The sequence below is a fragment of the Schistocerca piceifrons genome, chromosome 6 (genome assembly GCF_021461385.2).
Source record: "Schistocerca piceifrons isolate TAMUIC-IGC-003096 chromosome 6, iqSchPice1.1, whole genome shotgun sequence".
NCBI lineage: Eukaryota > Metazoa > Arthropoda > Insecta > Orthoptera > Acrididae > Schistocerca > Schistocerca piceifrons.
In genome coordinates, this window is record NC_060143.1 from 260,546,128 (window position 1) to 260,618,216 (window position 72,089).

Below are 72,089 nucleotides of genomic sequence, written 5' to 3' on the forward strand. Positions count from 1 at the left end.
CTTACAACAAATATTCTATTACGTAATGATTCAAAAAGGTGTCATGCTGCCACCGTTCAATCTGTTTTTGTGGAGGAAATAATGATCTGATGCTTAACTGTAAATATTGATAATTTAAATGTACTATATGTTTTAAACAAATAAAGTTACAGAGTTGATATTTACAACGATTCTCATTTTAATGATGCGCATCTAAATGAAATGTCGATCGTCAAGATCGACCAAAGCGTTCATATTTCAGTATTCAGGCCTTTGTTACAAAACTTATTAATTTCACTTTAACAGTAAAACCTAAACTATTATACATACGATCAATATTAAAGTTTTATTGGGATCACCACGATAATTTATGGTGGATGGTAGATTAAAATTACTGTGACGTCAACCCCTGCATTACTACGGAACTAAATAGTTTCTATAAATGTTTCCCTATACATCCGATCTTAAACCCGCCCTATTTAACACTGCTACGTCTCCTTGGCCACAGACACCTTCTGCTAGGTTTCCCTATGACGCGCTACAGAACAATAGACGCCTGTGAGTGTCCCCATCTAGTGGCGAATCTGTGCTCAGTCCTGGACGAAAGGGTTCGTTTCACAATTCCTGAAGGCTGACTCTTTCGGCCATATATTTAAATGAGAGCGAAATGCTCGTTAACTCACAGCCTTCGTGTACAGATCGACTGGGAGAACTTCCATTTTCACAGGGAAGCCGAGGAACTTCCGCAGCAGCTCCAAGACGTCGTCGATGTTTGCTTTCGCTTGTGCGACAACGATGAACAGCAGCGCCCTCTTCTTGTTCGTCCGTTTATGCAGTTGACTGCTACAACCCTGAAGCCAGCACACAGGAGCCCTTTCTGGACTGCATTTTCGTAGCAAATCGTGGGCAGCTCTCTGAGGAGTGCCTTGGTTGGCTACTCTCGCTGCTTTGGTGACGTCGTCTTCTTCATAGGTGCCTCTGCGTAGTGGTGAACCACATCGATTTTCTTAGAGCCTCAAAGTCTGCCAAACGCGCTACTTGCAGCTCGACCGTGGAATCGAAGTCGGCAGACTCGGTGCTGACTTCATGCTCGCAGCAGCTGGCTACCTCGTCGCACAACTCTGTCCATCCTGTACCTCTGCATTGGATGTACAGAGGAGGGACAAGTGTACGATGGTCTTCAGTGTTCTGCCGATCGGCAAATTCGCTGATTTGCACTACCGGAGGCCACTTCACTGCTTCAGCTCTCCTCCATCCGCCTCGTCTGCCCTTGCAGTGGCGCAAAAACACGACAATTTGCTAGCGTCTTATGGACGACACAGCGCAGCACAGCACAAGCACAACCGCAACACAAGCGTGCCGTGTCGGCTCTGTCAGTCCGAGCACCGGTCCGCTCAACAGAGGCGATGCGTCCGCTTCGGCTATTGGAGCTGAACCTCGAGACACTCGTCGCTGAGCAGCATAACTTAACAGGCTGGTAGAATGGCGTGTGGCACCGCGGCCGGCTGCGCTAGGGCTTGTGGATGCAGAGGCTCGGGTTCATTCAAAGTCATTGTGCTGGAACACTAGCATTTGGTTCACGGTAGAAGCTGAAATAGAGAATATAAGTCTACGAAAAGAGAAACGGCTTATCGCTGAGTCAAAAGAAACGCACTGTAGCTAGTGTTAGTTCCAAATTTAATCAAGGAAATTATAATCTTATATCAATACACAACACCAGAACTAAATAAGGCCATGGAGAACGAATAAGCCATACAAACTGACCAAGGGCTTAGACACGGATGTATTCTTTCAAGACAGTTATGTATTATCTGTATGAGCTGTAGAATCCAGGAATGGAACTAAAGAAACCCTACCGACTGAGAGCAAAAAACTACAAAGAAATATCGCTGTAGATATTATTATATCTATACCATAAGAAAGTGAAAATGGTCTACAGTATAACACTCTCTTGAATTCTTCTGGGTGTCTACTTCTCTTGCAAACTGAGAAATATGTCTCGCTACATTTACAGAGTATTCTATCTATCGCTTGCACCTTTGTCCCGCATTTTGCGCGGGGTTGGTGTGGTTAAATCGGATTTGGCATGTTAATGTGAAGGGGTGGCCGGATGCCCTTCCTGCCGCCACCCCGTGCCCCCTGGGACGTAATCAGAGTACCCCATCTGTCTGCGTCTAGTGTAAATCATGGAAAAGTGCGGATGTGTTTCAAATGTCTGTGAGCCGTGTAACTGAGGCGGGACGTGGGGACCAGCCCGGTATTCACCTACGGGGATGTGGAAAACCGTCTAAAAACCGCATCCAGGCTGGCAGGCACACCGGCCCTCGTCGTTAATCTGGCGGGCGGATTCGATCCGGGGCCGGCGCGCCTACCCGAGTCCAGGAAGCAGCGCATTAGTGCTCTCGGCTAACCTGGAGGGTCCGCTACATTTACGGAGTATCCCAGAAGGAAATGTCCGTATTCGGGGATGCCGTAGAAACGTTGAAGGAAAAGACTTCATATGAACATATACACATTTGATTTTGGGCTAATGACCTCTTTGACGTGTTATTCTAGCCTAACCTATCTCATTGCTTTCAACCTCTTTGCTCGGGATGTCTTTCTGCCTTTAAACTAGCCCGCTGAAAGCGCGGTTGTCCATGGAGTGTTGTGACTGATGTAGTGCGAGGGATTGGAGCGTATCAGAGAGAAGTCTCGGATACATGCGCTGGCTAAAATATCATAGATCTACACCAATAAAAAATATGCAGATATAGTGTATGTTTACGGCATCTGGGATGTTTTAGTGCTTCCGTTGCTGTCACAGAATACAGTCAGCGCATTCTGACACCTCGAATTCTTGATGGTAGAGTGTTTACCGAAGTTGTCAGCAGATTGCGTGAAACAGGAATTCTTCAAAGTTCCGATTTTTTCTTCTCAACGTGTGGTTCAACAACTTTTCCAGGAACGGCACACTGTGCAACAGCTTTATTGCGAAGTGTACGGTAATGTTTAAAGGTGTTTCTCTACTGATTGTTTGCGAAAGGCAGGTTGTAATGTTTATTAACTATTGTACAAATGTAAATCTAGCAACGTATTGAATAATACAGAAAATAACCATGTACACTAAACGTGCTCTATCTCGCAACCCATTCGAAATAGCGCATACGGGCATACGTCCTCATAAAGGTTTTGTTTCTTTCAAAAGTGCCAATCTTGTTTTTAAGTGTAGTCGCATGAGTAGGACTAAAACAGCATTTATTCATTCATGTTACCACTAGTCATATATACATATCCTCTAAACTGACTCGTTCCAAATCATTTCGATAAAAGAATCGTTCAAATGATCTGTGGAACATGTAACTAACTAATTGCCATATCCCTGAGTATTGATCATTCCTCCTGGGACACCCTGTATACAGTTTGTCACTTGTTCCATAATTGATTTTTTCTGTAGAATTGCGTTTGTTTTCGTTTTCTAAATTTTTGTATTATATTTTGCGACATTGATTTGAAGTTTGTGTGCAGATATTCGAAAATCATCTTCGCTTTCTTATGATATAGAAATGATAATATTTACAGCGATATATCTTTGTAGTTTTTTGCGCACAGTGGGTTGGATTTCTTTGTTTCCATTCCTGGATTCTACAGCTCATACAGATAATACATAACAGTCGTGAAGAAATACATCCTTTCCTAAGTCCTTTGTCAATTTCTATGGTTTATTCATTCTCCATGGTCTTATTTAATTCTGGTGTGCGTAGATTGATGTAAGCTTATAGTAGCCTTGATCAAATTTGGAACTGTCTAGCACTAGCTACAGTGCATTTCTTTTACGATGAGCCCTTTCTCTTTTCAAAGACTTACACTCTTTGTTTCAACTTCTTCTACAGTGAATTATCAGCTAGTGTTCCAGCCCAATGACTTTGAATATCCATCGCATGGAATGGACCTAAACCTGAACCTCTAGGTCCACGGGCGTTAGCGTAGCCGACCGCAGTCTTGTATTTGTGAATGTTGAATTCTTCCCATAACTGATACAAGACAGAATAAATAGCGCAAAGATGTAATTAATATGTTCTCCCAGAGGCGTCGTTTTGAGGGACAAACTGATAATTGAAGGTACATGAAAACAATGAAAAAGTGGTAGATGGCATATAAAAACATGGATCTAAATGGCACCAGCTTCTTACTGGGATGCTAGAGGATAAGTTTCATGCAGAGTGTTCCAGTATCAACCCTAAGGAAAGAGAGATTTGGGAAGATCAAACCGCCTATGGATTGAACAGTTTCTGCAGTCACAAACGGGGGCATAACCAATACTTGTTTTGTTACAATTCCAACCTTGGATCTAAATATTTATTTGTAATCGCGTTATTAATTTCGATCGGCCATTACCATAATCAGATCTGAGTAAATACGTGTTGCATTACACATATCATACCATTATATGTGATGGTAGAGTCAATGCACATATAATGGTGTGATGTGTGTGATGAAACTCGTTTTTATTCAGGTTTGAAAAAGATAATTATCGACCAAAATTAATAACCTGATTACAAATAAACATTGAGACCCAAAGAATGGAAACTTTTGCCTAACTATATCGTAACCTCGTAACCAGCACTGTTTATATACAATAATGATGATGACAGTTAAATAGAATAATGATGACGACGCTGATGATGATGATGATGAGGGGCGCTCAACATCATGGCCATAAACATCCTGACGAAAGGTGGGGCTGGGGATGAAGACTGCCCCCAAATGCGGAGCAGTTGATAATGCATTAAAGTCTACTCCCTTCCCCACCAGTTTAGTGATGAGGCCTGATAGTTCACAAAATTTCGCCACTCTTGTAACAGTGGAATCAGTATCAGCGAGAATGGCGAGCAGATCACCATCGAGACTGAGAGTTGTCCTAACATCAGTTTGTAGGACACACGTAACCAAAATACTGAACTGAAAGTGGCCACCGGAGGAGGAAGCCAAGTGTTAAAGGGCTATGTCCGGTGCGCAGCCTGGAAAGCAGAACCTCCTTCCAGCGGTGAGACTGACACGAAGTCCGCCATGCCTGCTTGGTCCATTTGAGCTTCCGCAGTTTATTTTCTGTCACCTGCAACAATTCAGTCTCCCACTGAGCCATGATGCGTCTACCAGAAAATGAGATCATGGCGAGCAACGGGATGGGACATTGACGGACAACAACATCGCGACATGTCTCCTTGGCTGCTTTGTCGGCCATGTCGTTTCCGTGTATCCTGATGTGGCCAAGCATCCAGCAAAAGATCACCTCCTTGTACGGTATTGGAGCCGCTGTAAGGAGTCGTGGATAAGCTGAATCAACTGGTCTACTGGATAAATTTGGTGAAGTGCTTGTAGTGCACTAAGCGAGTCGGAACAGACAAGAAACCTTGTACGGTTATGTTGAAAGCTGGACTTTCATACGTCTTTGCAAAGTGGACCAATGATTCTACTGTGGTGTGCATACCCAAACTCTGAGTCCGAGATACTATTATCACGAGTAGTAGTGAGAGAACAGTTGTTGAGAGGAGTCGGAAGTGGTCGGACGCATCTGAGATGGAGGGAAGCCGCGCGACAAGAGAGGTTGATCGTGTTAGTAGCACCGGAGGACACTTTGGTATTAATTGAGGATTTTTGGTAATTTTCCGTATTTGTTGCACGTAGTTGTTGCTTGCCCACTGGAGGGATTTTGCCAGATTTGTGCATGCATACATTGAGGGTAATATTTGTACCTTTGTTGTGACCAACGACGTGTTTATTGCGTATAGACATTGTGGAATAATTAAGTTCTGTGTAAAGTTTGTCAGTGTTTAAATAATCTATTTCGCGAATATAGTGAATTAAAGTCTTTATCGATTTCTTTAATTTTTTTATATCTTTTGAGGCTAGTTGACCAAACCGCTCCTCATCATTCAGTTTCTCTATTTAAAAAAAAAAAAAAATATATATGGCACTAGTTTTTGCAATTATTATGACCGTGCATTGCACCCTGCATGAGTCGCAGTATTGCTCTTGAAATATTTCTAGCATGTTGCTGATCACGCAGCTGCAGCAGCAAGACCAGGTAAGTTTTCCGTTGCGTATAGGAGCATTGCAGAACAGTTGCTGGGAGCTGTTAGAGGATATTTTAAAAATCGCAGTCAGATACTTGAGAATTGGTCAGTTTATGATTTGTAGAAACAGTTACTAATTTTTGTTTCTTATTGTTCTGCTAAATTCTGTAATTGTCGGAGATACAGCGTCACATATTTCCGTAAGGCTTTGAGCAGGACAAACAATAATTACAAATATACACGTGTTTAAACGTTAATTACATGTAAGTTACAATGTCTGCATTCTATTGATAATGCCATATATCTCCGCATCATAATTTGTAATTTGTTTCGGAAGACGCACTTCGAAAACCCTATAGAGGTAAACGGCAGAACAACAAAGGACATTCTCTTGCTGGGATCCATCGGTATAATCAACGATAAAACTGTGATACGTACTTAAAATGGAAGAAAACAAAGTTGTAAAAACGTAACCTGGAGTACAAGTTTTCTTGTACCGCGTCAAGCTTAAAATAACTTTGGTCCTCTGAAGACACCGAGGTGGCAACGTGTTCCATTCCCGGATTGTGTGTTTGAATGAAAATTCTGTGAGGTACGTCTATCACTTCCCCTAGTAGACATCGTGTATCAAAAGCAAATGTCTGAAGAATCTTGCTTTAATGTATCTTACAGCTCTACACTAAACGCTTTATGAACTGTATGAACAAATTCGCGGAACGGGTAAGTCTGTTTCATTACCAAGTCCTAATGAACATTTTTTGACATTTTTGAGTACTCTGCGTGCGAGAACTATAATTTTTACTTGTCAACTGCCTGATTTATAGCGGAAAAAACAAACGGTGGCTGCGACAGGGGAAAACGTGGCTCTCGTTCCCGCTTCTCATAAATTGGTGCTCATGATACGGCCTGCGGGTTCATTTATCTCCGCTCTTCATTATTCATTCAGGGCGTGGTCTGCTGCTTCGCTGGTCAGGTCCAGCGAAATCTCAAATATTCTGCGGTGACCTGCGAGAAAGGAATTCTAAAACGTAATACATAATTTAGAGTCAAGCTTAGCGTTATAGTTTACGTTAAGTTAAACTAAATATTTAATTCCTAATGAGTTTAGAAAGTCATTGCTAATCCTGCGCTGAATTCTAAAAAACGTAACAGTCAAGCTCATTTTACTTTCAGTTAACTAATACTTCTTCTGTCTGTTAACCTCAGTCCCTTGCACTACAGAAAGAGATAGGATAAACCACACACAAATCTGACGTAAGAACTTATAAGGCGCACCTACAGCAAGAAAATAGGATCAAACTATTATATAAAAAGAGACTAGAGACGTGAAGTTTTTGAAGTACATGTATTTTAAATAAAAAAGGAAACATACCTATTTTTATTTTCCATTTGAAATCCTTATTTTCAAAAAGTTTAATGAAAAACCTACGAAATCCTCTGATAACGTCCAGTGATCACAAAAGGATATGAAGGAAGCAGGGAGAGAAATAAATATCAGTTTTGTGTGATTACGAGTTTACTTACAGGCCACACTCTGTTCACTCAGTGTGACTGTGACAGCTAACAGTTGTAAACAGAGTCTACAAATGTGGAGTACTTGAAAAGCTGCTTCTTGTCAGTATCATTACTACCTATAGTTTTTATCGGCCAGCCATAATTTCCATACTATTGTTGTACTAACTGTGTTTATCCAACACTGGTTTGTAAGCACAGACAACGATTTTACCGTGGTGATTGTTTCCAAAGCGATACCATATCACCTGTATAAATTGTAGAAAATAACCCTTTAAGACTCTTGTTGAAGGTACACAGCAGTTTTCTGCCCCACCAAAAATTATGTGCCAGAAAACATGTAATAACAGTTTCAAAGTACACAGATTATGTAGAGAATATAAAAGGAGCTTTAGAAAAAGTTGATTTTGTATGGACCACTGTTAATATTCGTTCATCATCCAAGAGAACCTATATGGGTGTAGCCTCTCATTGGATTGATCGTGAAACATCTGAACAAAAAAGTTTAGCTCAAGCTTGTTGGAAGTTTTAGGGAACACACATTTACGACAAAAGTAGCTGAACAAATTGTGGACACTTACTCCGAATTTGATTTGAAGATGACAAAAATCATGGAAAGATCACTGACAATGGATCAAATATGGTTAAAGCTTTTAAACTAAATGGAAAAGATTCAGATATATGAACAACTGAAAAAGATTCAGCTCATATTGAAAATATTTAAGTTGTGCATGATAATGATGTTGTTGTTGAAGATGCTGACGCTGATGATGATTATGACTGTTTATGAGTGAAGACAAGGGAGACGTCTGAAGATTTTGTAGAGTTGCAGCTGCCTAGTCAGGTGCCACCCACAGACACAGTTAATATAAAAGTTAATATGGAAGGCCCAATCACAAATTAACTTAATGAAGTAGCCACGTCAAAATGTCAAGCATTTGGGAATCTGTGTTCAGGGTCTCCTAAAGCTTGTGATACCCATTTAGAATCATCTGGAAAGTCCCCATCCAGCACAATGGAATTCACACTAGAGTTCTATTCAAGATCTGTTCACAGTCAAGGATACTCTAAATGAACCTTAAATGACTTGTGGATTAGCATGTTTTAAAGAAATTGAAAAAGCAATGTCTTAATGAATAAGTAAGCTGTTCAGAACCTTTTGCTGACAGCGTCAGAAGAAGAAGATAAAGATACCTACTATGAATGTCTTCTGCCAGAACTAATGCGAATGCAAAAATGTTAAGTAGCTTACACGTTGAGAAGGCTATTTACTGTGATATTCTGCTAGAAATTATTAAAGAATGTCTTAAAAGTCGTTTTGAGAGATTCTATAATATGCAGGAATCAAAAGCAAAGGATGATATATTAGCAGCAATATCTTATCCTTTTTTCTAAATTAAATGGATACCGAAGGGTAGCAGAGAATACCTAAAGAAATGTTAATTTCGGAAGTGTGGAAGATGTACCAAGAAGAGAATGGTAAAAAGTTGCAGCATTTTGATAAAAGACAAGCCTGATTTTATTACACGTTTGTTGAGGAATCTAATTATTCTGGAGCCAATGATAGTGTCCACATTACACTATATCTAGAGACACCTAGAATATTTAAAGTGTAATGACGATACATTAGATTCATTGAAAATGTATCCAACGCAAAAAAACCTTTTCCTTAAATATGATTCTTGTTTACCAAGTTCTTCTACTGTTCAAGAGCTATTTCCATTGATGGAATGATAATGAGGCCACATAGGAAATATATGAAAGATTTGAACCATTATTGCTGTTAGAATCAGTGAAATAAATGGCGCCTAAAGTATTCACAAAAAAGAGAAATTTTATTTCAATAAAAGTACTGTGAAAATACATATTTTGAATTTTTTATTTAAATACTTTTATTTAAAACCTTTTCTATTTTAATTTGAAATGGAAAAGCTAGCCCAGTATCTACATTCTGAATTTAAAAACTTTCAATAAACGATTTTTCACATCTTTGAATGAGAGTAAATGGAGAATGGAATTGTATTAAAGAAATTGTGACACAAGCAGCTGATGAAGCCTTAGGTGCAAAGGAAAAATAAATATTCTAAAAGGGGAGTAACCATCTGAAATGACCATATTAAGGCCTATCCAAAGCCCTGTCACTACATAATAATACGAATTACACAGAAGATTATAAAAGTAAATCTCCTCTAATAAAGAAATAAACAGGAAAAATTAAACTGTGAAGTTGAGATCTATATGTGAGTGAAATGGAGCATTAGAGTCTCGGAAGACAAAATAAAGCACGAAAAATTATCAAGTACTTGAGCAAACAAGAACGAGATACTTTGCATCCAAAGATACGAAAAGGAATCATTAACACATTTTATACGTTTATGGACTGATAGTGAGGAAGAACCAGAAATAGTCAACAATCTGACGCGGTAACAATGGAGTACTGCTAAAAGTGACCCAAAAGAACAGAAAAACAAATAGTCGTCGTGCACTGACGATATAAACATGGCGTCAATTAAGTATGCGTCTAATTAAAGCACATACTAGTAAATTTTTCGACTGTTTGCTGGCTGGGCGAACATGTGCCAGACGAATGTAATGATGCTTTGTTGGGCGCTATTTAAAAGAAAAGAGATAAATCACAAAGAGCAAATTACCAAGGAATAGGTCTGCCAAAATTCTACTACAGTAGAAGGGCTTATTTCAATAGTGGCACAAGTCTGTTACCTCCGCTTTTCAGTCTATAATGCTTCTGAAATTAATGAGCCAAACAAACAGAAAGAAAGGTTCATCTCTAGCAAGAAGCCATATGCTTGAATATTTCTGGTATCTCAACTGCAGGTTTTTCAACGCTCATTTAACTTTAGGACTCTGTAAATCAATATGAAGAAAAATGGACTTGTACCACTATTGAAATAAGCCCTTCAGTTCTATGCTTAACTCATGAATGAGAGATTAATACCACAATAGGGAAAACAAGTATGTTACAGATACAACATGGTCATAGAAAAGGCAGATAATGTTCTGATTCTCTTTTCACTACGGCACAAGCAACTGAGAAAAGATGAGAATTTAGGGCCGAACACTGAAACAGCCATGTGAACTCCGTCACGAGAGCTTCGTGCAGCGCTATTTACAGTTTCGGAACGGGTAATACTTCATAAACATAAACACCTATACTCTGCAAATCTCTAGGAAGTGTGTGGCAGAGGTTACTCTTATTGTACTTTATGTTTACGTGTCTTCCGGTTTCTTTCACAGAATATGTGGGAGGAGTGACTGTACCCATCTGTGCGAGCTGTAATTTGCCTCATTTCATCTGCACGACGGCCACGGGGTCGATTCCTAGGGTGCCGTTCTGCAGGATTAAAGGGCAGGATGCCGACGAATATTTGCATTTTCTGCCCCGGAAGACAGTTGTTGAAGTTTTCGAAGCAGGCTCCCAAGAGATGTACAGCACTTTTCTTTCACTATGACTGGACAGTAAAATACTGAGCTGTTTTTGGGAGAGCTCAATATCTGCAACATAGTTTGCGTAGAAGATTTCTAATTGCCTGATTCCAAAAAGAGCTTGGCTAAGGGAATGGATGGGGCGGCGAAAGGGATGGCTTAGGAATGGGGATGGGGATGGATCAGGGAGGGGGGCGTGGCTATGGGCGGACCATAGTTTGGAAAGAGGGTAAGGCATTGCCTCTGCCCATGCATGTAGGTAATCTGACGAAGGTTAAATTTGATCCAAAGACTACGTTGCTCTCCTCGTTGACCGAAGTTCCTGTTGCCCTCCTATCCTCTCTCTCGCAAAACAAGAAAATCTGTCATCCTTCACACCACCCTTCAATGCAGTCGCTCTATGTCCCCTGACAGTCGGTTATGGTATGATAGTTCCCACACTCTTGAAGAGAATTCAGATGTAGATCGTACAAGTGTTTCATATGTAGTCTCTTTCGGTGACAAAATAGTTTTCCACAGATCGTACAAATGAATATTTGATTTGCCTTGCTTTCCATACAGCTGAGACCAGTAGTTGGTCCACCTCAAATCATTACATATTGCTAGTTCCTAATATTTGTGTCACTTGACTGAATTAAGTTTGAAACGTCCCCTTAGAAAAATTTATGAATGACTGTGCTGATAAACCTCTTACATTATTTGATTTTCAAACAGCTGAGCAAAACTGAACGTACTCAGACATTTCTCTCTTTACTTATTCTGATCAACACTAAACGGACACACAATATTTTTAGCGCAACGCAGTCTGACTTTTAATAATCCCTACAAAAGAATGGCCCTGACTAACAATAACCTATACTTTTCATGAATCACTTACCTCGCAAAAATCTTCGTTACTCAAACTACTGCAATACAGCGAGCGCTAATACTGCCTCCTAAATAAAAGATTCTAACTACTGAAATCACTAACTACTGATAGGCATAGTTAGCAAATGAAAGATTTTGATAGAGAACAAACACTGTATTTACCTTAATAGTGTTCAAAAGTCATTATATATATATATATATATATATATATATATATATATATATATATATATATATAAGCTCATGACATCCAGTCTTACAAATTTACTGTCTATGATGGACACACGTCCAGATCATCTGCTCTCAAAACTCCGCCATCTCTCTCCCCACATCCACCACTGCTGGCGGCTCACCTCCAACTGCGCAACGCTACGCGCTGTTAACATCCAACTGCCCAACACTACAATAGCGAATATTACAACAATGCCACCCAGCCACAGACTGCACACAGCACAGCCAGTGATTTTCATACAGAGCGTTACGTGGCGTTACCAATATAAAAACCTAAACAGCCTACTTACAAGTTTTGTCTCAATTTTCAAACCAAAGTGTACTATACTTCCAAATTTCGGGTAGTTATGTATATGTTAATACATAGGTACCAGTCTTTACATCAGATAAAAAATTAGACACTGAAATGGGTAAATTATGACCCAAGGAATTTCTAGAAATACTCTCATATGGAAGGACTCGACCCCAATTTATTCAACTGCATTCACCGCTCAATTTCAAACACAAATATATAAATATCATAAGCATTTAGGAAATAACAGTTTAATTAAACAATTAGCCAATTACAAGAAAGTTAATTAAAACCACCAATTACTCCAGAATTTTCTTTAACAATCCAAATACTATGGAAGGTGACTAATTAATAACAGCAAAATCAAGGGACACATGTTGGCTAATGCTCAGAATAACACTGTTTTTCTTTATTTTTCCAAGAAAATCAAATTCATTTACCAAGGGTAACCAGCCTCTAAAGCACAACTAGTAGAATAAAAAACTGCACCCTAAAAGAAAATTAACTGGATAAAAATTACAAGAATAATTTCAATTTTAGCAATAATATTGCCTTACAGAAATAAGAGTCAGAACAAAATATAATTAAAGAAATACTAGGCTCTTTGAGCTCTTAATACAGTAACAGACCAGATGCAAGAATATCAGACAGTATAGTAAGCATGTTGGAACATGAAAGAAAATGAATTTCAGTTATTACAATGCCAGTTTCCAACTACGATGAACAACTTAACTTTGTCAATTACTTGAATGGACTAGTTGTAACAGGCACAATATACAGCTGGAGTTGCTCTGGAATGGTTACACGTAAGATTTGTCACCCGATGCCTAGGTGTCCCTTCCGGATCGCAGAGGTTCAGACTGGCCAGCGCGACCCTCTCGGCGACCCAAGTGTAGACGATTAATGAAAGCAAAGTCATAGCCCCGCACAAGTAAGTACCTAAATAACTGGGATGACAGGCAGACGTAGGACACGAAAACCGATTATTCGAGATACAAGGGAAACTCGTGTAAACTGCACAGAGGAGAAGGCGAAATTCAATCTGCAGTATGAATATTAAATTTTATTTAGTAAAATCTTGCATGAGGTGAGCACACCTGGGTGTAACATGATATTTGCGTGCAGTAATACAACAGGAAGGAGAAGGGCTTAATTATCAAACATACGCTGCTTATGTTAAACAATGTTTATTAGCCTGCACTATTTAAATACAATAAAGCAGATTAATTTCACAACCTCACAGGAACTCAAAAATTTTTCTTAAGCCTCTGTTGAAATCTGTATAAGAAACACTTAAAACAGTAAGAAAATTTCTGTTTGTGTAAATACTTAATACAATCAAAACTTGCAAAACTCTCTAAACCCGCAACCCATCCCTTAGTAATCCTTGCCACACAGGTCCACAGCCATACACGGTTCATCAAGACAGGGCTCCAGCAGAACAATGCCGTGATACCTGCCGCGGTGCCAGCAGAACCCTGAGCAGAGGCGATGGTCTAAAGGAATGCATCTACCCAGTGGAATCGTAAAGCAGACATTGCGTTCAGAGCCACGTATAATAAAAATTCGCTTGTTTTCGTGTTCGCTGATAGTACAAGTAGGCCAGTGAGCCACTTCCCTCAGCTTCCCCTGTTGTACAAGAACACACCAGCATCTGAGAAATGTTTAGTGATAGAATCTTTATTACACCTCACAGCAAGGACTAACAAGCTACAAGGCATAGCTGATTTAGATAAAGATCTGTGAGATTGTATCTGTTCGCCTGTTGCCACAGGAAGAGGCACGACTTCAGAGAGAATCACCTCTTCCCCCTAATAAAAACTTAAAAAGGCCAGTAATTGGCGGTTTCCTTTTTTTTTTTTTTTTCAGAGACGCAGATTTCTTAACTCTTGCCTGGTTCAACATGAGTTTGTGCTATCTTGTGGGAGGGGAGATTTAGGGCCTCCAAAGCCTTGTGATTTGCACAAGACGGTGAAGGCAGTGTTGTTTGTGCGCTATACGTGAAAATGGAATTTTTTCAGGATTGATGCAAAGCACTGGGGTGTGGGACTTTGGTCTGGTAACGGACTGCTGGTTGAAGCTCTCGCATGTGTGGTTGGTACTTGGAACCTGTCCTGAGACTGACTTCACTTGCGAATAGTTTGGACTGGGGAGTCTGTGGGGAAGTTCTTACTATACCGACAGTGTGACTTCAAACGTCTTGGACTACTCGTTTGCCGAGGGCACACTTATTCGTTTTTGGTTTACCATTCTTGACGTTTGGTATCCTTGTGCGTTCTGTCGTGTAAGTGAGACAAATTGGTCCCTTGTACGACACACTGAAATCTACCGTGATTTCAGGGCTCTGGTACAGAGTCAATTTCGATCCGTCTGCCTGACCGCTAGACCGTGACATTTTCGCATTTCTTTTATGGCCGCGATCGATTCACAGGTTGCTGCCCCCACGTCACACCTCCTCCGCCGCACACATCTCGCCAGCTGCAAGTGACGTCGACGCTCCAAATAAACAGGGTAACGTTGTTTAAGGTGGTGGGTTGTACATGTATCATATACAGGCTGAGTCACCTAACATTACCGCTGGATATATTTCGTAAACCACATCAAATACTGACGAATCGATTCCACAGACCGAACGCGAGGAGAGGGGCTAGTGTAAATGGTTAATACAAACCATAAAAAAATGCACGGAAGTATGTTTTTTAACACAAGCCTACGTTTTTTTAGATGGAACTCCGTTAGTTTTGTTAGCACATCTGAACATATAAACAAATACGTAATCAGTGCCGTTTGTTGCATTGTAAAATGTTAATTACATCTGGAGATATTGTAACCTAAAGTTGACGGTTGAGTACCACTCCTCCGCTGTTCGATCGTGTGTATCGGAGAGCACCGAATTACGTAGGGATCCAAAGGGAACGGTGATGGACCTTAGGTACAGAAGAAACTGGAACAGCGCATTACGTCCCCTTGCTAACACCTTTTTATTGGTCGTTTTCACTGACGCACATGTACATTACCATGAGGGGCGAGGTACACGTTCGACGGGCGTTTCATAGGACGTGAAGGACGTATAAATTGGCCAGGCCGTTCTCCTGATCTTACACCTCTGGACTTCTTTCTGTGGGGTACGTTAAGGGGCTCCGGAACGTCCTATATTTGCAATGTTAAAATAACGCTTATAAATCACATCTTTCCTCACAAAGTATTTGAGGTAGGAAGTTGAACTTTTTACAGATTATTTATTGGAATATGGGCTACAACTTAACACAGGGATTTTACAAAATTTTAGTTCGGTTATTAAAGATGATTTTTTTTCAATTGTAATGAAAATTCACAACATTTTTTTGCAATTTTTTATTTATATATTCAAAAATATACAGTTTTTTGGAAAAAGGCTGTGTTAAATTATGCAGAAGGTACTGTGTAACATTTACTGAAAGTTTGAAACAAATATGTTCGGAATATCCTTAGAAAACATGTAATTAGTATGAAAAAATAAAAGTTTTGGGAATCGAGCGACAAAGATTGGATTATCTTTTTAGTGCATTCCAGGTCCATAGGATGAATTATCTTCATCCTCTACAAACTCCTCCTCCAGCTTCCTCTTGTTCCTTCTCCTGTTTACTCTTGCTTGTATTTCTAGACTCTTTACAGCGCTGTCTGCAGCCCGAAGGCGTTCCTTGTCTAAAGCAAGCATCGCTCGTTGTTGTGTTCGTAGATTTTGCTGCCATTTTCTTCAGTTGCAGTTACTGCAACACTGTTCCAAAAGGTGGTCATGTATGAACACTTATCACATTTCAGTTGTATTTCACTAGCAAGTCCTACGTGCTTTATTATGGAGAGTTCCAGACCAACTTCACTACAATGAATACATCTTACACAGTTTGAAAAAATTCCTTTGAGAACCGACATATCAAATATTTCATTCACATCCGATTCGCCCATAAAACATTCATAGTTTTCACTCATTGAACCAAGCTTCTTCTGTGAAGTATTTTCTTTCCCACTTTGACTGCTACGGGCAGGTGTACTTGAGAGGTTAGGTTCACTCACTTGGTTATCGTCTTTATTGTTTACAGTAGTAACACATACCTTTGGCTTTCCAACATTTCTCCTTTTCTTAAAAGCCTTCAGAGGATTTCTAATAACTTTACTTTTACTCATTATTATACTTCAACAAAACAGAGACTCAAGAAACAGAATTAATTACAAATATTTTCGAGATAACGACAGAGTAAATAAACATGAAACAATAGACAATCACACCAGCGATATACATTGAACCACCACAGGTTAGCCACAACACATACTTTATCTCACATCACTAAAATGTACCTGATGAACACGGGCGTTAATAATAACACTATTTGACAGCAGTTTAACAGCGCCACAGTGGGTCACGCCCATGTAGAACACATTTCAAAAAAAAATTAAAAACAGTTGTAGTCTTCGAAATTGAATAAATTATATATCTATTAAAAGGTAATAGTCTGCAGATTCAGAAAACGCAAAAAAGTAAAAATTGAACTTTTCATGATTTTGAGCCTTTCCGGAGCCCCTTAAAGGAGAATGTGTACCGTGATGTGCCTACAACCCCAGAGGATATGAAACAACGTATTGTGGCAGCCTGCGGCGACATTACACCAGATGTACTGCGGCGTGTACGACATTCATTACGCCAGAGATCGCAATTGTATGCAGCAAATTATGGCAACCACATTGAACATCTATTGGCCTGACATGTCGGGACACACTCTATTCCACTCCGTAATTGAAAACGGAAACCACGTGTGTACGTGTACCTCGCCCCTCATGGTAATGTACATGTGCGTCAGTGAAAACGACCAATAAAAAGGTGTTAGCATGGGGACGTAATGCGCTGTTCCAGTTTCTTCTGTACCTAAGGTCCATCACCGTTCCCTTTGGATCCCTACGTAATTCGGTGCTCTCCGATACACACGATCGAACAGCGGAGGAGTGGTACTCAAGCGTCAACTTTAGGTTACAATATCTCCGGATGTAATTAACATTTTACAATGCAACAAACGGCACTGATTAAGTATTTGTTTATATGTTCAGATGTGCTAACAAAACTAACGGGGTTACATTTAAAAAACGTAGTTTTGTATTAAAAGCATACTTCCGTGCATTTTTTTATGGTTTGTATTAACCAATTACACTAGCCCCTCTCCTCACGTTTGGTCTGTGGAATCGATTCGTTAGTATTTGATGTGGTTTACGAAATATATCCAGCGGTAACGTTAGGTGACTCACCCTGTATATTCAAGAATAAAGATTTAAAAAAAAAAAACAGGATAACGTTGTATAAGGTGGAGGGTTATTGTGTATGATTTTATTTTATTGAATAAAGAAGATTTTTTTTTACAAAAAACAAGGTAACGTACTGCCACTCAGGCATTATCAGGGCGTACAGATCTCAGTCGCCATTTGCTCTCAGCTGCACCTATGTAGAGAAACGTCAGTAGATTTGATCAATCAAAGACTGCTCAGCGTCAGATCAATTCAGCTGGAGTTATCCACATTTTAAGGGCCAGAGTAATTGACTCACTGATCACCGAGTTAAACTGTTCTTACCAACCAGGATCCACCCCGTGGAGCAATCTGTTAGTTGTTCCATAAAAACACGGGAGAAATGTTGTTAGTACACTAAATTTTGCCGACATTCTCAGTCAATTAAATAGTCCAAACAGGTTACCTTTCAGCCACTCCGCCACAGGCTCTGCATTATGAACAGGTGCTCGATCTTGTTGAAAGATGCAATAGCCATCCCCGAGTTGCTCTTCAACAGTGGTAAACAAGAAGGTGCTTAAAACATCAATGTGGGCCTGTGTTGTGATAGCGCCACGCAAAACAACAAGGGGTGCAAGCCCCTCCATGAAAAACATGACTACACCATAACACCACCGCCTCCGAATTTTACTGTTGGCACCATATACGCTGGCAGATGACGTTCACTGGGCATTTGCCATACCCAAACCCTGCCATCGGATGGCCACGTTGTGTACAGTGATTCGTCAATCCACAAAACTTTTTTCCACTGCTCAATCGTTCAATGTTTACGCTTTTTACACCAAGCAAGGCGTAGTTTTGCGTTTACCGGCGTGATGTGTGGCTCATAAACAGCCACTCGACGACGAAATACAAGATCTCTCACCTCCCGCCTAACTGTCATAGTACTTGCAGTTTGGCAGTTCTCTCACCTGCCACCTGACTGTCATAGTACTTGCAGTTTGGAATTCCTGTATGATGGTCTGAATAGATGTCTGCCTATTACACATTACGACCCTCTTCAACTGTCGGCGGTCTCTGTCAGTCAATTGACGAGATCTGCCTGTACCCTTTTGTGCTGTACGTGTCCCTTCGCGTTTCCACTTCACTATCACATGGCTAACAGTGGACCTAGATATGTTTAGGAGTGTGGAAATCTCGCGTACTGACGTGTGACACAAGTGACACCCGATCACCAATCCGTGAGTTCCGCAGAGCGCCCCATACTGCTCTGTCACGACGTTCTAATGACTACTGAGGTCACCAGATCACAAGTGATACAGACTCTTTTTTCGTGTATTTGATATTTGAGCCTTCGGGCTTTCAAATAAAATTATGTGATGAGTGGCCCTCAGCTACGTTCCTCAGACTCAGAGTTGAAATATTAAAAGTTTTGGCTGGTTTAGTTGTCTAGGGGCTGAGATAGGTAGCCAAATGCTGCTGAGTCTACAGTATATAATATGAATATACACATGAATCGAATGGCCGAAGGTTCCTATCACTCAACAATTTCCAATTCTGAATGTTACATAGAAATTTATAAATGAAAGATTTCAATTAAATAAAATCTGCAGGTACTATTTTTAATGACTTTAAATGATGAGTACAATAGCAGAAGTACCTTTAATGATGCCATTTATTACTGAAAAACATTTATTGGTGTCTATTGTCCAGCAATCAAATAAAATATAAGTTGAATAACAGGGAAACAATAGATTCCTACTTCACATAATTAGGTATGAACAATAACACAGATCGCGATATATTCACTTCTAAAGCCATACTACGTCTTCACTGCAGAAGCGATGGAAATATCATAAGAACACAAGTTGGCACTACGAAATATTTCTATCTCAGGCGACCACGTGCAAACTGCTCCACTCTCCACGTCTTCCCCGCGACTGTACATCGCTGCTTCCCATCCAGCACTCCTCGTGTACCGTCCAGCACTCCTCGTCCAGTCTCGCAATTAACGAGCGCTGTGATTGGCTAGAGCGCTCCTGCCATGTCTTCAAGCCAACGCACACTCACAAACATATTGAAACACATACAAAATACTGGATTTACATTTAAATAACTTGCAATTTAATAAATATTCCTACGGCTTGACCGTAAACACGCTCTAACACACATTATTAAATACATAAACAAATCAAATGAACATATATCAAAGGAACAGAAAGAAATAGTTATCCAGTAGCCTAATGTCTCTGCACTTTCTAAAATACAGTAAATATTTAACCAATTTCCTCATGAATAGTATACATTGGATACAATGAAAGACATAGACGAATAAATATATTTATAAGCATGCTGCTACCGTTTTTTCATGTCACTGTGGAGTACTTATGGCCTGACGCGATCAATAGTAATCAGCCACTCTGACCACCAATAACTCACGTACATGCCTATAGTTCATACCAATTTAGGTTTACACTAACTGCTTTCTAAAGACACGTCGATTGACAAAAGAAGATGAACCGTTTAGATTTTGGAAATTCGTTGCTGGGTGTTACTTGTATAATTTACAGTCAGATACTAAACTTTAAACTAATAAAGATATTGAAAATCTGATTACACCATCAGAATCGTCATGCAAATAATGGTAATGTAAAAGTTTCTTTTTAAGGTATCTTGAGTCGTCTGGCTATTATTAATTTCTACGTGAGCTGTGAAACGTCTGCCCTTATGGTTTCACAAAGTCCGCCATCTTTGGCACTCCCGGCATAATACACATCTCCTTCATCGAGACAAAGCATCGTCCTCGTCACAGCGTCAACACGGAATTCCCAGCCATGTGGCCCGCGTGGCCACGCCAACTCCGAACTTCGAATATTTTAAGGACGCCAAAAATCGTCCGTTACCTCACAAGCGTTCGAATAGGAATTTGCAACATAATGGTGAGACTGCAGCGAGCTGCGCGAATATTTACGATGTGTTGGATGTGTTGGAGTTACTAAACTCGTGCCCATCTCATGTTGTATTTTGCATCTGAAGTTGCCATGGATAATATTGTGCCTTTGTTGTCGCTTTCGATGTTATCATATCAGGTGGTGATCAGTTCTGCAAATTCAGATCTGCAAATTCAGATGACTAACAAGCAGCTTTCCTCATACACAGTGTTGTTTTTCAAAGATTTGTAAATTTATTTGTATGATCAAGATTGTATTTATGCATCTTTATGCTCTAATTTCCAAAGAGAGTGTTAAATGGCCAGCCAGTGTGGCCGAACGGTTCTAGGCGCTTCAGTCCGGAATCGCGCTGCTCCTACGGTTGCAGGTTCGAATCCTGCCTCGGGCATGGATGTGTGTGATGTCCTTAGGTTAGTTAGGTTTAAGTAGTTCAAAGTTCTAGGGGACTGATGACTTCAGATGTTAAGTCCCATAGTGCTCAGAGCCATTTGAACCACTTAAAGAGTGTTAAATGACCTGTGCCGGCTGGTGTGGCCGAGCGGTTCTAGGTGCTTCAGTCTGGAACCGCGCGACCGCTACGTTCGCAGGTTGGAATCCTGCCTCGGGCATGGGTGTGTGTGATGTCTTTAGGTTAGTTAGGTTTATGTAGTTATAAGTTCTAGGGGGTACTAATGACCTCAGATGTTAAGTCCCATAGTGCTCGGAGCCATTTTGTTAAATGATCTAATCCGACGTTTGACTTTTTTCAAAATTGTTGACATTGTTAACCTGAATTATTGATACATTATATATTCGTCGTCATAAATTTATTATCTTACACCTTTCCTTTGTTAAAATATTCCGGCACATGTACCTTATCACCATATGTGAATACACGAGACTTGCTTCCAACAAAACGTCCTCCATTCAGTAATATTAAAATTTACTTGTGGGTTACGATACATATGCTAACAGCTCTTTCATTTATTTTTCGTAAGGACTTTTCATCTATTGAGGTAAGCTGTTGCAAATGCACGGTAATAGAGACTACAGTATTGTATACCATTGTCTCCAATACACAAGCACTCCGTCTTCATGAAACTTCCTGGCAGATTAAAGCTGTGTGCCGGACCGAGACTCGAACTCTGGACCTTTGCCTTTCGCGGGCAAGTGCGAAGGTCCCGAGTTCGAGTCTCGGTCCGGCACACAGTTTTAATCTGCTAGGAAGTTCCACATCGGCGCACACTCCTCTGCAGAGTGAAAATCTTATTCTGGAAACATCCCCCAGGCTGTGGCTAAGCCATGTCTCCGCAATACCCTTTCTTTCAGGAGTGCTAGTTCTGCAAGGTTCGCAGGAGAGCTTCTGTAAAGTTTGGAAGGTAGCAGACGAGGTAGTGGCGGAAGTGAAGCTCTGAGGATGGGGCGTGAGTCGGGCTTGGGTAGCTAGTTGGTAGAGCACTTGCCCGCGAAAAGCAAGGGTCCCGTGTTCGAGTCTCGGTCCGGCACACAGTTTTAATCTGCCAGGAAGTTTCATATCGGCGCACACTCCGCTGCGGAGTGAAAATCTCATTCTGGAAACTCCGTCATCAGGTTACTGGCTGGTGAAGGCAGCCGATGAAAAACACATTTTTTCTGCAGAAACTGAACCCTCAAGGCCCAATTTTAATATACATTGACGCAGTAGAGTATCAGTTTACAGTCAACGTTTTAGCTCAAAATTCAATTGTGTTACTGGCAAATAACACCCTCTTCCGTAGCGGTTTGTGTTAGTTCTGTCATCTCCGAAACTTAAACACTGAAGTAAGATTTCGTTATTAATCGGTCGTATTGAGTGTGCTAGAGGTATATATCACCTCAGGAACCGGAATTAGTATCTTGTATAAACATTCAGGTACAGTTTGAAAAAAGAGCTGCAGGGTGTAAACAATTTGAAAACTCCTTCTACATTACTATTCCACAGCTTTGATGAGTCCCATTGTAACATTATGATCTCCATGCAAATTTCGTTTCTTAATACGCTGAATGACTTCACTCACTTCATTGGAGACTACTTCCGTAGAAAGCAATGTTCGCAGGCTTAGAAATTTTCTCTCTATAACTAGTTACTGTGCTGCACACGAACCGATATTACACTCTAAAGACCGCTGACCTCTATGGACAAGACGTGTGCCCTAATTACGTGTGTCCATATTGGTCAACATCGGTGTAGTTAAGGATTACTTTGCACTAGAAGATTAAATTTAGCTTTGTAACTCAACAATGACAAAAATTAAACAACAGTTGTCCAGGCTATATGCACATATGGCTGTTATTCCGTACTAGATGCAGCAAAACGTTTCCGCTCGCATATTGCATTCCAGGAATGAAATGTTACCAGGAAAGAGAAACGCGATATTTAGGGATTTATTGCGGGTCGTATTATTAACTGCATTTGTATTCTCTCCTCGCATCTCTGGACTGAAGGAGAGAACTGATTTTCGTTCGGGTGCTGAACGACGGAGAACAACATAAGGCTACGACCGGGCGGTGGGGTTCCGAAACGTGTACACCGTCGCATGCGCACAACGGTGCTCTTGGCCCCAGCTGCAATCTGTCTTCTTCTGGAAGGCCTTTGTTAGTCCGCACGCACAAAGCTGCAATTTAGGCAACAGGCGTCTCCGCTGAATACAAAGCATTGTTGTACTACTGGGAGAACCAAAGGCGGTATTTATGCTCTCGTTCGCGATTTCCAGTTGGAAGGTCGCAATTAGGCAGGGCGAGACAGTGGGTTTAACATGTCACAGAAGAACGAGGACTCCCACTCTCGACAGCGCCAGTAAATTTCTTGCCCTATGGGCGTTCTTAGTTGGAGAAGGATGAAGCAAACCGATGGAACTCTGTGGTGCCTGGAAGCGAAAGTACACTACTGGCCATTAAAATTGCCACACCACGAAGATGACGTGCTACAGACGCGAAATTTAACCGACAGGAAGAAGATGCTGTGATATGCAAATGATTAGCTTTTCAGAGCATTCACACAAGGTTGGCGCCGGTGGCGACACCTACAACGTGTTGACATGAGGAAAGTTTCCAACCGATTTTTCATACACAAACAGCAGTTGGCCAGCGTTGCCTGGTGAAACGTTGTTGTGATGCCTCGTGTAAGAAGAAGAAACGCGTACCGTCACGTTTCCGACTTTGATATAGGTCGGATTGTAGTCTATCGCGATTGCGGTTTATCGTATCGCGACATTGCTGCTCGCATTGGTCGAGATCCAATGACTGTTAGTAGAATATGGAATCGGGGGGATCAGGAGAGTAATACGGAACGCTGTGCTCGATCCCCACGGCCTCCTCGTATCACTAGCAGTCGAGATGACAGGCATCTTATCCGCATGGCTATAACGGATCGTGCAGCCACGTCTCGATCCCTGAGTCAGCAGATGGTGACATTTGCAAGACAACAACCATCTGCACGAGCAGTTCGACGACGTTTGCAGCAGCATGGACTATCAGCTCTGACACCATGGCTGCGGTTATCCTTGACGCTGCATCACAGATAGGAGCGCCTGCGATGGTGTACTCGACGACGAACCTGGATGCACGAATGGCATAACATCATTTTTTCGGATGAATCCAGGTTCTGTTTACAGCATCATGATGGTGGCATCCGTGTTTGGCGACATCGCGGTGAACGCACATTGGAAGTATGTATTCGTCGTCGCCATACTGGCGTATCTCACCGTGTGATGGTATGGGGTGCCATTGGTTACACGTCTCGGACTCCTCTTGTTCGCATTGACGGCACTTCGAATAGTGGACGTTACATTTCAGATGTGTTACGACCCGTGGCTATACCCTTCATTCGGTCCCTGCGAAACCCTACATTTCAGCAGGATAATGCACGACCGCATGTTCAATGTCCTGTACGAGCCTTTCTGGATACAGAAAATGTTCGACTGTTGCCCTGGCCAGCACCTTCTCGAGACCTCTCACCAATTGAAAACGTCTGGTCAATGGTGGCCGAGCAACTGGCTCGTCACAATACGCCATTCACTACTCTTGATGAACTGTGTTATCGTGTTGAAGCTGCATGGGCAACTGTACCTGTACACGCCATCCAAGCTCTGTTTGATTCAATGCCCAGACGCATCAAGGCCGTTATTACGGCCAGAGGTGGTTGTTCTGGGTACTGATTTCGCAGGATCTAAGCACCCAATTTGCGTGAAAATGTAATCATATGTCAGTTCTAGTATAATATATCTGTCCAATGAACACCCGTTTATCATCTGCATATCTTCTTGGTGGAGTAATTTTAATGGCCAGTAGTGACCATCAAAATCGGATATTTCTAACATAATGTATATAATATTTAATGACAAGTATTTCTGCTAGTATATATCAACATATTTTAGTTGTTTCAATTCAGACTTCAACTCTCATTAATAAAGATTTGAAAGCATAACGTATATAACGGTTGGTTATAATTAAAGTGTAGCTACTCACGGAGTTCCAGTGTGGGCTGTGATTATCGTTAAACTTGGTGAATTTGCTAATGCGTTAACGCGGAGTTCATTTACGCTGGAAAATAAATTAGCTCCAATTTTGGGCAGCCGGTGCAAATCGTGTATTGTGAATGCAAGAAAGACGCATAGAAATGTATGCATAAGTAGTGAATTAGGAACGGGACCTGACAAGAAAAGTTGAAATAAGTGAGAAAAGCATAACATTAACTTTATTATTGACCACCGGTTATACAGTTTGTTCAGTATGAGCACCCCAGACGTCGGCAAGGAGCTGCATCCGTAAAACGACTGTGATCAGCAGCTGCTCACAGCAGTTCCAGTGCAACCTGAACAGCGTGTTTCTACTTATTCGTATTCAGGTCAGGTAGAGACCGAACGTGTTCCTCGTAAACGAGTTCCATTAGATTCCCCCCGAGCCAAAAGTCGTATGGATTCAGATCAGGTGATCTTGCAGGCCATGCATCTGGAAAACCTCTGGAGATAGCATGGCAGTAAAAAGTTTCATTAAGCAGATCTTTCGCTAAGGAGAGCGACATGAGGCGTTCCCCATCTTGCACGAAAACAATGACCACATGCAGCACAAGGAGGAATCTACGGGTGTAACCTCAAGACGTCACGGTTCTCCTTGTCAGGTCGTCTGGGCGTATTCTCTTGTAAGAAGATCGGACGGTGAGTAAAGGTGCTTGTGAATCCACGCCACTCAGTCACATACGTCGAGTGCAATGGCTCTTCGTGCACAAAACGTACTATGACAGTACCCCAGATTCGGTAGATGTGTGTATCCACTTCATCCTGTAGTGTAAAATGTGCCTCGTCACTCGATAGAATATTGCCGGCCACATGTCATCAACATCGACCCCCGTCAGAAACCGAAGAGCTAATTCGGAATGTTGCTCCTTATCACGAGGTTTTCAGCTGCTGCATGATTTTGAACCTGTAAAACAGGCCTCAAAACTTTCAGTACTGTTGACCGTGGGATGGAAAATTCTCGTGACACTGCACGAGCAATAGCATCATTGTGCTAAAGCAAGCATATATTCGAGTGGCGAGAGATTGCGTTAATAATGTTGTCTGAAGTTATGTGTTCTCGGTATATGTCAAATTTGTGCACATTGTTATTATTTTTGATTGACAGTTACAAAAAATTTGTAGTTTCATTAATTTCAAGTTCCAATGTGAATTTGACTTTTGCGTGTAGTTCATTTATCGTTTAATGCAACTGTCGTATGTCAGTGTTGGATCTGTCTATTAACAGCAGAGTATCGCCAACGTACCGGAAACAGTATACTATTTTCTTTGTTAATGGGTTTGTAACGTCTACGCTCGGGCGTACGTTAACTCTTTAAAGCATGTACTATGATAAGTTGACGGGCTTCACCTTATAAGAAAGGATTTTAGTAAATATGTTGACCGCGTGTACCTGAATGGAGGCAAAGTCAGACTTACGCCCACTCAGTAACAACAATGATACGTCAAGCAAGTCTAAAGTGCAACTACACGTTAGGACGGGCAAGAAATATACACAGCAGATGCTACCAATTGTTAATAATACGGTCGCCAGCCTAATTAGGCATTAAGTGAGTTTTTTCCTTGTACAAGTGGATGTACGTACAAGCATAACAACACGTAGTAATACTGCATTATATGGTAAATTTTAGAACCAGAAAAATCTACTGAACTAATGTTTTCCCTTTCTGTACTAATTTGGACAAGCTATAAATACACAACGTTACACTATAATGATTACTACAAACTGCGTTTTGTCTATTGATCCGACTGAAATCGGGCATAGGTTACCCTAGAAATAGCACTTTTGAAACACACAAACAATGTCAATTTTAATAAGGGTAAAACACTGATAAATTTAGGTTTTATATTGACTTTAACTTTACTGGTCAAATCAGTTCAGTACACTTCAGAATTTAAATGAATAGAAAAGAAAAGAGTGGAAGGGGGGGGGGGGCGGGGGGACCCTGAAACTGTTATGATCACTGTGTTGAAACTATTAACTATTGGAAACATTAAGCACTCAAGATTTACAAAATACGAGTTACTACTCTTTTAGTCTTATTACTTCCTCATTTAACTACCATTATTTTTGTCTCAAATTATTTAAGCTTCATTACTAAACCAATTCCAAAATTATCTTCCAACTTTGTCAGACCTTTGTTCTTTGCTTGTATTTTCATTAACAATAAAGCTCCTTAAACATCTTTCTAGCATAGATAGGTCTGCAGGTAATTCTTATTAACATAAACTTTAAATCTTCATTTCGGGACACTCGGATTGCACAACATGTGGAAAGGACCCTGTCTCGGTTAGTGATGAGGATAATTAATTGATAGGGCAATTCTGGTAAAAGTTAAGTTATTATTGAATAGTCAGGAACAAAATTAACACTGGTCCACACGAATACAATTCTAAAGATTCAACCTGTTCGTGTCGATGCGGCGGTTGGCGGGCGGCGAGATGGCGAGGCGCACAGCACACATACAATCACAGCTATGGCTCTTGGTGTATCGGCAGTTTGCTTCTTCTTAGCGTCGCAATCCTTTTCAGTTCAGTGCCTATAGAAGATAGCCATGCTGTGTTGTCGTCGGAAACGGCACATCCGAGGCTCAATGAAACCACTTTTTCCAGGATAGCCTCCTCGATCCGGAACGTGTTCCTCAGACCGATGCCCAACTCCGACTGTATTGCTGAGCCCGTTATGCCGTGCCGCGCCCGTGTGCATTTTCCCGCGCTCGCCTGCCATCCACCCTTTACCGCTCCCCTACAGATAGGGTATTCACCAAAGGTTTTACATTCCACATATCATAATACATTGCCTACGTATGGACCAGGCGCACAAATACAATTTTAAACATGTTACAATAGATTCAACATGTGTTACACTTCAATTCTGTTATAGCATTTCTTGAAATTTGACATAAATATTAATATTCACATCGAAAGTTGCTTACATTATCTTTAACATTATGACACGAAAAGAAAAAGAAATGGAATCAATACATTGCTTACATTAATTCATCGAAAATCAGAAGAAAAATTATTATATGCACAGTTGTTGTTGTTACAGGTTAGCTTGATTGAAGAACTTTGTCTCCAAAGTGTTTAGGAAGATGTAAGCTATGGTTCCTGTAATGCTACATGGCATTGCAACAACATCTTCATTAGTGTATATACGATTGTTAAATTCAAAGTAAGTTTGAGTATCCGTTTTAGTAGGTTCATGATTTCTTGTTCTCCTGTCGTAGGTTGCTTCCTATATTTTTTGAATTGCTTCCATCAATATGTCCCGAATATTTTTTCCAGTTTAGATCAAATTCCACAGGGTCCATCGGGGACAGATATTTTTCAGAGATAAATCTTCATGCAGAATTGAATATACTGTGCACTCTTCGACATCGAATATCTACCAATGTCGCAGATGATTTATTGCACTAAAAATGTATTCCCCCACACACTAAATGAGGAAGACAGCTTGTTACATCACATTCCACTGCTCTCCACGTTTCTGTCAAATAAAAATGTAAATGTCATGTGACTAGGACCTCCAGTCAGGTAGACTGTTCGCCGGGTGCAAGTCTTTCGGTTTGACGTCACTTCGGCGACTTGCCCGTCAAATGGCTCTGAGCACTATGGGACTTAACATCTGAGGTCATCAGCCCCTAGAACTTAGAACTACTTAAACCTAACTAACCTAAGGACATCACACACATCCATCCCCGAGGCAGGATTCGAACCTGCGACCGTAGTGGGCACGCGGTTCCAGACTGAAGCGCCTAGAACCGCTGGGCCACATCGTCTGGCACTTGCGCGTCGGTGAGGATGAAATGATGCTGATTAGGACAACACAACACCCAGTCCCTGAGCGGAGAAAATCTTCGACCCAGCTGTGAAGCGAACCCTGGCTCTTAGGATTGACATTCTGTCGCGCTGACCACTCAGCTACCGGGCTCGGACTGCTATCAAATTGTGCTATGTATCACGATTTGTTTTATACCACTACCCATTTCTGTTAGGGATCAAGAAATGTTTGACAAATTCTGCTGTGGCAGTACACTTTACCAGCCTACCAGGTCCTCTAGCGAGTGGATCTCAAAGAAACAGGTTTCACTCCATCTTACCTCGAAAACATTCTACTTGAGCCCACTTACAGCGCGAATCGAGCAAGAAGCTAATATACTGATCAATCAACCATGAAACATTTCACAATGTCAAAAAAAGCTCTATTATAATGGAAAGCAGTGGATATCCCAGCAAATTTGTAAGGATATACTTGAGCCTACTTACAGCGTGAAGCGAGTAGTAAATTACTACAATGATTAACTAGCGATAAAACATTTGACTGGACTGTAATGGAAAGCGATGGGTCTCTTAGCAAATTTGTAAAGGTCATAAGAAGCCAACAGAAATAATAAACGATTATAAAAAATGCAAATGAAATAAGAACAGAAGAAGTTTTAATAGATCAAGGAGTACAAAAAAAGGTGCCAGTATCACACACACTTCTTAATATTTACGTTAATCAGATTATCCTAAATTGGAGGTAACACACACAAAATGATATTACAATATCAGAGGACGCTATGTTAAATGTTTTACGTAATGTGGAAGATGGCCAACGGCCTCGCCGCAGTGGCAACTCCGGTTCCCGTGAGATCACCAAAATTAAGCGTTGTAGGTCTGGGCTAGCATTTGGATGGGTGATCATCCGGTCTACCATGCGCTGCTGGAAAGCGGGATGCACTCAGCCCTTGTGAGGCAAACTGAGGAGCTACTTGAATAAGAAGTGGCGGCTCTCTTAAGCAGACATAAGGCTGGGAGAGTTACATGTCCCTCGATATCCGCATCCAGTGACGCCTGTGGATGAGGATGACACGGTAGCCGGTCGGTACCATTGGCCTGTTCGGTCGCAGTTTAGTTTCTTTTTTTTTTAATGCTGATCATGTCTTTATACTGTACGAAAGAAAGACGACTTGTGCACAGAGTCACCTGAATTCCCGTTATCAACAATACAATGTCGAGATTTCTAAAACCAAGACTAAAGTGATGGCTTTCTGTGACAAAGATGCAGTTGGTTCCAAACTCATTATGGATAACGTGGTTTTAGAACAAGTGACTCCATGGTGGTATGGATTATAGCAGAGCTTGGAGCTTTCAACAACACAGTAGGAAATGCGCATCGACTGCCGGCAGTAACCGACCTGCATAGTGAACACCCAGAAAAAATCACTGCTCCCGCATCACTTGGCTTCCGTGTGTCAATGACCTGGGGCCGCTCCGGCTTCAGTGACTGGAACGTGACATCTGCTGCTTCGGTTATTGCACCTGTAATAGTAAATTTCCACGTGACACATAACACACGCAGACACTTCCGGGAAGTCAGCCTGGAGCAACTGAATTTAAACCCCTCCCGAACCAGCCACTACTATCGAAAAGCTGGGCAGCAATGTGACATTCAGTCTGTGTTATTCAATGCTGTACTGGTAATACGGCCATCTCTCCCGATGTCAGTCTCTGAACTTCTGTTTGTTCCTGAGAACGTAGATGAACAGTCAGCTCAGAATTCCACCGTCTTCATGGAACTATGATGCCTGCGATTCAGCCTTCCACGCCGTGGCCACGGTATCAATGAAGGATTCCATGCCCTATACCACTGGGAATGGCGCAGCCTGATTTAGGCCTATTCACAAAGGAGTTGTTACAATGGGATGGTACAGCACTGTCCAAGAAATGCTAGCCTTTCCTTCAGGTAGCAGTCCGACTTCAAAATCCAGTGATTGTAAACAAAGAAGTATTTGTATCTACAAACTGTCTTCTCCTGTTGCTCCTGCGTCCATCTTTGGCACTGAACCCTGCCGACACCCAGCCGTCTCTGAAATCCCATTTTAGAATTTTCACTCATTTGGGATGTCCAATTGTTCTAGACAGGAATAAAGTTCTAGACGTAAAATTGGTTACGTTTGGAAATACACGTGGCAACATCAGAATGTATTTAAAAATAAGACCAGACAAGAAACGAGAGTAACATTTCGTGAAACTATTGCTCTTCGAGCGCGTCTTCGTGAGTGTGAATACTGGGGACCTACAAAAATAATATTGGATAAATACAAAGTGTAGCAATGAAATGTCACAGAAGAATGAAAGACTACTCCACAACAGACTACATAAAGAAAGAAACGGTAAAGGAAGAGCTAAAAGTAGAACCTACTCAAAGAAGAATAACCAAACAGCCGCCCGCTGTGGCCGAGCGGCTATAGGTGCTCTAGGCGCTCTGCTGCTACGGTCGCAGGTTCGAATCCTGCCTCGGGCCTGGATCTGTGTGATGTCCTTAGGTTAGTTAGGTTTAAGTAGGTCTAAGTCTAGGGGACTGATGACCTCAGATGTTAAGTCTCATAATGCTTAGAGCCATTTGAACCATTTGAATAACCAAACACCACGACATCTGGTACAAATATCTCCAAAGAAAGGACAGTAAATGACTTCTCAAACTAGCGTTAGATTATAAACCAGTAAGAAGAAGAAATTGTGAAAGATCTAAGAAGAGATGGACAGACAATTTGTGAAAACAGAATAAGCTCAATACCTACTTCATGAAGTGCAGAAAAAGTAGAAGAATCAAGGATAATCACTGGGGTGTGGGTGAACATGGAAAGAGGTAACACTAACATAAGGCAGAGAAGAGCAAAAATTGGCTCGATAATTAAAATACATTTGTCACCAAAGATTTATATCTACTTAATCAAATAAAAATTTTGCAATGAAATCGGAGATAGAGAACACTAATATTGATAATCATGTATTACAGTTTGATGAAAGTATCAGTCTAGAAAGTGTTACAATGTAAATATCTTCAGATATTTAATAGATACAGAGGGCTTGAGACGAGGACTAGAGAGAATTGCAAACAAAGAGAAGCGACAATGGAACATGTTAGTTAGTCAGCAGGCAGCAACATCTCGATCTCTATCTACACGCTGTGTGCTGGCGGATGATCTTCCTTACAAATGGTAAACGTCACGATATGTGAACTGTCAGACGAAGAAATGAAACACCCAAATGGGAAGAAGCGAACAGAAAGACAATTCAGGGTTGTGAGAGCATGTGATGTTATTTCAGTGATTACAATATCGAGTCAACATTCCAAAGGAGTTGTAAATGCAGGGTGTTTCAAAAATGACCGGTATATTTGAAACGGCAATAAAAACTAAACGAGCAGCGATAGAAATACACCGTTTGTTGCAGTATGCTTGGGACAACAGTACATTTTCAGGCAGACAAACTTTCGAAATTACAGTAGTTACAATTTTCAACAACAGATGGCGCTGCGGTCTGGGAAACTCTATAGTACGATATTTTCCACATTTACACCATTCGTAGCAATAATATGGCGTAGTCTCTGAATGAAATTACCCGAAACCTTTGACAACGTGTCTGGCGGAATGGCTTCACATGCTGATGAGATGTACTGCTTCAGCTGTTGAATTGTTTCTGGATTCTGGCGGTACACCTGGTCTTTCAAGTGTCCCCACAGAAAGAAGTCACAGGGGTTCATGTCTGGCGAATAGGGAGGCCAATCCACGCCGCCTCCTGTATGTTTCGGATAGCCCAAAGCAATCACACGATCATCGAAATATTCATTCAGGAAATTAAAGACGTCGGCCGTGCGATGTGGCCGGGCACCATCTTGCATAAACCACGAGGTGTTCGCAGTGTCGTCTAAGGCAGTTTGTACCGCCAAAAATTCACGAAGAATGTCCAGATAGCGTGATGCAGTAATAGTTTTGGATCTGAAAAATGGGCCAATGATTCCTTTGGAGGAAATGGCGGCCCAGACCAGTACTTTTTGAGGATGCAGGGACGATGGGACTGCAACATGGGGCTTTTCGGTTCCCCATATGCGCCAGTTCTGTTTATTGACGAAGCCGTCCTGGTAAAAATAAGCTTCGTCAGTAAACCAAATGCTGCCCACATGCATATCGCCGTCATCAATCCTGTGCACTATATCGTTAGCGAATGTCTCTCGTGCAGCAATGGTAGCGGCGCTGAGGGGTTGCCGCGTTTGAATTTTGTATGGATAGAGGTGTAAACTCTGGCGCATGAGACGATACGTGGACGTTGGAGTCATTTGGACCGCAGCTGCAACACGGCGAACGGAAACCCGAGGCCGCTGTTGGATCACCTGCTGCAATAGCTGCGCGTTGCCCTCTGTGGTTGCCGTACGCGGTCGCCCTACCTTTCCAGCACGTTCATCCGTCACGTTCCCAGTCCGTTGAAATGTTTCAAACAGATCCTTTATTGTATCGCTTTTCGGTCCTTTGGTTACATTAAACCTCCGTTGAAAACTTCGTCTTGTTGCAACAATACTGTGTTCTAGGCGGTGGAATTCCAACACCAGAAAAATCCTCTGTTCTAAGGAATAAACCATGTTGTCTACAGCACACTTGCACGTTGTGAACAGCACACGCTTACAGCAGAAAGACGACGTACAGAATGGCGCACCCACAGACTGCGTTGTCTTCTATATCTTTCACATCACTTGCAGCGCCATCTGTTGTTGAAAATTGTAACTACTGTAATTTCGAAAGTTTGTCCGCCTGAAAATGTACTGTTGTCCCAAGCATATTGCAACAAACGGTGTATTTCTATCGCTGCTCGTTTAGTTTTTATTGCCGTTTCAAATACACTGGTCATTTTTGAAACACCCTGTATGAGCTCACTGATCAATAAACCGTTGTGTCCACTCTCGCCTGGACGCATGCACTGATTCAATTGGGAAGGGTGTCATTGTTGTTGTTGTGGTCTTCAGTCCTGAGACTGGTTTGATGCAGCTCTCCATGCTACTCTATCCTGTGCAAGCTTCTTCATCTCCCAGTACCTGCTGCAACCTACATCCTTCTGAATCTGTTTAGTGTATTCATCTCTTGGTCTCCCTCTACGATTTTTACCCTCCACGCTGCCCTCCAATACTACATTGGTGATCCCTTGATGCCTCAGAACATGTCCTACCAACCGATCCCTTCTTCTAGTGAAGTTGTACCACAAACTTCTTTTCTCCACAATTCTATTCAATACTTCCTCATTAGTTATGTGATCTACCCATCTAATCTTCAGCATTCTTCTGTAGCACCACATTTCGAAAGCTTCTATTCTCTTCTTGTCCAAACTATTTATCGTCCATGTTTCACTTCCATACATGGCTACATTCCATACAAATACTTTCAGAAACGACTTCCTGACACTTAAATCTATACTCGGTGTTAACAAATTTCTCTTCTTCAGAAAGGCTTTCCTTGCCATTGCCAGTCTACATTTTATATCCTCTCTACTTCGACCATCATCCGTTATTTTTCTCCCCAAATAGCAAAACTCCTTTACTACTTTAAGTGTCTCGTTTCCTAATCTAATTCCCTCAGCATCACCCGACTTAATTCGACTACATTCCATTATCCTCGTTTTGCTTTTGTTGATGTTCATCTTATATCCTCCTTTCAAGACACTATCCATTCCGTTTAACTGCTCTTCCAAGTCCTTTGCTGTCTGACAGAATTGCAATGTCATTGGCAAACCTTAAAGTTTTTATTTCTTCTCCATAGATTTTAATACCCACTCTGAATTTTTCTTTTGTTTCCTTCACTGCTTGCTCAATATACAGATTGAATAGCATCGGGGAGAGGCTACAACCCTGTCTCACCCCCTTCCCAACCACTGTTCCTCTTTTATGTCCCTCGACTCTTATAACTGCCGTCTGGTTTCTGTACAAATTGTAAATAGCTTTTCGTTCGCTGTAATTTACCCCTGCCACCTTCAGGATTTGAAAGAGAGTATTCCAGTCAACATTGTCAAAAGCTTTCTCTAAGTCTACAAATGCTAGATGCGTAGGCTTGCCATTCCTTAATCTAGCTTCTAAGATAAGTCGTAGGGTCAGTATTGCCTCACGTGTTTCGATATTTCTACGGAATCCAAACTGATCTTCCCCGAGGTCGGCTTCTACTAGTTTTTCCATTCGTCTGTAAGGAATTCACGTTAGTATTTTGCAGCCGTGACTTATTAAACTGATAGTTCGATAATTTTCACATCTGTCAACACCTGCTTTCTTTGGAATTGATATTATTATATTCTCCTTGAAGTCTGAGGGTATTTCGCCTGTCTCATACATCTTGCTCACCAGATGGTAGAGTTTTGTCGGGACTGGCTCTCCCAAGGCTGTCAGTAGTTCTAATGGAATGTTGTCTACTCCTGGGGCCTTATTTCGACTCAGGTCTTTCAGTGCTCTGTCAAACTCTTCACGCAGTATCATACCTCCCATTTCATCTTCATCTACATCCTCTTCCATTTCCAAAATATTGTCCTCATGTGTCATAAGGCCGTTATATTCTCTCCTGAAGCAAGACGACCCGCAACTGTTGTAAATGGTACTTGACGTCTGGGATACTGGCAATGGGCCGAAGATGACTTCTGAGCTGTTTGGTCCCACACACGTTCTGTCGGGGACAGATCTGAGGTCCTGCTAGTCGTTTGCGGACCTCAAAATCATGCAGACAGGGTATAAACGCCTGCCATGTGTGGATGAGCATTGTCATGTCGAAAAATGGCACAATGATACTGCATTCTCTGGTCTGACTACGTAAAGAAATGGTAAATTAATTTGTAACTGTTTACTATTCTTTGCTATATATATATATATATATATATTCCAAAGTCAAGTGATATATATATATATATATATATATATATATATATATATGTATCACTTGATTTTGGTTATTAAAACTTTTTATAAGTTATATCGCTACACTTGAAAAATATGCAGTGGATTTCTGTGGCGCAGTAAAATGTTTTTGCCAATCTGCTCTTAGAACTTTGCTTCTGCTTTTGCCTTTATCCTGCAGTTTCGCAGTGTCAGCAAGGTTAGGTACAGATTTGGCTATGTTAATGTTAAGGGGTAGCCAGATGCCCTTCCTGCCGCCAGCTTGTATCCCAAGGGATGGAATTAGGGTACCCCAGGTGTCTGCATTGGGGTAATGTAATCCATAGAAGAGTGTGAATGTTTGCAGATGTCTCCGAGTTGTGTAACGGAGGTGGGACGTGGGGTCTAGCCCAGTATTCACTTAGTGGGATGTGGAAAACCGCCTAAAAACCACATCCAGACTGACCGGCACACCGGCTCTCATCGTTCGATCCGGAGCCAGCGCGCCGACCCGAGTCCAGGAAGTAGCACATTAGCACTCTCAGCTAACCCAGCAGGTGCAATCTGCTCTTAGAATATGTGACGCAAAAGTTAATTCTTTGAAATTTTTTATAGTCAGATCAGAACTAACCCACCAGGAATCTTACAAAAATTAATTATTTGCTTTGAAATTTTACGTGAAATTCAGAGTGCAGCCTTTGTTCGTCTTTCGCAATTTGTAGCTCAAAATTCACAATGAAATAAAATATTCTCCTCCGCGTCTGATAATTTTGCTGAAAGATAAATGGATTAACGTTATTTCCTGTTATTACTTTTCTTTCTCCCGCGCTGTGGGCTGCTGAAATATTTAATTTCTATGCTCGTAGCGGCGGCAGCTTCCGCCAGCAATCGTTCCGTTTCGCGTCAAATAAAATCTAAATTTGCTGAAAAATTAGGTATTATAGCTGGGCACGTTTTCTACAGAATTAATAGCACACTTTATCATATATGGTTGTATTCTAAAACATAACTTTTTTACGATACACACCTTTTTACAGAATCTTACCCCTAATGGCGGCTAAACGTTCCAAGAGATAGAACACGACTACTATAGGTAAAGGTACAGCGCTACGTGCGTCTGCACTCGTCGGCAAGTCAAAAAGAACAGAGAAATTCCTACCCTTAATTCGGTTATGTACATAAAATACAATGAAATTTTATTATCTCAGCTTCAGCGACCAGTTAATTGCCTGTAGCAATTTCTTTCCCTGGCGGCCGCTGCGATCACTTTTCCATCTTTGCCGTTATACAGTGACGTGGGATGACACAGAACGTTGCAGTGACTCTATTGCTTATTCTCAGATGATAGGTGCAGGTGTGAAGCGGTGACTATGGGATGCGTGCACGATATGCCGATCGTCCCTTTTGTGGTGGTCAATTGTGTGCGACTGGGACCCTGACGTTTCCGTGCAGTCCAACATCAGGCACTGCCACATCGAATGCCCCACAGAAAATCTGGAATACATTTCACATAAATTTTCTCAGCATGTTATAGTCTTAGGTGGAGATTTCAATTTACCAGATATAGACTGGGACACTCAGATGTTTAGGACGGGTGGTAGGGACAGAGCATCGACTGACATTATACTGAGTGCACTATCCGAAAATTACTTCGAGCAATTAAACAGAGAACCGAATTGTGGAGATAACATCTTGGACCTACTGATAACAAACGGACCCGAACTTTTCGACTCTGTAAGTGCAGAACAGGGAATCAGTGATCATAAGGCCGTTGCAGCATCCCTGAATATGGAAGTTAATAGGAATATAAAAAATGGGAGGAAGGTTTATCTGTTTAGCAAGAGTAATAGAAGGCAGATTTCAGACTACCTAACAGATCAAAACGAAAATTTCTGTTCCGACACTGACAATGTTGAGTGTTTATGGAAAAAGTTCAAGGCAATCGTACAATGCGTTTTAGACAGGAACGTGCCGAGTAAAACTGTGAGGGACGGGAAAAACCCACCGTGGTTCAACAACAAAGTTAGGAAACTACTGCGAAAGCAAAGAGAGCTTCACTCCAAGTTTAAACGCAGCCAAAACCTCACAGACAAACAGAAGCTAAACGATGTCAAAGTTAGCGTAAGGAGGGCTATGCGTGAAGCGTTCAGTGAATTCGAAAGTAAAATTCTATGTACCGACTTGACAGAAAATCCTAGGAAGTTCTGGTCTTACGTTAAATCTGTAAGTGGCTCGAAACATCATATCCGGGATGATGATGGCATTGAAACAGAGGATGACACGCGTAAAGCTGAAATACTAAACACCTTTTTCCAAAGCTGTTTCACAGAGGAAGACCGCTTTGCAGTTCCTTCTCTAAATCTTCACACAAACGAAAAAATGGCTGACATCGAAATAAGTGTCCAAGGAATAGAAAAGCAACTGGAATCACTCAACAGAGGAAAGTCCACTGGACCTGACGGGATACCAATTCGATTCTACACAGAGTACGCGAAAGAATTTGCCCCCCTTCTAACAGCCGTGTACCGCAAGTCTCTAGAGGAACGGAAGTTTCCAGATGATTGGAAAAGAGCACAGGTAGTCCCAGTCTTCAAGAAGGGTCGTCGAGCAGATGCGCAAAACTAGAGACCTATGTCTCTGACGTCGATCTGTTGTAGAATTTTAGAACATGTTTTTTGTTCGAGTATCATGTTTTTGGAAACCCAGAATCTACTCTGTAGGAATCAACATGGATTCCGGAAACAGCGATCGTGTGAGACCCAACTCGCTTTATTTGTTCATGAGACCCAGAAAATATTAGATACAGGCTCCCAGGTAGATGCTATTTTCCTTGACTTCCGGAAGGCGTTCGATACAGTTCCGCACTGTCGCCTGATAAACAAAGTAAGAGCCTCTGGAATATCAGACCAGCTGTGTGGCTGGATTGAAAAGTTTTTAGCAAACAGAACATAGCATGTTGTTATCAATGGAGAGACGTCTACAGACGTTAAAGTAACCTCTGGCGTGCCACAGGGGAGTGTTATGGGACCATTGCTTTTCACAATATATATAAATGACCTAGTAGATAGTGTTGGAAGTTCCATGCGGCTTTTCGCGGATGATGCTGTAGTATATAGAGGAGTTGCAGCATTAGAAAATTGTAGCGAAATGCAGGAAGATCTGCAGCGGATAGGCACTTGGTGCAGGGAGTGGCAACTGACCCTTAACATAGACAAATGTAATTTATTGCGAATACATAGAAAGAAGGATCCTTTATTGTATGATTATATGATAGCGGAACAAACACTGGTAGCAGTTACTTCTGTAAAATATCTGGGAGTATGCGTGCGGAACGATTTGAAGTGGAATGATCATATAAAATTAATTGTTGGTAAGGCGGGTACCAGGTTGAGATTCATTGGGAGAGTCCTTAGAAAATGTAGTCCATCAACAAAGGAGGTGGCTTACAAAACACTCGTTCGACCTATACTTGAGTATTGCTCATCAGTGTGGGATCCGTACCAGATCGGGTTGACGAAGGAGATAGAGAAGATCCAAAGAAGAGCGGCGCGTTTCGTCACAGGGTTATTTGGTAAGGTGATATCGCTACGGAGATGTTTAGCAAACTCTGCAAGAGAGGCGCTCTGCATCGCGGTGTAGCTTGCTCGCCAGGTTTCGAGAGGGTGCGTTTCTGGATGAGGTATCGAATATATTGCTTCCCCCTACTTATACCTCCCGAGGAGATCACGAATGTAAAATTAGAGAGATTCGAGCGCGCACGAAGGCTTGACTTTCAGACAGTCGCTCTTCCCGCGAACCATACGCGACTGGAACAGAAAAGTGAGGTAATGATAGTGGCACGTAAAGTGCCCTCCGCCACACACCGTTGGGTGACTTGCGGAGTATAAATGTAGATGTAGATGTAGATGTAGATGTAGATGTAGTAGATGTAGAATGCTGGTTGTGCAATTACATTAACAGCTCTACCCCTCTGGATGTCACAGTACTATACTGGAATTCTCCGCTAGCATTCACAGGGAAATATTGATTCTATCACAGCCATGTACAATAAACAGTGGCAGATGAGTCATTCGTTGGTTGCCGCCAGATATACTGTATTAGCAGTATATATTATTTCCAGTTGGTTGGTTACATTGTGGCCTACGGTATAAAGCGTGGTACCATCTGCGTTAGCAGGAATGGTAAACCACAAAAATTACTGTGGAGACCACCAACTGCCACGGTCCGAATTTCCCAGGCACGTTGCTGTGCTGAAGCCTGCGGCTCAACGAATTTCTGCGGCCTTCTGGTCAATCATTCATATGGATTCCAGAGCAAGAAGTTCCCTTTTTGTTAGAACACACGTACAATTTTTATGTTACAATCTGTCCGTGAGCGAGGAATATTTCATGTAATCGCATAGCAAAATGCGAGACGCTCTCCGACATGATGTAATGGATACTACCATAATTATTATTTAGATCGGTTCACGTCTCATTTGATAATAATATTCTTTAAAAATTGAATGCTGTTTGCATTTTAGATTACGGCCATTTATCTGTTCCGTTCTAGTAATAAGCTCCATTTCACCACCAAACGTTTAACTGCATATCTACGTTTAACAGCGTACTTCGTTGTGACATAATAAACGCGTGTTTCTACATAAACAAGTTACACATTTTGGATACATGCGCAGTCGACAAAACAAAACTATTCGCATTTGTTAATAAGCTCGGGTATCTTCGGTTGTGTACCGCTCGCAGCAGTGAGACCACAACCCACATTGTCAACGGCGGCAGCGGCACTTGTAACACACTTTTAACACTTTATTTGCTCCCTTCTTATCCTAACAATTTTATTTACAGACGTTTTTTACTACCTGTGATTTCATATAATCACTAGATATTGTTTTATCTACGTATATATACAACATTTACATTTATATGTTTGAAACGCAGAGACGTTTCTGCCTTGAATATTCATGCAGAGGTGTATAGTTACGTGGTAGCGGCATGGTAGCGTTTGAGGATCTGGGCTACCATGGAATTAATCACCGTTCGCGTCGTCTCGATACCATACTCTTTTTTTTACACCGCATTGCTTGTTGATGTGTTGCAAGAGTAAAACGAACATAGCCGAGGTATGCCAAACATGAGAATGCACTGCGCCACAGACGGGGATAGGAGAGTCCTTTACTCCCAGCATATCTCAGCGTACGCAGACCACAAGACACAGCGTCCCGGCGCTCGTCCAGTGTGATGGCTTCAGTGCACTGTCTCGATGAAGTGGTCCAGTCCCAGAAGGACGACTGACCATTTCAGAGGAGTCGAATCTTTCAGCGCTGATTTTTGCAACAGGCTGTCGTCGATCTGATCGACTGGCCTGTTTGAGCGTCGGACTTTATCCCACTGAAAATCTGTGGACGAAAATGAAGCGTCACATGAACTTAACACTGGCCAAAAACGGTCCCCGGACCTAGTACTGGATATGTGGGAGAACCCCCATGCCTCGTCGGATGATACAAGTAACTGATGCAAGTGGTGGGTGGACCTCATCCTAGCCTCAACCCTGATGTGAGACTTTCCACGTCTCACATTATCCCACTTTATATCACAGCATTCAATACAGCCGAATGTTTGACTGGAAATCTGCCTGAAATCATTGTACAAGAGCATGCTGTAAAGTCATGCCTCCGAATATTTTATGTGAAAAATCTTAAGGCTTTTCGAATAAAACAAACGTTATTAACATTCTACAATTTTGTTATTAGTGTCTACATACCTTCAGCCCGCTGCCGTTAGAGGTATCCGAATTGTAGCTTGTAACGTGGCGGTGTTAACCTTTTAATGGAATATTTCGAGGTAAGAAGCACTTCAGTCAGCGGTGTTCAAATCTAAATGTTTCTGAAGATATGTGGACAACTTCGTGGTTTGGGCACGTGGGATATCAACTCTTTCTTTATTGCTGGATCACCTTAAGGCCCTCCATCAGAGCATTTGCTGGAAGTGGAGAAAAATGGAGACCTCCCATTCTTAGTCTCTTGGTTCGCAGAAAAGAAGACCGTTTCTTGGTTCACAGTGTGTTTCGTAAACTGACTCACACTGATCACCCAAAAGTATCCGGACGCCCCCAAAAACATACGTTTCTCATATTAGGTGCATTGTGCTACCACCTACTGCCAGGTACCCCATATCAGTGACCTCAGCAGTCATTAGACATCGTGAGAGAGCAGAATGGGGCACTCCGCAGAACTCACGGAAGTTGAACGTGGTCAGGTGATTGGGTGTCACATGTGTCATACGTCTGTACGCGAGATTTCCACACTCCTAAACATCCCTAGGTCCACTGTTACCGATGTGATAGTGAAGTGGAAACGTGAAGGGACACGTACAGCACCAAAGCGTACAGGCCGACCTCGTCTGTTGACTGACGGAGACGCCGACAGTTGAAGAGGCTCGTAATGTGTTATAGGCAGACATCGCACCATCAAACAAGAATTCCAAACTGCTTAGCACACAATAAATGCAAATTTAAAAAAAGCTCAAACAAGTCAATTTTGAATAGAACCATAGATGGTATCCTATGGTCAGACAGAGAAAAGGCTCAATATCGACGAATATAAGAACAGTTTAACCTTAAAATAATAATATTCTGTTTCTTACTACCTCTCCAACGTTTTCTGCATTTGTTGCGCAAAAGAAGTGCAATGAAGGCATACAAAAGCTCTTTTTCAAGTTAATGTTCTTCGGGAGCCCAGGGAGAGCGTTCCATGTTCTGTGCTCATTTCTCTGTATTAGTCTTGAGAGAAACAACCACTGTAAAATATGCATTCAGCGTCTTCTTCTTCAGATTGCACATCTAAAGCATTGTTCTCAATTACATTTGTATCAGACTTCGAATGACTCGAAGATTGTTCCCTGTATTTTTCTCCTTTTATTTTTCAAGAAAAAGCTTTCTCGCCTGTATCCTTTGTTTCCTCTACAGCTTTCATCTCTTTGAAATGTTTCAATCGGTTCATGTACGTTTAGCTACTTAACAGATTCAGAACGAGCTGATTTTGCTAGATCAGGTGGGTATTGATGTGGCTTCCTGATTTTGGGTGCTGGCCAGATACCAGTGGGACTCACATTTACTCCGTTGTTCGCATCTTGTATTTCAAATTCCTGGTGTATCGCGAAGTCATTGTAATATGTAAGTATCCCAGTTACGTGGGAAGAGTCCCGTTTTCCGAAGGCCGTTTACAGCATTTTCCGTTGTTACTGCTCTCTAGTAGGCCGCTCCAAATCAACTCATAATCAGAAAAGAGGTAGCTATTTGACTTGGGTTATTTGCCCATCAGGTCTCTATTTCTTGACGATAATGCTATTTAAACCGTCCCATTAATTCCACACAAGAGACTAAGTTTTATGCTTGGAATTGAGTACTAAACAAATGATGTGGGCATAGTTTTCTTATGTGCTATCTGTCACACAAATATGATATGATTCCAATCAAGTACTAGCATAACAATATCATAACCAGATGGTCTCACAAAGTTCACAAAATTATCACACATATTAGTAATATTATGAGTCTCAACTTAGATATTAGGTTGACAAGATGAAGTTACCCTAATACGAGGTACCGCACCCTAATATGCGATATTTTCACGTATTACAATATCCATGATATCGTGTATTAGGAATAGAAACCTAGCATCATATTTACGCTTCTCGACTGGAAGGACAGTCCATTATAGAGAACGAAACAGAACTTTGTGGAGAATATAATTATATGAATATTGTTACAATAGATACTCAACTTCAGATATTAAATCCCTACAAGCACATACACTCAAAAAACTTAAATTCAACATTTTAAAATCAAGGCTTCTCGTGAATGTCCAGCTTTCTAAAGTCTTACTGTCAATGCTACTGTCTGTGAGAACTAGCTACTAATAATACTTCCAATGAAGCTGAGTCCTTAATTCAGTCGGAATCTAGCTGTCTCACATTAGCGAACTCTCCTGCAATAGGTGTCTTTTCTTTATATTCAAAATCATTTTCAGTAATGATAGTATCTTTTGGGTAAATGTCAAATCAGAATATAAATAGTAATTATTTCAAATTAAACTCTAATGGCCGCAAGGCATTCCGTCGAAACTATATAGGAAACGGAGGTAGGCCATTCGGACTTTTTGTAACGGCGACCGGAACAGTCGCGGGGTTGAAGTGAAGGAAAGCGCGGCGGGACCCGCGGAGCGGCCCGCGAACAACAACACAACGGGAGAGGACGGACACGACCAGCGGAGGACCTCACGGCAACAACAAGAACGGACAACAGAGTCACGAACCACACTAGACAAGCACGTCTACTGGAATAGAAACACGAAAGTCAATACACTGTCTAATGCGAGGCGACATGTCCTGAGACGTATGCAAGGTTAGACTGTCAGACTCAGCTTTTTTTTTCTTTATTGTTATTTTAACACCTTACAAAAAAAGGTGGGCCGGCAGCGGCAATAGTACGCCGCTCTTCGGGCACAGACAGTACAAATAGAATCATGGAAGACATAGAAACACAGAACATAACGGTGGACAAAAATAGGAGACACATGAGCAAAAAACACGAAGCCGTTCACAGGCGTAGAAAAATAAAAAACTGTCAGCACTGTACACGAACACTGATGATTGAGAAGACAAACGCGAACGATGGAGCGTGGGCGGCGAAAACACTGAAGCACAAACACGACGGCACACACGGAAAACCGATGGCGATGATCTCCGGCTCGCGAATGTTCACTTGATGTGTGCGAGTCCAGGAACGTGCCAAAAGGGGAAAGGTGGGGGAGGAGGGAGTGGGGAGAGTGTAGATGCCAGAGGCAGTGGAGAAGGGGGGGGAAGAAAGAAGGTCCAGGGGGTAGATGAAGCCCGGGGGAGGGGGGAGGAAGGGAGGAGGGAGAGAAGGGAGAGAGGGTGCCCTAAGGAAAAAAACATAGGATGTGGAAGAGGAGGATCAAAGTTGGTAGGAGGGGTAGATGGAGGGAATGAGGGCATCATCAGGGAGGGGGAGTTGGTGGAAGCTACCTTGGGTAAGGGTATTGAGAGTGGAGAGTGGAGAAATGGACAGCAGGTGGGACGTTGGAATACGGGCTCGGCAGCGGATGGGGGTGGGAGAGGATGGGAGAGACAATCGGATGAGAGGGATCAAGTTAATGGGAGGTGTAGAGGATCCGTATCCATTCAAGGAAAAGGAGGAGGTGTGGGAACAGAATAAGGTCATACAGGATCCACCTGGGGGATGGGAGATGGATGTGATAGGAGAGGCGGAGAGCATGGCGTTCTAGGATTTGAAGGGATTTGCAAAAGGTAGGAGGGTCGGAGATCCAGGCAGGGTGGGCATAGCAGAGGATAGGTCAGAAGAGGGATTTATAGGTATGGAGGATGGTGCAGGGGTCCAGACCCCATGTGCAGCCAGAAAGGAGCTTGAAGAGACAGAGTCGGGAGTATGCCTCGGCTTGGATCGTCCGAAGATGGGGTGTCCAGGAGAGGCGACGGTCAAGGGTGACGCCAAGGTACTTGAAGGTGGGGGTGAGGGCGATAGGATGGCCGTAAATGGTGATATAGAAATCAAGGAGACGGAAGGAAGTTGTGGTTTTGCCTACAGTGATCGCCTGGGTCTTGCAAGGATTGACCTTGAGCAACCGCTGGTTACACCAAGCAGTGAACCGGTCAAGATGGGATTGGATAAAGTGTTGGATTGTTGCACAGGCTGAGCTTTTTTTTCTCTTTATTGTGATTTTAATACCCATATAAAAACAGGTAGGCTGGCAGCAGCACAATACGCCACTGCTCAGCCAAAGATATTACAATGATAAAACAGAGAAGACACATGAGTTGGAACAAAACTGCGGGGAAAAAACAGTAGACACATGAACATAAAAAACATGAAGCCGTTCACACTCGATGACAATCCACACTACAAACTGTTGACACGATGTACAAACACTGACGATGTCGATGGCACTGGTGAACGATTGAGTGTGACGGTGAACAGGCTGAGCGACAGGCAGGGGCTTAAGTACTCTATCGGGGACGCCGCTATTGGCCGCTGCAACCACGTGTTCCCTGCGGCGCCCTCGCTCTAAAAGCGGGCAGGAGGCGCACGCCTCCACAGCTTACGGCGCGATGGTGCAGAGACCTCTAGGCGTGTTCGACGTCCATGAAGTCTGGCGGGGATTCAAATTCCGCGGCATGCGGTACCAGACGACTCCTGGCGAGTAAAAAATTCCCAGGCGCCCTTGCACGCAATGACGTCACTTTGAGGACTCTCACATCCGTGCATTCGATAGAACACGCATCCGAAGTAGATGTTTCGTGTCAATCGTGAGCTAGGGTCACTGTAATTACTCTGTGATACTATGCATTAATATTTTCCGAAAATATTGTGACGGATGTGACCTGTAATTGTTGTGCTCCTGTTTTCGCGTTCCGCGATTGTCAGTGTCAATTTCCAGTTGTTGAAACAGCCCCTGAAAAGCTTCAATGTCGTCTTTGCAACGTCCTGCCAAAACAATATGTCGCAAATGTTCAGGTAATTTGATTAAGCAAATGCGGATGAATTCTGAGGGGCTGTATGGGTTTGACAGGTACTGATTCTTGTGCAACATGTCTTCAAAATATTTGACAAGACTGGAAAATTCAGATTGTTCAAAGTGTTTCGTCATCATGATGCTATGTTTTACTCGGTCTTGTGTAGCTTGAGACCAATATGCTGAGAGGAACGCATGGTAAAATTCTCCTTCACTGTGACAATCGTGAATGACCGATCGCATTCTTTCAGCTGGTTCATTCTCTAAGTAGCCACACATAAATTCTAATCTGTGCTCTAACGACCAGTTGGGAGGAAAACAATGAGAGAATTGATGGAGCCATGCTTGTGGATGAATGTCGTTGCCAGAATTCTTAAATGTTTTGAATTTATGTGCAGTTATGAACAGCTTATAGTCAAAATCATCATGTCGGCGAGTCACATGTCGGTCATTGTTATGTCGTTTCGGCTGTTCCATCTAAAAATTCGGTGTGCCTTGCCAATTTCTTTCATAATTTCCGAAGTGTCCTGTGTTATTATTTTGTGGTTGTTCCGTATTTCTAAGTCCCTCTTCCCGTGTTGGAGCGCGAGTGTCCTCTGAAATATGTAATTTTTGTATTACTTGTGCCAACTGATCTTGCACTTCCCGGATTTCTCTTTTGTGTTGCGTATTAATTTGATTCTGATTTTGTTTGAATTTCTTAATTTGTTGATACTCTTCTGTGTCAGTGATGGCTACAGGTCTTGTGTCATTCAGATCATCATCTACCTTTGTAGATAAGTTAGTGAACTGATCTGAAAGTTCAGCTACTTTATCAGTTAGTGAAATTATTTCCTCTGTGTGTTTTTCTGAACCAAGTTTCAGAGTGTCCATTTGTGTTGAAATCGTATCTACTGTGTCCTTTAAGTTTTCCTGAGTTTTTGCAAGTTGCATAACCGAATCGGTAGATGCAACTGAGTCAATTTTAGCTTGCAAGGTGTCGTGATTTTCATGAACAATAGTTTGCAGTTCTTTTATGGCTGCTTCGTGATCCTGTAATGCATTTTCATGACACGAAAAAATAGGTTGGAAATGCTCACAAATTTGTGTTTTTCCGTCATTACAGACTTTTTGACATTTCGATTCAATGTTATGTAACTCAGTAGTTAAATCTTCACGTGTTTGTTCAAGTGTGGTGTCTAACTTCCGAAGATTTTGTTCCATTGTGTCTAACTGTTGCTGTGTTTGTCTCTGGTGTTGTTCCATTGTGTCTAACTTTTGAAGATTTTGTTCCATTGTGTCTAACTTTCGAAGCTTTTGCTGTGTTTGTCTCTGGTGTTGTTCCATTGTGTCTAACTTTGAAGCTTTTGCTGTGATTGTCTCTGATTTTGTTCCATTTGTTGCATTAACTGTAATAACAATGCATTAGTGTCTGGAATCTGTTCCTCTACGCTTTTCGGCAGTGCATTTGCACCAGCAACATTCACATTTTGACAAGCAGAAAATGTGTCTTGACTTATTTGAGAAAACGGTGAGGACGCAAAACCTGAATCTATAGTATTTGCAAAATTGTCTCCTGTCATTTCGGATTCCTGAGGTGAGCTGTTGCCGAGCGATCGATCGATAATGCTTCCCTGTTCACTAATTGTTTCACTGCCTACGCCATTGTTTGCCGCCCGCTCCATTTCCCTATGCACAGTTACCAAATTACTATGTTGAACATTAGTTAATTCATTACATAGTGGCGCTAACACACTGCTTTCGTCTTCACTGTCATTTCTCAGTTTACTTTGGAGCCTAGTACTACGTTTTTCACACGCCATTATTGTCACAATATTTCACATGACAACACAGAAAAACACAATTTGAAGAGCAAAAATAAGAGAACACATTAACATTGCACTGAAAATATTATCTAGTTAATTGCAAGCGCAGCTGCGAAATACTTGCTGCAAATCTACATGCATGCCACAACTGTTTTACTGTACAACAATCAAAAACTACAACTACAAAGGAAATTCTCTCTATAATTATGCACTAGCAATAAACAAAAGCTACACCAATTACACAAACTACAAGAAAAAATCAGTAGATTCCAGTGAGGTATCCTGGCAGGGTCGCCATATGAAACGTCCCCTTTCTAAAAGTTATATACGTGACTGGGCTTAAACTGACACACAATGTTTTTAGCGCAATGCAATCTGACTTTCAATAATCCCTAAAAAAAGAATGGCCCTGACTAACATTAACCTATACCTTTCACAAATCACTTACCTCACAAAAATCTTCGTTACTCGAACTACTGCAATATAGCGAGTGCCACTACTGCCAGCTAAATAAAAGATTCTAACTACTGAAGGCACTAACTACTGATAGGCATAGTTAGCAAATGAAAGATTTTGATAGAGAACAAATGATGTATTTACCTTAATAGTCATAATATAATATGACATCCAGTCTTACAAATTTCAAAACTCCGCCATCTCTCTCCCCACATCCACCACTGCTGGCCACTCACCTCCAACTGACGAACGCTATGCGCTGTTAACATCCAGCTGCCCAACACTACAATGGCAGACAACAATGCAAACTAGCCACAGACTGCACACAGCACAGCCAGTGATTTTCATACAGAGCGCTATGTGGCGTTACCAATAAGAAAACCTAAACAGCCTACTTACACTTGCTTTGCAGCATTGTGCGCGACTTAAAAAATGGTTCAAATGGCTCTGAGCACTATGGGACTTAACATCTGAGGCCATCAGTCTCCTAGAACTTAGAACTACTTAAACTTAAATAACCTAAGGACATCACACACATCCATGCCCGAGGCAGGATTCCAACCTGCGAACGTAGCGGTCGCGTGGTTCCAGACTGAAGCACCTAGAACCGCTCGGCCACTCCGGCTGGCTGTTGACTGACAGAGACTGCAGACAGTTGAAGAGGGGTCGTAATGTGTAATAGGCAGACATCTATCCGGATCATCACACAGGAATTCCAAACTGCTTCAGGGTCCACTGCAAGTACTACGACAGTTAGGCGGGAGGTGAGAAAACATGGATTTCATGGTCGAGCGGCTGCTCATAAGCCACACATCACGCCGGAATTAATTTGCTTTTGTTATTCCTGGAATTATTTACTATGTACTACAGAACTGCATTAATTGCTGATTTTTAATCAAATAAATAATAGACAAAAGCGATAAATATTAGTGACATAAATCGTCGCAACAGCTTACTTCTATGGAAGTTCAAGTACTTGATACGTTCCGAACTCACAGCCATCACCACGGCACTCTCAGACCTTATCAGTTTAGATACACAGCCACTGTGACTTGCACTGTTATTGTTTAAGGCCTGGATAGCACGCAAAATGTGCAAGTGTAAGACCTCGAGCACAACTTGTACTATATTCTTATACTGAAAGAGTTAACACATCTTTAGAATATGAAAAAAAATAGCGACTAACTCGACGAGAAATGAAAGTATAGAATCCGGAATCAGAAGCTAATAAACCCGAGCAACACAGTTTATTTATTTCCTTCACTATATAGTGCGTCGTTCACTGCCATAGAACAGTCCAGTATCGCGTAAAAAAAGAATTAAATTTATGTGAACTGATTTATTTTAAGGTAATTTTTGAGTTATAACTATTTTCAATGTTATTTATGTACTGACTTCCTATCTTTACGCTTGCATCTCTGCTTTCTATAATTTCTTCCTAATTCAAGTTTGGAATGTTTATGCTGGGGACTATTGTGAGTAGTAGCGTCTTTCTTAAAGGTAACCCTAAACGTGCATTGCTGAAATCTCATTTGAAATCTTCAGACCGAAAATGAATCGAACGTGCACGTGCAGTTTTTATATTCGCTTTGTCCGCGCGTTTGCATCGAACTATCCATTCACGTTGCAAGTGCTTATCTTTGGGAAAAACCACAATACACAACGCGATGACAGAAATAATAACTGGACACAACAAGGCTATTCTTACAACGTAAATTGTGACCAAAACAGACACCACCCATACGACAACCACTGGCAGAGTAATAGTTACAGAGAAAGATCGCATTTTCGTAGTAATGAATGTGACAGAGACAATCATAGAAACAGACAATATGGGAACCAAAATAATTATTATCGAGGGAGACGGAATAACTTCAGACGCAACGGTCCACCTCGCTGTTATGATTCTGGGAGAAATTCTCCATCACATGACCGACAAGAAAGAAACTATGGAATCTACCGACATGACGACAGACGATATAATCATAACGACGGACCTGAATTGCATCAGAACTGGCGGGCTTCAAACGAGGCAGGGCCTTCTCGTCAAGGTGAATTTGTAGAAGTTAGGTCTCCTAATCCCAATAACGGCGCGCGCCAACAAAGGAACAGACAATGACTCGCACTGCAGGCAGCCGCATGCGCCGGCTGGCTCAGAGAAAAATAACATAGATGCTAACCTTGAGAAAAATTTTAGCATTTATAAAGGCACATTTGCATGCCGAGCGTGAGTTTCCGCGGAAACGCGAAATACTAATTAAATAAATAATCAGTGACAAATAAATAAAGCCTATGGCACACAACTGCAGCGCTGTGTCGCTGATAAAACAAAAGCACAATTACGTTACTCTTATGTTTGATTAAGAAAGGGAGAGCTCTGGTTGAAGTGGTGCGAGAAGCACGTATTTTATTTTATTGTCTGGCACACCGCCATATTTCATGTTATAGATGAATACTGTGAGTTGCAACCACACTAGGCACTCGATTCTGTAAAGAATTTATATTTATAAAAGTAAGTAGGATTATGAATTGTAGGCTTATTCATTCAATATATCTGATTTAACTAACTGTGTAACTTTTTTATGTTTAGTAGACAATCACCTCTGTACGACGTATTGGCATGGCTGGCAAATTATTGTAATATTGAGATTTAGATTATGAGTCCGCACCTACCGCAGCAGTCTTTGGAAACGATTTAATTACGAAGTCCGATTATTCAGTTTTATTTCACGGCCAACTACGAGTAACATTGCCTTTACGAAAAAGCCATTGTCAAGCATCTGATACCGAATAATTAAACGTCCACGTTCCAGATAAGCAAATACAATTGCAATCACAATCACCATCATACAGATAGAATAATCAATATCTAAATAACAATATATTTTTTTAAATTTATTTTATTTATTTTATATTGGCGACCGTGACAGGACTTGTTATTTTGTCATTTGTTACATTGTTCTCTTTGTTTCATGTAAAAAATCAACTTTCTGGACCTGGACGTCAATGTATGAGAGATAACAAAATCTGAAGATATTTTCCAATTCTGAAATTTTGCGGGAAGACACAATGAAACTTCCAGCAAAATAAGGTAAGACGCAGCATCTTTGCATTAGCAGGCTTGACCAGACGTATAATTCAGTGTATTAGCTTTTCAGTAAATTCTGTAGTGTTTCTTTTCCGCATAACAGTTTCAGTGATAAATTTCATTCTCAGTACTTTTCCCTAAACAATAACGTATGCAACAATACCAATACACGAGTGTACAATATGGCCGACTTCTGTACGATATCATGTAACACGGCCAGCAGCCATTACCAATAATCTCAAATTCAGTTTATATTATTAAATTAACAGACAGCCATTGTTGCTACGTGCGATTCATGCTCAACTACATTTTATTTTAAAATCAGTGTCAAAAATTTTCTTGAAACATATATCACGTGTGGCATGGTAATAACTAGAAAACAATGCGCAAAAATGGAACAGCAAGGACGTACTATTCAGACGCAATCCGACTCGGACGTGAGACAAGTGTTAGAAAATGACTTTACGACAGCAACCGGTAGTGACGATTCATCAAACATTGACGCAAGTGTTGACGAAAATTTTGACAATAGGCCGTCCACTACAAAAATTTCAAAATCTCAATCAGAGCCCATGTTAATGCATGACGTCACGTCTAATGACGCGGCGGGGGCAGAGACCTTGCAAACGGTAAACATTGCCGACATGTTACAAATGCTAATGAAACAAAACGCAGAAAATATGGCAACCATAAGGAAACAGAACGCCGAAAACATGGCAACCTTAAAGGCACAATTAGAGACACAAAATGAACAGTTAAAAACACAAAATGACGAAATCAAATCTGATCTCATAGCAATCAAGATAGGTAATGACACTTTGTGTAAACGTGTGGAACTTATAGACGCCACACTGACCAAACAGATGACCGAACTCAGTACTAAATTTTCCCAGCTCAATACGAGACAAGAAAAGACTACAACTGACGTAGCACTTTTACAGACACAAGTAAAAAACCTTAATGTCACGTGTGAAGTTCTTACTGAACAAATTCAAACATATCCTTCAGTACATGACAACCTTGAAAAACGAATTACTGACGTACAGAATAAATTTGACAATGTTGAACAACACCTGACTGACATCTTACAATCAGATGCCACAGCTCATTTTCAAAATATTAATAAAGAATTTCATGATTGGGTTGAGAACAAAGACAAACATTTTGATAGATGCTTACGTGAAAATTTACCAACAATTGTGCACGACTCCGTAGCGCAATACATTACTAATAACAAACAGCTGATCAGTGACGCAGTACAATCCGTCACTGCACCCATGAGACAATTCACCGATCAACTACAGTCTGAATGTAACGAAAATATCAGTCAAAATGTACAGTTCAGAAACCAATATACATTCGAGTATGATACACACATTCCGCACACGACAAATACACAAGAACAAAACACACCACGACTACAACACATACCACGATGCGGAAACACAAACACAAGCTATTATCATGGTAAACCACAGCAACATTATCGTAATTACTCGCCAGCTGAACGTACCAGTAATTACAGTGGAATAAATCCATATCACAATGCGAAGGAAGATGAAAGCTTAATGAAACACAGGCAATTTCAGATTTTTATCCCAGAAAAACGAACCATTCATCCGGTGATTTTTCTTAAATCTTTTAGTAACGCATTTCCACGCACTTGGAGTGACCGGAAAAAGATTTCATATATTGTCGGTTACATCCAAGGCGATGCAGCTGTCTGGGCATACAGTCAAGCTGACGTATGTACCACGTACAGTGAGTTTGAGCGTGCTTTTCTGAACAAATTCTGGTCGCAATCCGTCCAGGAGCGACTCAGAAGACAAATTTTAGAACCTGAAACTTTTAACAGTAAAAATGGTAACTTACGCAGATATTTTGAAAAATACTTGCACATGGGACACTTTTTAGACGAACCAGTCGCAACGCGTGATATACTCCGAGCGTTGAAGGCCAAATTGCCTTTCAACATTAAGAAAAAACTTCTACATATCCCGGATGACGATTCAGATTATTTTTTAACAGCTTTAGATTCAGTTGACATGTTACTTGAAGATCAGCGCTTCGCGCGGCAAAACAGCAGCCACAATGTTTACACTAGTGGTATGCAAAACATGCAGGCTTGCCAACACAATTCTGGCGCGCCCACAGTTGGATACGCGGTACAACAAAAACAGCAAACTCACATGCCGTCTCAGTACGGAAATCAAAATCAACACGCGTATTCCAATACAAACAATAGTTACAACAGTAATAACATTTCATGCGGCAATCCATACAAAAGGCACCGCGGTAATAACTACAACGGTAACAACGGATACAAAGGTAATAACAAAAACACAAACAGAAATAGAAATAATAATAACTACGAGCCAAGACAGCATCAAGGTTGGACTCGTAACGATCAGTACTTTCATTCAAACTCTGCTTTACCACAGCAGCCACCAGGTCAAAATTGGAGCATACCTTACGACCGACAGGTAAGTTATAATCCGCAACAGCAACAACAACCGCAAAAGTTTGGAGATCATAATAGGCAATATCCGAATGTGAATATAATAGAAATGACACCTGACGCACAACCTCAATCTGTGTCAGTAGCTAGTACAAATGCTAATCCAACAAACTAGAAACAGTCACTACTTTGCCCCAGGTCGTGGCTGAAGAATTCTTGGGGGGCGACTTCAATGTTAATCAGTTATCTGACACCACACTTGAACAACAGAATAATGATATGCCGAGTAATTCTAAACAAAAACTACCTGTTTTATTTATAAGATACAACCACAATAACAATATATCAGATGAACTTTTACAAGACAGTACACAATGTCGTTTAAACACAAATGAAATTTTTTAGCATCTACTACTGGTGTAGTAGGTGGGCTTCCAACTACTATTATCCTAGATACAGGTGCAGCTGTGAGCGTTTTGTCTTTTAATTTCTATAAAAAGATGTGTGAATTGGAACCTGTGCCTGAGTTTCCCGCCAAAAATTGTAAAATAACTACTGCACTAGGTAATAAGTCATGTAGGGTTACGAAGCAAGTTTTTGTAAACGTTAAAATAGGTAATGAAACCGTACAATGGCCATTCCTGGTTGTACAAAACCTTGTGACAAATTGCATATTAGGAATAGATATTATGAGCGAGAAGGACTGCATTATAGACTTCTCCAAAGGTAAATGTATTTTAAATGATAAAGGCAGTGTAATTATTATTGATTTGGACAGGAGAACTCTAAAGCATGACAAACACTGTACAGGGTACAAGGTTCAGTTAGTACTTGACAATGACATTCAAGACATGCAAACACACTCATCTGACACAGAGATAATGGTCTTGAAAACATTGCTTGATCATAAGATAAGTGAAGCTACAGCTCTCAGTGTACATGAACGTATAAAACTACAGGAAGTGTTATCCAAATATTTACAAGTTTTTACCAAACGATTAGGTGTTATCAACACGTATGTGTACAAGATTGAAGTTAAGCCTCACAAGATCTTCTACCATAAGACATATAACGTACCGTTATCTCAACGACCTGCTGTGTGGCAAGAATTAAAACAAATGTTAGACTGGAAGGTCATTGAACCATCCACCTCACCTTATTGTAGTCCTCTACTTGTTGTCAAAAAATCAAATGGAAGCATTAGGTTAGTGTTAGACGCACGAGCTATTAATGAAATAATTTTACCGGTTCACACAAAACCTGAAAATTTAGAAGAGCAATTACAGAAATTTCTAGATGCAAAATATTTTTCCACAATAGATCTCGCTAATTCGTTTTGGCAGGTGGGTATCACTCCTGATTCTCGGAAATATACTGCATTTATGTTCGGGGGGCGAACCTATCAGTTTTGTGTTCTACCCTTCGGACTGAATGTCAGCTCTGGGGTATTCATTACAGCCCTGGATACCGTGCTTGGCGACGATTTAGTTGAGACAGTCACACACTATGTAGATGATATACTGATAGCTACACAATCTTGGAATGAACACGTTGACACACTTCAAGGAATTTTAGAAAAATTTGCACAAGCTGGAGTCACAGCCAACCGAAGAAAATCAAAGTTTGGTTGCAGTGAGATAAAGTATTTAGGACATATCATTAATTCACAGGGCATACGTCCGGATCCCAGTAAATTAGATGCTATCAGAAACTTTCCTAGCCCTCGAACTAAAAAGCAGTTAAAATCATTCCTTGGGCTATGTTCATTTTTCAGACGTTTTTTGCCACAACCACTTTTGAACAGTAAACATCTGCTAAATCTACTCAGAAAGAATCAAGTTTGGATCTGGTCGGAACAGTGCCAGAATGACTTTAATACAATTAAACATGCTTTAGTGAATGCTAACATATTGAGCCATCCAGATTTCAATTTAGATTTTTGTATGACTTGTGACGCTTCACGTACTGGCTTGGGCTGTTGCTTATTTCAAGTTGTAAAGAATAAAGAGGAGGAACAGATAAGAATTATTGGGTTTGCGAGTCGCACTCTAACTGAATGTGAGCGTACATACTCCACTACTGAGTTAGAAACACTTTCCATAGTATGGGCATTCAAGAAATTCAATTATTATTTATTTGGAAAACATACAGTAATTTACACCGATCACCAGGCTCTGACATTTTTGTTAACTTGTAAACTTGTACATCCTAGACTATCACGATGGGCAGTTACACTTCAGAACTACTCTTTTGAAATTAAGTACATAAAAGGTAAGGACAACACCATTGCAGACACTTTGTCTAGACTTTCACAAGGTATGAATGATACCAACAGTGACTTAGAAAATACAAATGACTACAGGATTCTCTTAATGCAAGACAAGCAGTATCACCAATATTATATTGATATGTGCAGAAACATGGCTGAATTACAAAAATCTGATCCTCACTGGTATAAGATAATAACATTACTGGTAGAAAAACACAATCATCCTTTGACTAAGTATTACAAGTTACACAATGATGTGTTATTTTACCGCCGACATCCAAATGCTACTAACTGGTGTGTATGCATTCCCAAAGAGTCTGAACGTAATCTAATTTGGCACACACACTTAGTTTGGGGTCATTATGGGACAAAAAAGTGTTTAGCGAAGCTCAGTACATACTGTTATTTTAGCAATATGAGAAGAAAAATTTACAGGGAACTGAAAACATGTGTCATATGTCAAAAATCAAAACCTCAGAATTTATCCACAAAAACAGATTTACATTCTATTTTACCCAGTAAACCCCTGGAAATTCTGTGTACTGACATCAGTGGACCGCATCCAGCAAGCTCTGGAGGCGTCAAATATATCTTAGCTTTTTACGATATATTTTCTAAACATGTAAAACTTTATGCTTTAAAATCCGCCACTGCAAATGCTATAATACGAAGATTCTCAAGTGATTACCTGACGCACGTGGGAAAACCTAAAGCAATTCTATCAGATAATGCAGCATACTACTCTGGGTACAAATGGAGAAATTTCTTGAAGGACAATAACATCAAAGGTATATTTATTTCGAGGTTTAGTCCACAATGTAACGCGACTGAGAGACTTTTCCGAGAATTAAATCGATTCATGAGGACCTATATTTCATCAAAACATACTAATTGGGTGTCCTACCTAAGTCTTTTCGAAGACGTACACAATAACTTAAATATTTACGATACGAATTACACACCTAACGAGATCATGTTCAATTGCAAACAGAACGATCAGTGGATAGAACCATTACCTAAGTTGTCAGACAAGGAAATCACACCTGAACAGAAAATAAAAGAAGTATTGACTACATTGACACATCACGCACAAATACGAAACAAACATCACAGGAACATAATAAAAAGAAAACAAAAATTCGAGGTAGGAATGCTTGTACTACTTCGTACTCATCATAAATCTGTAGCACTCAAACGACGCAACGCTAAGTGGCGTCTGCTATATGAAGGACCTTATATAATTGTTAACATACCGCATCCTGGTGCGTATCTGTTACAACATCCTAGAACTAACAAAATTATTGGGCTATACGCACACCGAGATCTTAGAGCATTTCATGCTGAATAATGTCAAAGTCATACCCATCAAAATATTGCTAAGCAACTCGAAAAACTCTGTTGTTACAACACAGATAATAAGTAGTATAGAAATTTTCATTTCAGCGGTTCCAGTGACGCAGTTGAAGACAGAAGAACTCTTCTTTCAGCGCGCGCCTCCACCTGAAAGACGGAATATTAAAGTAAAATTTATGATTACGTAGCAGTGGATGACATATTAATTTTTCACGGAACATTTGTTACTGATGGTACCACTGACTTGGTGTGACACCTGACGAACTGACAGACGTCATCTGTGAAGCGATCTTTTACTTTGAGAAATAGATTAGACGCACATCTCTCAACACGAAAAGCATCTATCAGTAGTCAAGGCCACACAGACACTCTACACACACGCACAAAACGCGAGGAATCGAACATTTTCTCTCTCTTACTATTTTGAATATTTATTGAGTAGTGAAAACGCCTGGTCTTGCCTACTGATGTAATGAATGTTGTGTCTAACCTATCTTAATTTCAGATGACATCACAAAAAACATCGATAAAATCCCAGCAAAACCGATAAAGAGGACGTAAATATCTGCAATTCATGTAATCAAATGTGACACAATGTAATAACCTATAGCGATGTAATGATGATGTAAACTTGTTTATGTGCAACTATATTATGTTTATGCTAAGAAAATATGTGACGTGTGTATGTATAATTTACTTATTTTTTTAACTGATGTATCATGTAACTGTTACTATGTAAAAAATTTGAACAAAACGAGTGCCAAAAAGACATTGCATAGTGAACCACTGTTCACGGACATTAACGAACATTACTAACTCTGTAACTACGCGGAAACCTATGTGAAAGAAACTGTTAATGCCATTCATTATGCAGCGTATCTATGTAAACGCGATGAACGATTTCCTTGATTAATAACTACGAACATTTAGGTGAGCTATATTCAGCAAAAAACTGAAAATGTGAAGTGCATAATTCGTGCACCGTCTAGTGACATTACTACAGTACCTAAGTTCAAGATGTTAACTGGATTAAATGGACACAAAGTGCCTGTCCAGAAAACAACACGACGGGTGGAAGAATTTTGGTTGGAACTTCAGGGAATGAAATGTTCTCGAAATGTGACGGACACACTTACCTGGACTGTCCAAGGATCGACGCCAGCTATGTGCCGTCCGAGGTTCTGCAACCAAGCTTCCACGGAATGTAAAAAACGAACTGCACGTGGACCAATTACTCGACGGGTCACGTCTGATCTGTAATAAGCAATGCTTTTAGTCACAACCAACTGCATCACTACGACTATAATGGAAATGGGAAATGGACACGCTTATGTATTAATCACGTTGTTATACAACAATGTTACTGTGATCAAAAAAACTTTACCACGACGATACTAAACTGTAAAAAATTATTGTGCAGCGGATGAATATGAACTGTAATAACGACACGATGTGTATAGGTCAACACACCTGAAAAATACGGACATTTTTCTTTGAAGTATTTCAAAACAATACTATGTAACTAAGAACATTCAACAATCTAAGTTGTATTGTGTTATAACAAATATTGTAAATTTAAAACTAAGTTACCTGTCATAGAATGTAGTCTTCATATGTAATCTTGGTTGAATATTTTCTTTGTGCAACGACTGAAAAACGCGCGCACACGAACAATATGATCTGCAATACTGTGCCGCGTGATCTAACTGTATGATATAACGGCAGTGCCACAGTTACACAGACGCTTCTGCGCATGCGCGCACTCTATCTGCCAACATAAGAACTTTTACGGCACACCCGCGTCATTCAAATTTTGTATATAATGTGTATAATGTGTAATGTAAGTCATGTAAATAGTTGTAGATAACTTAGGTTTTCTTGTGCCTTTAGGTGAATTGCTCGCCTGCAGGTGTGTCCTTTCGCCTCGCAATTCAGGGGGCAATATAAAGGCACATTTGCATGCCGAGCGTGAGTTTCCGCGGAAACGCGAAATACTAATTAAATAAATAATCAGTGACAAATAAATAAAGCCTATGGCACACAACTGCAGCGCTGTGTCGCTGATAAAACAAAAGCACAATTACGTTACTCTTATGTTTGATTAAGAAAGGGAGAGCTCTGGTTGAAGTGGTGCGAGAAGCACATATTTTATTTTATTGTCTGGCACACCGCCATATTTCATGTTATAGATGAATACTGCGAGTTGCAACCACACTAGGCACTCGATTCTGTAAAGGATTTATATTTATAAAAGTAAGTAGGATTATGAACTGTAGGCTTATTCATTGAATATATCTGATTTAACTAACTATGTAACTTTTTTATGTTTAGTAGACAATCACCTCCGTACAACGTATTGGCATGGCTGGCAAATTATTGTAATATTGAGATTTAGATTATGAGTCCGCACCTACCGCAGCAGTCTTTGGAAACGATTTAATTACGAAGTCCGATTATTCAGTTTTATTTCACGGTCAACTACGAGTAACATTGCCTTTACGAAAAAGCCATTGTCAAGCGTCTGATACCGAATAATTAAACGTCCACGTTCCAGATAAGCAAATACAATTGCAATCACAATCACCATCATACAGATAGAATAATTAATATCTAAATAACAATATATTTTTTTAATTTATTTTATTTATTTTATACATTCCTCACCAACGTATACCGCATGATAATTCTGTTCAAGTTGAACCTCTGCGTACTAGGATGAGTAAAGGATTGCAACACATTTCACATGTAAAACCGTTTATTGAAAGATAATCTGCTTTATAACCTAGTCTTAGCCATAAAATTTTTCACTTTACATTACTAGTATGCTCTGTCAGACTTAGAATCTGTTAACATGCAACAATGTTTGAAGTTAAATATCCAGTCAAGAATAAAGAGAACTTATTGAAACAGAAATTACGAATGCATTGTTATAGTGAACAGACGTCACAGTGTTATTGTGTGTGTACATTCTTGCTTGTTAGTTGCACGATTACATAATGACTATAAGGCTCACATACTTAGAACATTTATCAGTACTGCTAATGAGATTTTAATGCATCATTTTGGTTTACTTGAAAATACATTCTGGATTTAAAGTACTTTCTGTGAGATACCAGATGACACAGTGGTTAGTTTATGTGACAGCTACATGATTTTATCACGACGCTACTAATGAGTGACAATTTACAATATTGCTTTTGCGGTGTTTCTGTTTTATATCTGCACAGTTTTTCTGTATTATTCTGGAAAGTAAAACATGTTTTAGTAGTAACTTTCGTGGTATAGCAACAATGAGACAGCCTTTTCCATGGCACAACAATACGTTACTGTACAGTACTTTCATCATCACGCCAATAAGCATAATAACTACGATATCTATACGCAAAGCATTTAACTTTTGTTTATCATGAGGTAAGTACATTGACTTCTGCAGAACTTAGCTTTCGGAGGACGATAACTACGACACTTCCACAGAGATTATGTTGCAACAAGACGCACAGTTTAGCGCTACAGTACACGTATTTGAGTGATTAATTTTATACTTAAAACATTTATTTTTAAAGATTTTTGAATTACAAAGAAAGTTTTCCGTGATACATTTCATTCCATTGCTGTAATCTGTAGCACCTGAGGGTATAATTACATTAATCCTCAGGGGGGTACACGCTTACTTTGTGTACCATGTGTGTGGCAAGCACAAGGAGCCCTAGCTAATATGGTATTTGCTTATACAACTTTACACATCGGTACCATATTTCTCTGGATAACGTCACACTTACGAAATTGTAGTTTGTCTCTACTTTGTGAACTGTTCATATTTTTTCGGAACCATTGTGATACTATGAGAGCTTTGAATGATGTATTTGGTATGTGATCACGATTTTAAAGTACATTTGAGGCAGATGACACTTTTGACATGAGCAGAGAATTTTTTTAGGTTTTGAAATTATTGGAGGAAGCTACGACGATTTTGAGAGTTGACTGAGTTGTTATGATGTTATTATTACGATGACTATGTGTATTATGCTGTTGCAGTATGTTTGTGATCAATAAGCTGATGCTATATGAGTTATTTGAGTATGCTACGTATCTGTTATGATGAAATATTGAAGAAGTGTCGATGAATAAGGTAAGGAATAATTAGTAGTGGTTAGGGACTCTGGTTTGTGAAAAAGGTTGTTGGAAACCAAGAATCGTACTTTAAGAGTTATGAAATGTATGTAAATGCGTGAATGTATTACAACGCCGCCGAAAATTTTTTTGACTCTGTTATATCAATAGGATTTTGTTTCTACAGATTTGTAGCAAATTCTTGACCTGTGAAATATTTTTATATAAGACTGTCACTGTAGCGGAAACTGCTGTCGTAAATATTTCTGTAAGAAAGTTAAGTGACCACCTGCACGTAATGCGTCGTGGGCAGCTGCGTGACAGTTGTCTGGAAAAAAGACATTAGTGTGTGCCTTTCAGAGGCACACGTAAAAAAAAAAGAGGCCATTACCCTCGCTATTGACATTTCTTTGTAGAAAGCGTCGCAACTACGACACGCTCAAACGTCCCTTAGTTTAGCATCTGAGCTCAGTAGATTTAAGTTAGCTTAAGAGGGGGTAGCCTATAAGAGAATGAGTTGCGATGAATTTGAAGAAATGCACTGAGAGGCTATAGGAGAAAAGTACAGAAAGCAGGTATAGATAGGACTTTTTGGAAATAAGGAAGAACGAAGGGAGATCTCCGAGAAGTAAAGAAAGTTTTGTTTGCAAAATACTGCAATAAAACAAACCCTGTCCTTTCCTTGTGTTATCACACTATGTGTTTGTGTACTCTTGTAAATTTGTGTTTTTCCTGTCTTTATGTGTTTAGTTGATATGAGTTACATTGTAGAATTTTTCTAATACTATGTTATTTACTTTGTAAAGATGTTTAGACATTATTTATCTGTTCTGTTTTGTTGCTCATATGTGAAGTTGATGTTTCAAAAGTTATTCTGATCTTTATGTATGTACTTATGTCATAATTCTTGTAACACTGATGTGCATGTTTATTTCTATTCTTTTGTAAAGCCTGTTTTACTACAAATGTTATCTATACTTTTATGTTCTTTAATGATGTATTTTGTACCTTTGTTATTGTATTCTTATGTTATAAAATTGTAATTGACACCAGTTCATCAAATTAAGTAACTTGTAAGTTACATTTCACTGCATACGTTTCTGTTGGTCATAGTATATGGACAATATGTGAGAAGTAGGGACTGTTAGTGTTTGCACATGTGTTAATAATTCAGCAAGGGACTGGATAACAGCATTGCTGGTTCTAAGGACAACTCCAAAAACTTTGTGAGTGCACAAGTAATGGTTTATGGACTTGCTATATTATCCGCAAGACTCTTCAATGGTGATTGTGCACCCGCACAGTCACAACAGATGGCTGCTGGCCATCTCTACAAGGACTACAGTGGGTCTGCATCTTTGCTGACCTACCAATACCATTATTTCTACAAGGACTACAGTGGGTCTACACCCTTGATGGCCCACCAGTACCATAGTCTCTACAAGGACTACAGTGGGTCTACACCTTTGATGGCCCACCAATACCATATCCTCTACTAGGACTACAGTGGGTCTGCTCTGTGATGACCTACCTACCAGTATTCTTCAAAACTTCGACTGACTCTGCTGTGGGTTTGCTCTGTTGTGGCCCATTACCTGTCTGCATGTCAAGAGTCAGCACTGTCTTTCCATTGGAAGGACAACACTACTTCTTCAAGACTGCATGGAAATCCACTACTTCCGTGTGCATTTTCTTTTACTACTCAGACTTTGAGAAAAACACTGCAATTTTACTGTGATGAATGAGCAGGACTGTCTTTATGGACAGTGAGAAAATTTTAGCTTTTGACCAACATTGTATCAATAAGTGTGTGCCTTTGATTTCTTTGTTATTGTAATTATGAAAAATTTTATCAAATCATTATTGGCCACTGCCGAAAACAATTTGTAAAATTTTTAGTTGGGAGCATGGGGGCTATGTAAGTAGGCTGTTTAGGTTTTCTTATTGGTAAAGCCACGTAGCGCTCTGTTTGAAAATCACTGGCTGTGCTGTGTGCAGTCTGTGGCTAGTTTGCATTGTTGTCTGCCATTGTAGTGTTGGGCAGCTGGATGTTAACAGCGCATAGCGTTCGGCAGTTGGAGGTGAGCGGCCAGCAGTGGTGGATGTGGGGAGAGAGATGGCGGAGTTTTGAAATTTGTAAGACTGGATGTTATGAACTGCTACATACATTATGACTATTAAGGTAAATACATCATTTGTTCTCTATCAAAATCTTTCATTTGCTAACTATGCCTATCAGTAGTTAGTGCCTTCAGTAGTTAGAATCTTTTATTTAGCTGGCAGTAGTGGCGCTCGCTATATTGCAGTAGTTCGAGTAACGAAGATTTTTGTGAGGTAAGTGATTTGTGAAACGTATAGGTTAATGTTAGTCAGGGCCATTCTTTTGTAGGGATTATTGAAAGTCAGATTGCGTTGCTCTAAAAACATTGTGTGTCAGTTTAAGCCCAGTCACGTATATCATTTTTCAAAAGGGGACGTTTCACAAGAAGTTTGCTAAAATGAGCTTTGACGACTTTAGAAACTGTGTCACCGAAAACAACGTTGACCAGAGCACAGCTAATGATCCCGTTCATGAACTCAATGAAATAGTGGGTAAGGATTTAGAAATTAAAGTACTGAGGTCCGAGCTTGAAGGCATGTAATCTTAAAAAGTATAACAAATGCTTTTCGCCGTTTTCTTTCATTGAATCAGTCAGGAAGGTCATCTGACGCGAAAGAAGTGTGACCAAGATGTTGTCAAAATATTTTACACCGCCACAAATACGATGTCTGTTGGACGAAAGCAGAAGGGTAAAGTGGAATTCAGAGAATATTGCCCATGCATGGACTTCAATGTGCTTACTTGCGAAAGCGAAAAATATCTTCGCTGCTCAGAGCAACACTTCAGAAATGGGCGAAGGGACCCTCATGCAACTCAGGTACTCTTGAAAATATCCTATGTGTATTGAAAGCTAAGTAAAATATTTTTACTACGTAAGACAGATTAACACATTTGACATTTGGTGAAATGAATGTTGATGTTCGCTTATATTGCGATTCGTCAGATGACATAGTAGTCGGTCCACATTCCGAGTTCCAACAAGGACTAGTAACACATACGTCAGAATAGTTTGGAACCCTCTAAAGCAGCTCAGGTCTACTACTGGTGATGTGACTGTGAAGCTGAAACGAGAAGCAACATCCACAGCTAAACTGAGACGAGGCAAACCTCACGTGATTGCAGACAAGAAAGAGGGGGATGGAGGGATGGAGTTCCAAAGTGCTAGCAGCAGTCCAGCTAGCACATTACGTGCATACGGAGTTGAAAATAATTGGGTACAGTGTTTGAGCAGACCCTCATCAGCTACATATTTGGATGCTAACGCCAAGCGACACTTGATGAGGCGTGCAGAACTACGTCACTGCACAGTGGAAGACTCGAAAAACTAGAAAAGATAGATTTTTAATGTTGAATCACACTATACCTTGCGACAATCTGGTCGAAGGGTTTGGGTCTGGTGAAAGATTGGAGAACATTAGCTGTCATCATGTGTAATGCCAACAGTGAAGTATGGACAAGATGACATTGCAGTTGGAAGAGGGGGGGGGGGGGTGGATTTCATGTTGGGAAGTGAACCACTTAACGCTCCAGAAAGCGCTAAATGCGCAAACATGTGAAGAGATTTCACAGCACTCTGTACTGCATACAGTAGGGCAACAGTTCGGAGACAGTCGTTGTTTGCGTCAGCTTCACAATGCAGCCTGTCATAAACCAGCAAATGTGTGGCAATAGTTTGTGGACAATAATATACATGAGACGGGCTGGACTGTCTAGAGTCACTACTTAAACCGAATAGAACTCCTTTGGGATGCGTTAGACCATCGAGTTCACTCCAAATCTCCATCGTCCAACATCACTGCCTTCTGTGGTTTCAGCTGCCATTCCTCCACAGCTATTCAGACACATCACTGAAAATGTCCCCAGGAGAGTTCAGGCCGTCAGCATTCCCCATATTCTTGTCCACTAATAAATGACCAGATACTTTTGATCAGCTAGCGTATATGAATCCACGTTTCGTCTGAATAAATCACTGATCGCTTTAGTTCCTATGCTTTAATGTTTTGTACCTTCTTCTGGAAACTACGACGTTACGTTCACATGTATCACGACTCGTTTATTCTAGCTTCTTTTGGATCACAACCAGCAACCATAGCATCACATTCTTTTAAATGAATCGATCTCCCATGTGTGAAATAGCTTCTGACATCTGATTACATTAGAAATGAGTTAATGTGTATACTATCTGAAGCTGGCAAGACATAAAACCTAATTATGACGGTTTTATTATTTATGATTATTCTTCCATAAACTAATGAAAAAATATAAAGCAAATGGTGTCTTCGTTGATTCAGTGTAGGAGGATACAAGATGAACTGGCCAAAATTTCTAGGTGGTGTGATGTACGGCAGCTTGCTCTAAACATAGAAAAATATAAGTTAATGGAGATGAGTAGAAAAACAATCCGGTACTATTCACATACAGCATTATAGTATACAGTTCGATACAGTCACGTCGGTTACTTTAAGAATCTAGATGTAACGGTGCAAAGCGACATGAAGCGGAATGAGCACATAAGGGCGGTGGTAGGAAAGACGAGCGGTCGACTTCAGTTTATTGGCAGAACTTTGGGAAAGTATGGCTCGTCTGTAAGGGAAATTACGTATACAACATTGGTGGAACCAGTTCTTGAGTAGTGCTCTAGTGTTTGGGATCCCCTTCAAATCGGATTAAAGGTAGGCATCGAAGGAATTTGGAGGCGGTCTGCTAGATTAGTTATGTTGGGTCCGGTCGACTAGTGAATATTACGAAGATGCAGAGTGAAAACGGTGTTCCTTTCTCGGAACACCATTGAGAAAATTTCGAGAACAGGCATTTGAAGCTGACTGCAGAATGATTCTATTGCCGCCAACGCAAATTCGCTCAAGGACCACGTAGGTAAGATAAGAGGAATCAGGACTCGAACAGAGGCGTATAGCTAGTCAGTTTTCCCTTGATAGTGGAAAGTAAATGTCTAGTAGTGGTACAAAGAGCAATCCGCTACGCACCACATTTTGGCCTGAGGAGGATATATGTAGATATTATGTAGATGGAAAGAGGTAAAGAAGTAATGAACCCATTATATTTTCATGGAAGAGCCTTTTGGTAAATAGTGAATGGTGTGAAAACGTTTATTTTAGGCTTGATCATGGCACAAATTTGTTATACAATGACGTGACAAGCGTCATGGGCAATCTACACATATTATATTTGTCCAATATTTGAGATTCAGCGCATTCAGCGGCCTTCCCCAAACTTTTCGAAACCTTCTACTAACTAACACTTTCTGTCTGCGTTTCTTAAAGAACGCACCCTGTAAATTACAAAATTGATAGTGGTATTTTCACGAAATTTTGTCATTCAAATGGTTCAAATGGGTCTGAGCACTATGGGACTTAACTACTAAGGTTATCAGTCCCCTAGAACTTAGAACTACCTAAACCTAAGTAACCTAAGGACATCACACACATCCATGCCCGAGGCAGGATTCCAGCCTGCGACCGTAGCGGTCGCGCGGTTCCAGACTGTAGCGCCTAGAAGCGCTCGGCCACCCCGGCCGGCAAATTTTGTTATTAAAGTGCTATTTTATGGCATTGCTTTCACAACGAGGCGAGCCGGCCGGGGTGGCCGAGCGGTTCTGGGCGCTTCAGTCTGGAACCGCTCGACCGCTTCGGTCGCAGGTTCGAATCCTGCCTCGGGCATGGATGTATGTGATGTCTTTAGGTTAGTTAGGTTTAAGTAGTTCTAAGTTCTAGGGGACTGATGACCTCAGAAGTTGAGTCGCATAGTGCTCAGAGACATTTGAACCACACGAGGTGGAAAAAAAAATGGGATAGCGAAATGCGCGTATACAGATGGTGATAGTATCGCGTACACGAGGTATAAATGGACAGTGCATTGACGGAGCTGTCATTTGCACTCAAGTAATTCATGTGAAAACGTGTCCGACGTGATTATGGGAGCACGACGGGAATTAAGACTTTGAACGTCGAATGGTTGTTGGAGCTAGACGCATGGGACATTCCATCTCGGAAATCATTAGGGATCTACAATGTGAAGAGTGTGCAGAGAATCCCAAATTTCAGGCATTAACTCTTACCACTGGAAACATATCGGGCGCGGGTCTCTCCACTTGCCGACCGAGAGCAGCGGCGTTTACGTATAGTTGTCTGTGCTTACGGACAAGCAACACTGCGTGATATAATCACAAAAATCAATGCGGGATTTACGACTAACCTAACCGTTAGGACAGTGTGGCGAAATTTAGTGTTAATGGGCTTTAACTGCAGTAGACCGAGTGTCTTTGCTAACAGCACGACATCGCCTGGGCTCGTGACCATATTGGTTGGATCCTAAATGACTGGAAAACCGTGGCCTAGTCAGATGAGTTCCGATTTCAATTTCTAGGAGCTGATGGCAGTGTTGGAGTTTGGCGCAGGCCCCACGGAACCATTGACCCATGTTGTCAACAAGCCACTGTGCGAGCTATTGGTGGTTTCGTAATGGTGTGGGCTGTGTTTACATGGAATGGCCCGGGATACCACCTAATTACTGTGTCGGACCTCCACCTGCCTTACGTAGTGCAGCAACTCGACGTGGCATGGAAGACCCTGCAGAACTACTGAGCTTTGCTATCTGTAAAGCCGTCGATAATTACGGAAGAGTTGCCGGTGCAGGATTTTGTGCACGAACTGACCTCTCGATTACGTCCCATGTCCGGCGAGCTGGGTGGCCAATTCATTCTCTCGAATTGTCCAGAATTTTCTTCAAAACCAATCGCAAGGAATTGTGGCCCGGTGACATGGAGCATTGTCAACCATAAAAATTCCATAGTTTTTTGGGAACATGAAATTCGTGAGCGGCTGTAAATAGTCTCCAAGTTGCCGAAGATAGCAATTTGAAGTCAGTGATCGGTTTAATTGGATCAGAGAACCAAGACCATTCACGTAAACACAGCCCACTCCATTATGTAGCAACCACCAGCTAGCAAAGTGCCTTGTTGACAACTTGGGACAATGGCTTCTTGGTGCCTGCACCACACTCGAACCCTAACATTGGCTCTTACCAACTGAACCTGACGACCTTGCTGTCAACGGGCCGTTAAATACTAATCTCCTCCTCCCTCCTCCTACATACTGAAATGGAGACTCATCTGAGAAGCCCACTGTTTTCCAGTCGTCCAGGGTCCAGTCATGAAACCAGAAGAGACACTGCAAGCGATCTCGTGCTGTTAGCAAAGGCACTCGCCTCAGGCGTCTGCTGCTAGAGACCATTAATGCCAAATTTCACCGAATTGTCCTAACGGATACGTTCGTCGTGCGTACCACAGTGATTTATGCTGTTATGTCATGCAGTGTTGCTTGTCTGTTAGTACAGACAACTTTACACCAACGCTGCTACTCTTGATCGGTTAAATGGTTCAAATGGCACTGAGCACTATATGACCTAACATCTGAGGTCATCAGTCCCCTAGAACTAACCTAAGGACATCACACACATCCATGCCCGGAGCAGGATTCGAACCTGCGACCGTAGCAGTCGCGCGGTTCCAGACTGAAGCGCCTAGAACCGCTCGGCCACCGCGGCCGGCTCTTGGTCGTTTAATGAAGGCCCATGTCCACTGCGTTGTCCGTGGTGAGAGGTAACGCTTGAAATTCAGCAGTATTCTCGGCACACTCTTCGCGCTGTGGATTTCGGAATACTGAATTCCGAGATTTTCGAGATGGAATGTCCCATGCTGTAGGGAAGCAGCCTACTCACGCCATATAGAATTCATATGCTTTCCATTGTGTGCCAGCCTAGTCCGCTGTAACTAGCTACGACATCACGAATGTTGCGCAACACCTTAAAAGCAAAGTAAATGATCTGAAAAGTTAATAGCATGTCAGGTTCAAAATGGCTCTGAGCACTATGGGACTTAACATCTTTGGTCATCGGTCCCCTAGAACTTAGAACTACTTAAACCTAACTAACCTAAGGACAGCACGCAACACCCAGCCATCACGAGGCAGAGAAAATCCCTGACCCCGCCGGGAATCGAACCCGGGAACCCGGGTGTGGGAAGCGAGAACGCTACCGCACAACCACGAGATGCGGGCTAATAGCACGTCAGGAGTGATGCTAAAATGATAATGTGTAGTGTACAGTTTAGTAACTTCAACAGTTTTCGAAATTTGGACGTTTTACGTAAAAATCATCGGCGCAACAGGAAGGAGCTAGAAACTTCAAAATTTATATTCGGATTCCTTTTTCGTTGTAATTTAATGGTAACAGCATGCTGGATCTCACAAACTAAAATTTCCATTTAAATTCATGATTTTCTCTTTTTGTGTCCTAAGAATGAGGAAGCAAGATACATTAAGTAAGTGATTAGACAAAGCTAGGATGTTTAGTTTTAGGTAGACTGGAGATACGCTATAATAACAAAGATGTGAGAAGTTTTCAAAAGGTAGCTACAAAAGTATAGCTGTAGCGTCTCTCCAAAGCGCAAGTTCAGAGCTCACCTATTGCGTGCAGTGCAACTGAAAGTATTTAGCCTAGCCACATCAGAATTTTATTACAGATACTTACCTGTGTGCTGATAGCACAATTAAATTGAGAGCTTCATTGGCTTTCAGCAAATGAAGCAATTATTTATTTAGTAACTTTAAGTGGTGCTTTACTAGCCCGAGCGGTTAAATAAGAAGGCAAATTTTGTCGGCTGCGTCTTCGGTGGTCCGCACCGCGGCTATATAAATAAGAGTGCTGCGAGCTAGAGTCAGGCCCCAGTTCTCTTCTACATTCATATCAGCACGCACTCCGTGTCGGAAGCCGCGTCGCGTTTGTGCAGTTGCAAGGAACAGCTTTGGATGCCATATTACGTAACTCGGTATGCACCTAACAATGAGTTTGCATTGGGGTAAAGTGTTAATTGTGGAACGACTCCAGTGATTTACTCTCAGTTTGCATATGTCGTATTTTCACGTGTCGCCGCAGGACAGACCTATCATTACTAGCGTGGTATTTGATGAGTATTAACATCACATTTTCGCGAGCATTTACTTTGAACATTTACATTGATAACGGTTATTGAACAATTTCGTTATCCAGGGATAACAGGATCTGTGCAATAGACTCTGAACAGCTCTGATAGTGCAAAAGCTGATAGTAGCATTGCTTGGTGAAACATTTATGTGAAACTTTATGCTTTATCGTTTTCAGAATATAGTGAAAATTGTTGTAGTAAATTGCATTTTCTATTAATCCCAGACATCATGCTAAATCCTCAGAGTAATGAACTTCAATGATCAATAACTTTATTTCTCTATCAGAGTGGGCACAGTGAACTTTAATTACAGGCATCACGTTTTTACTAATCACTTTCTGGTTGCCAACATTGTAGTTAGGGAGCCTGTGTTGAGAACAGCAACAATACAAATATAGATTAATTTTCCACCCGCCGCCCCACAGTGCGTCTGGCTCCAACTACCATTCCACGCTGAAAGTCTGTTAATTCCGTCGTGCCCCCTTAATCGCATCGGACACCTTGTCATACGAATCCCCTGAGTACAAATGGTAACAACGCGAATGCACTGCCCTTTTTTACCTTGTGTACGTGATACTACCGCAATCTGCGTATGTGCATTTTGCTATCCCACGAGTATTTTTTTTTTTCATCTCATTGTAAAGCAATGTCACTGAAGAGCAGTTTAATAACAAAATTTCGTGCAAATATCACGCTATCAAATTCGTAATTTGCAGGATACGTATGTTAAGAAATGGAAAAACAATGTGTCAGTTAGCAAAAGGTTTCGACAAGTTTGCTGAATGTCGCACAATGCGGTGAATCTCGAATATTGGACAAATATAATCTTAGTAGTTTGCGGGCCATAAGTTATTTTGTCTCAAGGCAAATACACAGTTTCTAACGTTAGTACGAGTACTAGACTTATTATCTTTAACTTTCAATGTAAGAATAAACCACTTAAAGAGTATGAGATCATTGAAAATTTTTAAATTCGGTCAATAATTGTATGAAATTCTGATAACCGAAATTTTATTGTCCCTGGAAGCCATTAAAGAGGGAACCTGCAAGCAGCACCAACAGTATAAACTACGTGACAAAGAGAGTGAAGGACACAGGAGACTAGGTCGAATACCAAAGTAATTTCGTACGTATACAC